The sequence below is a fragment of the Hemiscyllium ocellatum genome, chromosome 45 (assembly GCF_020745735.1).
Source record: "Hemiscyllium ocellatum isolate sHemOce1 chromosome 45, sHemOce1.pat.X.cur, whole genome shotgun sequence".
Taxonomy (NCBI): domain Eukaryota; kingdom Metazoa; phylum Chordata; class Chondrichthyes; order Orectolobiformes; family Hemiscylliidae; genus Hemiscyllium; species Hemiscyllium ocellatum.
This window is the reverse complement of record NC_083445.1, coordinates 21,099,446-21,166,287: the sequence shown is the minus strand read 5'-3', so window position 1 is coordinate 21,166,287 and position 66,842 is coordinate 21,099,446. Positions and strand designations below refer to the sequence as shown.

Below are 66,842 nucleotides of genomic sequence, written 5' to 3'. Positions count from 1 at the left end.
ATGTATATTGTGTTGGTGGGTCCACATCTGGAGTGCTGTGTACAAGTTTGCTTCTGTTACCCACCTGACAACCCAACTACCCACTCACCTCACCCCCAATCCCCTGCTAACACACTGAAAAGTGTTCTGGTGAACCAAAATGAAGACTTATCAGAGTCTGTGCTGTATGGTTCTATAAAATGGGACATTGTCTGTCAGTCCCTGACAATCCTGCCCTATAAAAAGGATCCTGATGGAAATTCACTCACATTTCTGAAGAGGTCATATTCAGAGGTGCCAGCCAGGAATGCAAAGCTCCATCCTAAATAAAAAAGGGAGTGGATTGGCAGTCTGAAGGTAACTGCTATCTATCAAAACATTTGGCCTTTGTAGTCAGAAGCTCACCTAACCAGCAAGTAAAACACTAACACTGCAAAAAACCTAGTTTCACCTATGACAGTTTTCAGAGAGAGGGACAACTCGAGTGGCTAGTAAAAATATTCTGTCAGGAACTAAAAGCAATGACTTTGCAATGTTTAACAAGAGGAAATCTTTGCTCAAGTACCGGATATCAGACAGACAGCTGCTGTAACTTTATCAATTAAAAACTTAAAGATTGCAATTGTTAAGTTCATTTGAGGCAGGTAAAGGTATAGAGGGTTACAGAACCAAGGCAAGTGGATGAAAGATCAGCCACAATCTTATTGAATAGCTGAACATGCTGAATGACCTGCACCTAACTTTGCTGTTCATTAAATGATTCCAGTGTTTTAGTCTCAGCCATTCTTCCCAAACAGTGCCCTAAATATCTCCTGACTCCTGGAGGGGTGTGTTTGGGTTTGAACTCATCAGATTTGACCATATAGATTTGTTTATTGCCATCCCAATCCTACAGGAATATAATTCTTTAGGGCTTTCCTGGAAGCTGTTTTTCAGTCTTGGTGTTGCTCTTGCCCGGCTTTTGCCCCTTACCCTGGGTGACCATGGCCTGCTGGAATGTGCTGTGGCAGCCACATGAATTCTGCTTTTGTCACATAACTCATGAATTGTTTATCTGTAGAAAACACAACTCAGTCAAATGTTGTCAACAGGCAAATGTAGTATCTGGAGTCAATGCATTGACTCGGGGTCTGAGAACAATAGATCATTATGTATAGTCATGGCAAGGCCTTGGACTCTGCCTGATGTATGTTCATGCAGGGCATCTCGTGACTATGTTGTGGTTCTGTGTCTGACTGAGCAACTGTCAGCTAGGCTTCTGCTGTACTATATAAATCCAAGAGTGCTTTGGAGTATTACCGGAGCGTACAAAGGAAAGATGTGCTCCCCATATTGTGCAATAAAGTTTGTCAGTGCTCACGGTCTGAGTCCGGAGAATTTCTTCAACAGCTTTTCTGGCACAGTTGTAGTTTCCCTACATTTGAGCTTAGACAGTCCAGGTTTAAGGTCCACTTGATCAAGAGATGTCATAACATAACTGAACAGCTGATTAAAGTTCGCTGTAATGTTTCAATCGGGGCTCTTGTGACAGATCGGTAATGCTCATATCCCTAGGTCAGAGATCTGCCTTTAAATTCCATGGATGTCTTATGACATCTGACCTTGGTGAAGGTCTCAGCTATGAATTTTGGCCTCATCATGATGTTGAACTGCTTTCCCGCTGCCTCTATCTCCACACTCATTTCTTCGAGCAGGAACACCACCCCCCTTCCAATCAACTATCTCCGGTATTCACCCTATACTTGGACCCCTTCGTCTGGCGTCTTAACTGCCCTTGATCTCTTCAAAACTGCCAATATGTCTTCGGCCATCTCACCTTCTCTGCAGTTCTTACCCACTCTAACCTGTCCTCTTCTGAAATTACTGCACTTCGCTCTCTTTTAGGTTCAATGCTAACTTTATTTTCAAACTGGCCAACAAAGGTGGTGCTGTTGTAGTCTGGCGCACTGATCTTTAGCTTGCAGAGGCTGAACACCAACTCTCGGACACTTCTTCCTACCGCCCCGGACCATGACACCACATTCAAATATCAGTCCATTATTGCCAGGACAGTCACCCATCTCATTACCTCTGGAGATCTTCCCCTCACTGCCTCTAACCTAGTAGTCTCCCAACCCTGGGCAACCCACTTCTACCTCCTTCCCAAAACTCAAGAATTTGACTGCTCTGGTAGGTCTTTTCCTGCCCCACTGAGCTCCTTTCCTCTTACCTTGATTCCATCCTCTCTCCACTTGTCTAGACCCTGTCCACCTACATCTGTGATTTCTCTGATGCCCTCCACCATGTTGACGATTTCCAATTCCCTGGCCCTAACAACCTCCTGTTCACCAGGGATGTCCAATCCCTTTATACTTCCAGTCCCCACCTGGATGGTCTGAGAGCTCTCAGCTTCTTCCTTGACCAGAGGTCTGAACCCCATCCCCATTCACCACTACCCTCCTCTGCTTGGTTGAACTTATTCTCTCACTGAACAATTTCTCCTTTAGTTCATCTCACTTCTGCCAAATCAAAGGAGTGGCTATAGATACCCACATGGATCTCAGTTATGCCATACCTCTTTATGGGATACGTGGAATCATCCTTGTTCCAGTCTTGCACTGGCGCCTTCCCTCAACTCCTCTTCAGGCACATCAATGACTGCTTTGGTGCCATTTCATGCTCCCCTCAGGACCTTGAAAACTTCATCACTTTTGCCTCCAATTTCCACATCTCTATAACTTTAATTTCTTCCATTTCTGACACTTACTTTCTGTTCCTTGACCTCTCTGGCTCCATTTCACGAAATAGACTGTCCACTGCCATCCACTACAAGGCCACTGATTCCCAAAGCTACTTTCACTACAGCTTGTCACACCCCAGGTCCTGCAAGGACTCCATCCCATTTTCCTAGTTCCTGTTCGGATGATGCCACCTTCCAAAACAGCACTGCAGACATGACTTTCTTCTTCCATGACCATGGTTTCCCACCCACTGTGTTTGACAGGGCCCTTAACCGCATCCGACCCATTACCCATATTTCTGCCCCTGCCTCCTTCACATCACACACAACAGCGTGATCAGGTTCCCCTTGTCCTCACTTTTCATCCCACCAGCCTCTGCAAAGGATCATTCTGTGCCATTTCAAATAACTCCAACAGAATGCCACCACTAAACACATCTTCCATTCACTCACCCATCTGCATTTTGCAGGGATCGTTCTCTCCAGGATACCTTCGTCCATTCTACAACCACCAACACTAGCCCTCCCTCTCCACGGAACCTTTCCATGTAATCACAGGAAGTCCAACAGCGGCCCCTTCACCTCTTCCCTGCTTACCATCCAAGGGCCTAAACAGTCTTTGCAGATGAAGCAGCATTTCACCTGTCCCCCCTCCAAACTTGTGTATTGTATTCGCTGCACCCAGTGTGGCCTACCCTACATTGGAGAAACCATACACAGACTGGGTGATCACTTTGCGGAACACCTCCGGTCTTTGTGCAAGGACGACCCCAATCTTTTAACACAGGTTATTTTAGTGCAGCGACCTGCTTGCATGCCCACATGTCTGTCCTCAGCATGTTAACAGTGTTCCAGTGAATCATTGCATAAACAACTTCAGACTAGGCACTTTACAGCCTTCTGGACTTAATACAGCAGAACCTCAATGATCCCAACATCGCTTATATTAGTTTCAGATTATCCGAACAAGATCTCAAGGTCCCAATACTTGGTAGACTGTATTATCGAACATTTGATTATCCAAACAAAATACTCCATGCCCGCGTTGTTCAGATAATCAAGGTTCCTCTGTATTGAGTTCAACACCTTTAAATTGTGAACATTTCTTCCCTTTTATTATCATATCCATCTCTACCTCATCCCACTGACTATCCAGACAAAGTCTGGCAGAACTTTGGTCTGTCTCCTGTCACTCTCACATTCTGACCATTGAAGCTGAACTACAGATGGTTCTCTGATAATGTCACAGTTGCGTTGCAGCAAAATCTCACTTCATAGAAAATTGCATAATAGAAATAACGGGAAAAGTGGGGTTAGGGACAAACCAGCAAATATATCACTTTCAATCGCTCAAAAACCACCCAAAAGTCTAACAGCCTGAATGAAGGTATAAATTATATTTATAAATGAAACAGAAGTAAATTTAACTCAGCATATTTTAAAAATAGTTAATTCAGGGACAGAGGGTCATCGTGGTGCATAAGGTAGACTCTCTCACTCCTGTCAAGTGAGCTATATCACATTTTGTCTTTACGATCAAAACGCTTTATTAAATCTAGCTTCTCTTCCAGAGTTAAAGCTGTGCTTTTGCAGTCCCCATCCATTATTTTATCACCAGGATGCTTCTTGCTAGCACTCTTGTCACTATGCTCTTCCATTTTTTTCAAAACAAGGGATAATCTAGTAGTGTACCTTTTAAAGGAAGCTGCTCTCTGTATAGTATCTCACAGAAAGCTGCTGTGTTGGCAGCTGACATTGGCACACATTCAGACATCAGCACATCGCAGAACGAAGTGCACAAAACAATCACTATTGGAGTCGTGCCATTGTGAAGGGGTAAGTGTTCTCAAAACTCCTGTTGCTTAATTCAACAGTGACATTATAAGCAAATCACGCTGTTGGCATGCACGCTACCTGAGAACTACCTATATCAACATCTTTTCATCAGTACTCTGCACCTGTCACCCCCCCCCCCCCCCCAAACTATAAATGCTGTCCCCTCTACACTTCAGCTCTGAAGTAGTCTTCAGTACAGATTCTAGCATCTGCTGTAATTTATTCCTACTCCTTATTTAAAATACCTTTTTTGAAATACAAGTGTATAGTGTTGGGGGGTGTAGGGTGCAGGCCACTTGCCTTGTATTTACTCCAGTAGAAAGTGAGGACTGCAGATGGAGGAGAGTGTCATAGTCAAAATGTGTAGTGCTGGAAAAGCACAGCAGGTCAAGCAGCATCCACAGAGCAGGAGAGTTGACATTTTAGGTTTAAGCCCTTCATCAGAATAAGAAGGAAAAAGGGGGATGAGAGATAGAGGGGTCAGGGTGGGAAGGCAGATGAGAAGGAAATAGGAGGATGCAGATTGACATCTCCCCACCCCCCGTGCAATATGATAGGTGGTAAGGAAGATGGGCAGGTAAGGTCAATAGAGCAGTGCCAAGTTGGAGGGGAGAGGAGTTTTGGAAAACAGCAAAGTCAACTTTGATGCCATGTGGTAGAATGCCCCAAGGTGGACAATGAGGTGTTCTTCCTCCATTTAGCAGGTGGCTTTGATTTGGCAGTGGAAGTGACCCAGGACCTACATGTCTCAATGTAAGCTGAAGTGGTTGGCCAGAACAGTGGGGTTGTTGGGTGCATGCATCTCAGACATGCTCCATGAGCTGCTTCACAAGTTAGCATACTGTCTCCCTAATGTACAGGAGACCACATCAAGAGCAACACCAGGATTCCAATACTGCAATCCCTTAACTATAAATCTTCCTTCAATGAACTAGTTATTGTGGGAAATATTTGTAATAATTCTTCAAAGAAATTGGTACAAATGTAAACATTTTAAATTAGTTTTCCCATTTGAGGATCACTGGACCTGAAACATCTTTCCCTAGCAATACAATGGCTTTAAAAACCTGTTGTAGACAGGCAGGAGGCTGGAAAATGCAGCAATCCGCCAGCATCAGAAGGTAGAGAAGTTGATGTTTTGGGTGTAACCAGTCTTCAGGGCTGGGTGATTGTGTTGGGGAGCTGCACATAAAGGGGATAATGGGGGTGATGGGAGGATAGGTGAAGAGGTAGAGCATACAACCTAGTTGGTCAATAGGAGGACTGCATCTGGTTGGTGGCTGAGAGGAATGGAAGGGAGAGGGAGGGGCTGGGAAGGGAGTCTGGGAACTGAAAGGGAGGCTATTCGAAATGGGAGAACTCAATGTCGAGTCCCCCAAGATGTAGGCTGCACAGGTGGAAGATGTGTTGTTCCTCCAATTTGTGAGTTGCTTTGTTGTGGCAATGGAGGTGAGGCTGGTCATGTCAGAAAGGAAGTGGGAAAAGGGAATTAAAATGGACAGCAACAGAGGTCCAGTGGACCCCTATGGATCCAGCTGCAATGCTCAGTGAACCATTCCCTAAGTTTACGTTTGGTCTTCCAGAGAGAAGACCAAATCAGGAGCACCTGATGCAGTAAATTAGATTGAAGGAGAGGCACGTGAACCTTGGTCTCACCTGGAAGGACTGTTTGGGGCCTTGGATGGAGGTGAGGTGGTTGGTATACCAGCAGGTTTTGCATCTTTTCTGGTTGCAGGGGAAGGTACCTTGGGATTCTGGAGGGTTGGTGGGGAAGAATGGCAAAAACCAAGGACAGAAGGAAACTGTCCTTGTGGAAGGCAGAGGGGGCAAGATTAGATTAGATTAGATTAGACTTAGTGTGGAAACAGGCCCTTCGGCCCAACAAGTCCACACCGACCCGCCGAAGCGCAACCCACCCATACCCCTACATTTACCCCTTACCTAACACTACGGGCAATTTAGCATGGCCAATTCACCTGACCCGCACATCTTTGGACTGTGGGAGGAAACCGGAGCACCCGGAGGAAACCCACGCAGACACGGGGAGAACGTGCAAACTCCACACAGTCGCCTGAGTCGGGAATTGAACCCGACTTCTTGGTGGTGGGATATTCAGTCATAATGGTGTCAGGGTGCAGTTTAGAGCAGGGAACGGGAAATGAAGGCAGTGTGGTGGAAAGTTGTCTGGATGACAGAGTCCAGAAAAGCATGTTGTTCAAAATAGGTGGTCCTCAGAAGCTTGGGAGTGAATTTGAGGGCAGGATGGAAGTTGATGAACTGCTCCAGTTCAGCCTGGGTGCAAGACACTGCACAGATGCAGTCACCGATTTAATGGCAGAAGAGTTGGGGCACATCAATGACTGCATTTGTGCAGCATCTTGCACCCAGGTTGAACTGGAGCAGTTCACCAACTTCACCCATAACTTCCACCCTGTCCTCAGACACCTCCCTCCCCTTTCTTGAACTCTCCATTTCCATCTCCGACAAGTCTCCAGATGGATGTTTACTACAAACTCACAGACTCCCATAACTACCTGGACTACACCAGCTCCCACCCATTATCTTGCAAAAACCTCCATCCAGTTCTTCCAATTCCTCCAACAATCAGGAAAATGCTTCCAAGATTACTCCTTTAAGGTCAAGTAATCCAATTGGTGAACTCAAATGAAGTTACTAGTTTGAGGGGAACTCATTGCCAGGAAGAAAAATACATTAAAATCTTAGAGCTTCCCTCAACATTTTGGTATTGGCACATCCACATGGACTACAGCAGTTCAAGGAGGCAGATCACCACCTCGAGAATTGGGGATGGGTAAAATGTTGGCTCAGTGATGCTCACATCCCAGAATGGGAGTAGTCTCATGCCATTCATTTGCAATGCTGCTGGAAACAGGAATAATATATCAAAGGGCAACATCCAGATTGTAAAATTTTAGATGGCTATATCACCTTTTAGAGAAAATCTGAAGTGATAAAGAGCACACACTGTTTGATCAACATGTTTAAGATTTCTCTAACCCATAACAGCTCAGATTTGCTAAATCAAAATTGGCTTAATGAGATGATGACAGCTTCTGATCAGAATGAGATGGTAAGACAAAAATATGGCTGAAAAAGCAATTGTGTTAACCGATCAAAATAGTGAAAAGGTGCAAGTTTGTCAGCAAAGAGTTGACAAAAAGCTAACCTCAAGCTACACAATGAAAGCCTTTTCAAAATATTCTAAAAGGATGCCAAGTAAATACAAAAACTTCAGCAACCAAACAGCAAGGGCACTGTCAACAGTTCGAGATGAGTAATCCTTATGATTCACCAAAGTATACAAATATAGTATGCCTTAAATCTTTGAAACAAAAAATTAAGCACCCAACTTAAAATTCATTCAAGTTGGCAACGGTTAAAATAAATTTTCCAAACTGGCCATCTGCCTACTGGAAAGGAGGCCTGATAAGTGGGACAGCTAGTGTAAACCTACTAATTGGTAAGGATGCAAAATAGCTTTTGGCATCAACTCCAAACACTCCTTTCGGCAAGGTTATTGGTGCACCCCTTCAGTTTAAATGATCTGTCAGGTTAAGATCTGCTTCATCTAACAAACATCCCTTACCAAGTTACTGAAGCAAGTACTACCTTAATTGTGCAATAGCTCCTATATAAATAAATATCCAGTAACTATGGCAACAAAAAGGCATCACAGCATTTACAAGTGCTTTTATTCAGACAAAGCAAGACAATACAATTCTACACAGCTAACACTTATAAAAATGGCTGCAGTTTTCAAAACCACCAATGCTGTTGCTTTATAAAGCTTATATTGATTTCAACTTTTTAATCGACCTCTCCCACGTACTGGATGCAGGTAGGTTTGGATCACGATTTACAAAGTACAATATTAAAAGTTACAAAAAAGTTTTTCATTGAACTTGAATTATGCCAGACAGCCAGGGTTCAAAAAGTGTTAAACTTCCAGCTTGGGTTATATGATAGCACTGCTGGATTGATGGTACGTTAGACTGGTGAGTCTGGTTCCTCCACAAAACAGCTCCCAAATTGTTGCTGAGGCTACAAGTTAGGGGACGAATTACTGACCATAACTGCATAGCCAGCTGAAGTTTCGACAGTGACCAGTTCTTGGGGTTATTTTTGAACAGGCATTGAACAGAAAAACATCACATTCAACACAAACAAGACTTGTCCACCCCCCCCACCCAGAATTTATGGACTTACTACACAATAAACAAAACTCCTACAAATACATTCTGTAGTTCAACACTCATAGGCACCAACTGGCTTTGCAATCCCAGAATATTTACCAGTAAAAAGCATTATTGCTCCCTTTGGGCAAAAGCAACCAGCTGAATGTAATCAATGTATCTGGCCCAGTGCCATGAATGGCAATACCATGGCCTCGAATCCATACCACTCCCTGACCCCTGTAGACAATACCACCTCTGGGGGTATTGAAGTTTGACTTAAATACTCCATTGAATTAACTCCAAAAGCTAGCAAACCCTGATACAAAAGAACATTTCATCCACTGTCATCCTTATTCACTGGCAGGTTTCACATGCAATCCATAGAGTTCTCTGGAACAATACTCAGGGCACTTCCTGCTCCAAGTCCTTTCAGCGGTGTACAGGTAGGAGGAAGCATTGCATTTGAACTTGGGTCAACATTCTCAATATCTTCCATTTTTTCTCCAGTGCACTCCCAGTTGATGTGGAACCTGGTAACTCGTGGATTGGAGGCCAAAATATTTCGCTGGAGCTGAAAAGGAGCAAGAGGACAGAATTAACTGCAGGTCACATTTCAGACCTATGTAAGACACTAAATTAAATAGTGAAAAAGCATGAGATATAGCAGCGAACCATTTTGCCCAATAAGAGTACACCATTTAATAGGACCATGACTAATCTGAATCAACTTGTTTGTCTTACCCACTAATTCCCTAGATTCCTTGTTAAACCAACTCAGCCTTGAACATCCTTAATGACCCAACCCTAACAACCCTCTGCAGTAAAACAAAATTCCACAAATTCACTACGCTATAGATGAAATTCTGCATTGCTCTTAAATGGGGAATCTCTAGTCAGATCATGTCCTCTGGTCTGAGATTCTCCTCCAACTGGGAACAACAATCCAACACTTTCCCTGTTAGCCAAAGAACTGAATTGTTTCAAATAAAGTCACCTCATTCTAAAATGAGCAAAAGCCCAACTCATTCACAAAAATCCTTCCATAGCCAAGATCAAACCCATGAACCGTCTGTATATTGCCCCCACATCAGTAAGTCCTGGATAAAACAGGACCAAAAAACTGTACAGTATTCTATCTGTGAACTGATCACCCTGTCCAAATATTTTAGTACTCCCATTTCCTTTGAAAGGAAGACCATTCCACCTGTCTTTCCCATTACCATCAGGATTTGTGCAATAACTGATCTACAAAAAATCTGTACGGCAGCTTTCGGCAATATTATTTATGATATTTGCCAGTTTTGGGCCAGTTGCTTAACCAGTTGTCATCCTCCCCACTTGCCTTCTCACCTATTTACATCACCTGTAAACTTGACAATAGTACATTCACTTCCTTCATCCAAGACATCACTCTGTAAATAACTGGCCAACTGGTCCATGTAGCACTCTAATCGGGATTTCCACCCCGAAAATGTCCCCTTTACCCCAATGTCTTTTTTCAGTTAGTTACTCCTAGCCATGCTGTTAGCCCTCACACTGGGCTCTTATCCAAGTTGCTTGTGTAGAACATTATACTTTTGGAAATCCAAATAATTTGCATCACTTCTTATCCTTTATCAATCTTGCTTGTTAACTCAACAATTTTCAGGCATAATTTCCCCTTGGTGACTGCTTAATTAAATTATGCATTTCTAAAACATTCTACTCTAACAGATGCTGACATTTGCTAATGACAGATTGGCCTATGATGCCAGTTGTTTGTCTCTCCTCCTCTTGAGGAAAGTGTTAACTTTGGCAGTTTTCAATGCTCTGAGCCTTTTCCAGAGGAAAAGAAACTTTGGAAGATTACGATTACATTTATTGTAGCTACCTCCTTCAAACATTTGATGGAATCCATCAAGTCCAGTATACTCACCCATTTTTAGCCACATTAGAGTGATTGCTATTGTTTATTTCCTTCTTAGGGGCAGAAGTTAATGGTTGAAAAGTCACAACTTTAAATATTTAGTTCCCAGCTTTGATCTCTTTGTAACCAGGTCTCTACAGTAGCTGTAAAATCACCTATGTGCTGTTAATTCATTAAATTTTGTTCCCAATGGTGAAGAACCATTAGTTTCATTTTTCACTTAACCCTATTTGCTGCCCGTTTTAATGTTTGCAGACTCTGCTACTTCCAACAACATTCTAGGTATCACTAGATAGAATAGTGAAGGCAGCATTTGGTGTACTTTCCTATATTGGTCAGAGCATTGAGTATAGCAGTTGGAGGTAATGTTGCAGCTGTACAGGACATTGTTCAGGTAACTTTTGGAATATTGTGTGCAATAGTGCTCTCCCCAGGGGTATACTATGAAACTTAGAACATAACAGCACAGCATAGGCCCTTCAGCCCTCAATGTTGCACCAATCTGCAAAACCAATCTGAAGCCTATCTATCCTACACAATTTCATTTTCATCTATATGCCTGTCCAATGACAGGCAGGCCACTCCACGCCCCGGAGTAAAGAGCCTATTCTGATGTATGCCTCTTGATTGAACTTAAAAATATAAGCCATTAAGTATTATTAAATGGCAGTTATAGGTAGGGAGAAAAGCCAAAGAGACAGTCAGATAGGTGGGTCAATTCCAGGAAAGGTAAGAGAGGTAGGCAGGTAGTGCAGGAATCTATGACATGAAGAATGAACAGCCAAATTTCTTGTATCGAGACTGGCTCTAATGCAAAAGACAGATTCTAAAAGACAGTGTTAGGGGACTCCAGCCCAAGCCACAGACAGACATTTGTGGCCAGCAGCAAAAAATCAGAATGGTGTGTTGCCTCCCCGGTGCCAGGATCAAGGATGTCTCAGGGGATGCAATGTTCTTAAGGGGGAGAGGGCCCAATAGGAGGTCACTGTACAAATTAACCAACGACACAGAAGGGAAAGGAAGAGATTCTGAAGGGAGAATATAGATAGCGTTAGGCAGGAATTTAAAAAGCAGGCCAGAGAGTAGTAATATATGGATTACTCCTGGTGCTACAAGCTAAGCAGGGTAGGAATAGGAAGATAGAACAAATGAATGCATTGCTGAGGAGCTGGTGTATGGGAGAAGGAATCACATTCTTGGATTATTGGAATCTCTTCTGGGGTAGAACTGATCTGTACAAGTAGGATGGATTGGACTTAAGTTGGAAGAGGACTGGCAGGGAGATTTGCTAGAGCTGTTCTGGGGGATTTGAACTAGTGAGGAGTAGGATCCAGGGAGATATTGAGGAAAGACCACATCTGAGACTGGTACAGTTGAGAAAATAAGCAACTCAAAACAAACAAGTCAGGGCAGGCAGAGACAAAGCAGAGAACAAGTAGAACTGGAATTAAACTGCATTTATTTCAATGCAAGAGACCTAACAGGGAAGGCAGATGACCTCAGGCATGGTTAGGAATCTGGAACTGGGATATCATCGCAATTACAGAAACATGACTCAGATGGACAAGACTGGCAGCCTAATGTCCCAGGACACAAATGCTACAGGAAGGACAGAAAGGGAGCCAGAGAAGGGTAAAAGTCAAAGTGGTTGTGGAGGGTTGTTTTTCAGACTGGAGGCCTGTAACCAGTGGAGTGCCAGTAGGATCAGTGCTGGGGCCACTATTTCATTTATATGACTTGGGTGTGAGCATAAAAGGTTGAGTTAGCAAGCTCGCAGATGACACCAAAACCGGATTATAGTGGACAGCAAAGGCGACTATCTTAGATTAGAAGAGGATCTTGATCAGATGAGCCAATACCTCATCCACCTGTTTGGTCACCTTTTCAAAGAACTAAGGTTTGAGACACTACCTACCCTTCACATAACTTAACTATCCCCAATCAAGTTATTCCTTTCTCAAAGATTATAAATCCTATCTTTTATAACCTTTTCCAACACTTTATTTACAACTGAAGGCAGGCTCACTGATCTATAATACCAGGGCTGTCTCTACTCCCCTTAAAGGAAGAAAACATTTGCTATCCTCCAGTCTTCTGGCATTATTCCTGTAGACATTGACAACAAAGATCGAAGCCAAAGGCTCAGCAATCTGCTCCCTGGCTTCCCAGAGAATGCTAGGATAAATCCCACCCAGCCCAGGGGACTTATCTATTTTCACACTTCCCGGAATTGCTAACGCCTCCTTGTGAACCTCAACCCCATCTCATCAAGTAGCCTGTACTTCAGTATTTTCAACATTGTCAGTATTCACATTGGAAAAAGACAAATGTTCATTTAGCACTTCCCTCATCTCCTGACTCCACGCAAAACTTCCCACTACTATCCTTGATTGGTGCTAATCTTACTCTAGTCATTCTTTTACTCCTGATATACCTTTAGGAAGTTTGAGGGTTTTCCTTGATCCTATCCACCAATGACTTCTCATGTGCCCTCCTGGCTCTTAGCTTTCTTCAAGTCTTTCCTGCTAACTAACTCAAGCACCCTATTTGAGCCTTCACATCTCATCCAACATAAGCCACTTTCTTCCTCTTGACAAGAAATTCAACTTTAGTAAACCATGGCTCCCTCGCTCAACAACTTCCTCCCTGCCTGACAGGTACACACTTGGTAGCTATTCCTTGAATTAGCTTATTTCAATTGTGCTCACCCAGTGCAGTTTCCTTCCCCATCCTATGCATCCTAAATCTTGCCTAATCATACCATAATTGCCTTTCCCCCATTTATAACTCTTTGCCCTGCAGTATATACCAGTCCCTTTCCATCGCTAGAGTAAATATAAATGAATTGTGGTCACGATCACCGAAGTGCTCAACTAGGTCCAAATCTAGCACCTGGCCGCATTCATTATCCAGTACCAAATCCAATGAGGCCTTGCCCCTGTCAACAATGTGTCAGGAAACCATCCTGCACACATTAGATCAGATTCCCTAGAGTGTGGAAACAGGCCCTTCGGCCCAACCAGTCCACACCGATCCACCGAAGAGTTACCCACCCAGACCCATTTCCCTCTAACTAATGCACCTAGCACTACGGGCAATGTAACATGGCCAATTCACCTGGCCTGTACATCTTTGAACTGTAGGAGGAAACCTACACAGACACAGGGAGAAAGTGCAAGCTCCACACAGAGCCAAAGCTGGAACTGAACCTGGGACCCTGGTACTGAGGCAGCAGTGGCCCTCAATTTTGTAAACCTCTAAGTTCACCCCTCAGCCCCTGACACTCTAGGGAAAACAGGCCTAGGCTATTCAACCTCTCCCTGCAGCTCAAATCCTCCAACCCTGGCAACATCCTTTAAATCTTTTCTGAACCCTTTCAAGCTTCATAACATCCTTCCAATAGGAAAGACCAGAATTGCACTCAATATTCCAAAGGTGGCCTTTAGAATACAGTCCTATACAGTCACAACATAACTCCCAATTCCTGTACTCAATATTCTGACCAATAAAGGAAAGCATACCAAATGCCTTCTTCACTATCCTATCTATCTGCGACTCTACTTTCAAGGCGCTACGAACCCTAACTCCAAGGTCTTTGTTCAGCAACACTCCCTAGGACTTTACCGTCAAGTGTAGAAGTCCTGCTAAGTTTTGCTTTCCCAAAATACATAATTGACGGTTTTTAACTCACTAAGGCTGGCACCCATTCAACAGTGGGTAGGCTCACTGTTAAGCAGGTTAGGGTTATAGTTAATCCTATTGCAAATCCTATTGTTTTTGGATGGTTTAGGCTTTGAGTGTGGGATATGATGGTTAGCCCAAAGGCTCATATTAAGTGGGCCCTGATGCCAATTCCCTCAATTGTTTGAGCTAAAGGGAGAGGTTGAATAGGCTAGGTCAGTTTTCCAAGGAGTGTCAGAGGCAGAGGGGTGACCTTCGATATTTAATAAATCGTGAAACATGGATAGGGTAAATAGATGGCGTTTTCCCTGGAGTGGGAGAGTCCAGAGCGAGGGGGCATAGGTTTAGGGTGAGAGGAGAAAGATTTTAAAGGGACCTAAGGGGCATCTTTTTCATGGAAGGTGGTGTGTGTATATGGAATGAGCTGCCAGAGGAAGCGGTGGAAGCTTTTAAAAAGATATTTTAAAAGGTATCTGGATAGGTGTCTATATAAAGGAAGAGTTTAGACAGATATGAGCCAAGTGCTGGCAAATACAAAGATTAATTTAACATGTTTGGCATGGGCATGTTGGACCAAAGGGTCTGTTTCCATGTTGTACATCTATGACTATTACCACAATAGATGCTTGAATACACACAAATCCTTCAGCATTACATTCTATTTGCTCTCAGAATACCATTTTCTAGATTTTTCTTGATATGCTAATATTTTGACTAATGCCATCAAGTTCTCTCAGGTGAGAAATGTTAGCAAATTTATTTTTGTATGTAAGACACCTATCCATGAGCTGCATAAAAAGCAGTTTTGTACCTCAGCATTCCAACTTGACAGAGGTCCCTCTGCATCCATCTTCAGAGTTCCCAATCCTCCTTCCAAATTCCCCACACTGCTTGAAATACCATGAAATCAATGACAACACTGTTTCAACCCAAAAAACCATTTGCAACTGATGATTGCTTTTAGCTCCACACACAGACTAGTGTTAAAATGTTAATACCTGGATAGGAAAGTATTTTCAAAAGCATGGAATTTTCTTTTCATGAGATTAGTCAGAACAGTTACAATTATTCTAGTTAAAGCTCTGTTTCATTGAATCCAAAAGGGGAGTCAAATGCTCAAGTTCCACATTGATAAATCACAACTATATCTTACTCAATTGCTTGCAAGAAATAGAATTTCTTGAAGCTACCATGTTTTCAGCATTACAACAGCAATAACCCTTAGAAGATCTATTGACTGGAGAGCACTAAGGTATTCATGAAAGGCACATTAAAGTCAGACTTTTAATGGACAGCAGTGGCATAGTGGTCAGCACTACTGCCTCACAGCACCAGGGCCTTGGGTTCAATTCCAGCCTCGGGCAACTGTGGGTGGAGTTTGCACATTCTCCCCGTGTCTGTGTGGGTTTCCTCCGGGTGCTCCAGTTTCCTCCCACAGTCCAAAGATGTGCAGGTTAGGTGAATTGGTCATGCTAAATTGCCTGTAGTGTTGGGTTGCATTAGTCAGAGGGAAATGGGTCTGGGTGGGTTACTCTTCAGAGGGTCGGTGTGGACTAATTGGGCCAAATGGCCTGTTTCCACACTGTAGGGAATCTAATAAGGCCACATCCCTTGCTTTTGAACCTACATATCCCCAAGAGTCTTCCTTGTGCCTCTCCATTTGTTCAAAAGCTCTCTACAGCACTAATTATTCCATTTACCAGGACTCTGGCCCAGCAATCAGTTCACCTCCCAACCCAAGTACATCTCCAGTCCTCAAGTGTTCTTAACCCTCACACCAGGCAACATCTGTGGGTCAACTAGTCAACTGTATGTATTCCCTCCTCCCCCACAAAGCCATATTGTTCTCATGATAGTCTCTCTCCTATTTCCCCTTCCACTTGAACAGCTCCTTGTGCCATGCCATGGAGAGTTTACTTGTCCACAGCTTGCAAGAATCTCAACTGCTGGCACAATTGCAAAGGCCAAGGCTCTGTAACAGCTATCCCTCGAGTCTCCATACCTGCTTATCTGCAGACATCCTCCCATCCCTGCTCCAACCAAATTCAAAAGAACAACTAGAGGGTTGTGACAAGCCCCCTAACATGGCACAATTGATGCAGCTCAACTCCAGCTTCTCAACACTGATCCAAATTTACTTGAACTGCAGAGACCTGCTATAGACAGATTCATCCTGGATCGTCCATGTCCAGCAGCTCCCCCATTGAAGCAGCATCACATCACCTGCCCTGCCATCATCTTAATTACATTAGTATTAATATAAATTCTTCAACTTTTACACTACTAAAACCCTTGAAGTATAGTTTTAGGCATGAGAGAAGAGAAAACAAAACTAAAACCTTACTTTTATTTTCAAGATTAGAAATATCCATTCTGCTGCTTTGTTTAGGCAAAAGCAGCTAAAATAACTTTTTCCTCTGCTCAAGTCCTAGAGCCACTTTCCACAGATGTTTAATCTACCTGTGCAGATCTTGACACTCCAGCAGCTTGGATTGAGCCAAGACTTCCTGACTTAAAGGGAAGAATACCAATGAACCTCAAGAGGCTTCAGCACTCACCTGCAAGTTGCACTCAAAGCCTAAGTCACACTACATTAGCTACTTAAGTACACACCCACAAATGGGGCTAGCTGGGTCACAATCAATTTAGTTCTGGCTAGTTTTCAAACTGCCCTTTTACTGGAAACCTTAAAATTCCTCCTCAAGGGTAGCAACTACACAATTTAAACTGAAGGTTTCAATTTAATTGAAACTACAAAAGTCCTATGGATCAGTAGCACATAGGGACCTAGATTAAAGTTAGGGCTAGATATTGAGAAAGTGTCACTGCCAAAAACCTTAAATTGACATCATTAGCCAGTAGCAAAGCAATGACATTTAGCACACCAGGCTAGATTTATGCTCAAAAAACAAGATTAACATTAGCGCTACACAATCTGAAGCATCTTTCCGATTAAGTGCTAAATTCCAGACATCTTAATTTCAAACGGCTACAGAAGATTTACCCCCAGCATGGTTACAGTACAGTATCAGGTTATGGATAGATAGATAGATAGATAGATAATGTGGTTGCTATCCTAAGAGTGAAAACAGTAGATTTGATAGTCTGAATTATGCAGAATACAAACAGATAGAAGGATCAGTCAGAAGCCACAAGTTTGAAGTGATTGACAATGAAAAAGCCAACATGTGGACAAAGAAAAATTCAGTGGCTGAGAAGCCAAAACACCATCTGACAGTGGGGAAAATATGCTAAATGCTATGACTTAATCTATCCACTTTTTGTTAAGAGCTAAAGACTGTAAACATTCTAGGATTCAATTTAGAGACTGTCCTGGTTAATTTAGGCAAGGTTATAACAGAAATGGGCAAGTCACTTGACATTAATCCAGAACCACAGGCAAATTACATAAGAAACAAACAACAGGTAAGAGTAGACATTGGGCCACTTCAAACGGATGCTGGAAGCCTAGTGATAGGACATAAGGAAATAGAAGGAAAACTTTACAAGTACTTTGCGTCAGTCTTCACAGTGGAAGACATGAGTAATATCCCAACAATTAAAGGGCGTCGGGAGCTGAGTTGAGTATGGTTGCCATTACAAAAGAGAAAGTGCTAGAAAAGCTAAAAGGTCTTAAAATTGATAAATCTCCTGGCCCCGATGGGCTACATCCTAGAGTTCGGAGGAAGATGGCTGAGGGAATAACGGAGGCGTTGGTCGAGATCTTTCAAAAAGTCACTGGAGTCAGGGAAAGTCCCAGATGATTGGAAGATCGCTGTTGTAACCCCCTTGTTCAAGAAAGGATCACGACAAAAGATGGAAAATTATAGGCCAATTAGACTAACCTCGGTTGTTGGTAAAAGTCTAGAATCCATCATTAAGGATGAGGTTTCTAAATTCTTGGAAGAGCAGGGTTGGATTAAAACAAGTCAACATGGATTTAATAAGGGGAGGTTGTGCCTGACAAACCTGCTGGAATTCTTTGAAGAGGTGACAGTAGGTTAGACCAGGGAAACCCAGTGGATGTGGTCTATCTAGACTTCCAAAAGGCCTTTGATAAGGTGCCACACAGGAGGTTGCTGAGCAAGGTGAGGGCCCATGCTGTTCGAGGTGAGCTACTGGTATGGATTGAGGATTGGCTGTCTGACAGAAGGCAAAGAGTTGGGATAAAAGGTTCTTTTTCAGAATGGCAGCCAGTGACAAGCGGTGTCCCGCAGGGTTCAGTGTTGGGGGCACAGCTATTCACATTAAATATTAATGATCTGGATCAAGGGACAGGGGGCATTCTAGTGAAGTTTGCCGATGATACAAAGTTAGGTGGACATGCAGGTAGTACTGAGGAAGTGGGGAGGCTGCAGAAGGAGCTAGACAGTTTGGGAGAGTGGTCCGGGAAATGGCTGATGGAATTCAATGTGAGCAAATGCGAGGTCTTGCACTTTGGAAAAAAGAATACAAGCACGGACTACTTTCTAAGTGGTGAGAAAATTCGTAAAGCCAAAGTACAAAGGGATCTGGAGGTGCTAGTCGAGGATTCTCTAAAGGTAAACATGCAGGATGAGTTGGTGATTAGGAAAGCGAATGCAATGTTGCCATTTATCTCAAGAGGGTTGGAATATAAAAGCACTGTTGTGCTACTGAGACTTTATAAAGCTTTGGTCAGGCCCCATTTGGAGTATTGTCCAGTTTTGGTCCCCACACCTCAGGAAGGGCATACTGGCACTGCAGCATGTCCAGCAGAGATTCACATGGATGATCCCTGGAATGGTAGGTCTAACATACGAGGAACCGCTGAGGATCCTGGGATTGTATTCATTGGAGTTTAGAAGATTAAGGGAAGATCTAATAGAAACTTACAAGCTAATACATGACTTGGAAAGGGTGGACGCTAGGAAATTGTTTCCGTTAGGCAAGGAGACTAGGACCCGTGGACACAGCCTTAGAATTGGAGGGAGTAAATTCAGAACAGAAATGCGGAGACATTTCTTCAGCCAGAGTGATGGGCCTGTGGAATTCATTGCCGCAGAGTGGAGTGGAGGCCGGGACACTAAATGTCTTCAAGGCAGAGATTGATAAATTCTTGATGTCATAAGGAATTAAGGGCTACGGGGAGAATGCAGGTAAGTGGAGTTGAAATGCCCATCAGCCATGATTGAATGGTGGAGTGGACTCGATGGGCCGAATGGCCTTACTTCCACTCCTATGTCTTATGGTCTTAAGATTCTAGGGAGAGGGTAGAAACCACATCATGGCAAGTGAAATTTGAACACTAGTCTAATGTAGCAACTTTTATAAAAACCCAAGTTGTTCACTAAATTTCTTGGAGGAAAATTTATTATTCTCATAACTCCAAATGTACAATGAGCTTAATAATTGTCCTCTGAAAGGCCTATCAAGCTTCTGTTGCATTAAAATACCAGCAAGTGTAAAGAAAGGAATTAAACCAGACAAATCACCCAGATTGACCTTGGTAGTGGTAACAGCAGACAGCAACCAGTTGACCCTGCAAAGATCTGCATACCAGTTTCTGGGGACTGGTGGCAAAACAGACTACCGGATACTAATCAAGTACCATTACAAGGTATATAAAAAGATATGATTTCATGTGCATGGTTACACTCTAGATGCCATCTAGAGTGTATGCCCTGCCGAGTTTTGAACAGTGAGGTGCAGAGTCAACATCGCATGGCATTAGGTCATACATGACTGATCATTACACATCAGTCCCTACCTCAGCTGAAGTATTAGTTTATATATTGAAGACCATTTGGAGGAAGCACAAAGGGCACAGAACATACCTAGTTGGGGGACCTCTGACTGAGCTAACCAAGTCTTAAAACAGACGCTCGACTAGATCATCAGGTCACAAGCCAGCCATCAGCACCAGGCATTCCTAAAAAAGGTGCCAACACTAAAACTACACATGACTACATGCATACCGAACTGCAGATAACATGCAATAGACAGGACTAAATCTACAACCAACAGGTCAGACCCAAGCTCTACAGCCCTGCAACATCCAGTTGCAAATGGAGTATAAAAAAAGGAGTAGGATACTCCACAAATAACCCAACATGCTGGAGGAGCCTCAGCACATTAGTCCAAGAGACTCAAGGTGGTTTGGCTTTCTCGTGGGTCCAACAAAAGTACTGAAAACATGTGCTCCAGAACTAGCACCCAGCCAAGTTATTCAGTGGGCAGCTACCCAGTATTGAAAATGTGTTGCTGGTTAAAGCACAGCAGGTCAGGCAGCGTCCAAGGAACAGAAAATTCGACGCTTTGGGCCAGAGCCCTTCATCAGGAATCTGCAGACCTCACTTTTTACTCGGAGAGCTACCCAGTATTACAGATGACCGTCTGTCTATAGGACGCAGGATAAATCCAACTGATCAATAACCACCATATCAATCTACCATTCCTTTGCTGATCAAGAGAAGGCGTTGCCAACAGTGAGACTAGCCTTTGCAAAGGATAACTTGCTCACCGATACCATGTTGTTTCTGCAAGGGTCAATACTCCTGATGTCATTACAGCCTTGATCCAAACAACAACTGAATTCCAGGTGCGAAGCAAGTGATTGCCCTGGACATCAAGGCAGCACACTCATCGGTATAGCAGGTCTGTAGTTTTCAATCCCATGGTATTTACCCAAGGCATTTTGAACACTGCATCATACAAGGGGGGGGGGGGGGGGGGGGGGAGGGAGAGAGAGCGAGAGCTAAGACAGCTTTTAGAGCCTAGTGTGGAAACACGCCGTTTGGCACAAGTCCACACCGACCGTCCAAAGATTATCCCACCCAAACCCATTCCCCAACATTTGCGCTGTATTCCTGATGAAGGGCTTTTGCCCGTAACGTCGATTTTCCTGCTCCTCGGATGCTGCCTGACCTGCTGTGCTTTCCAGCACCACGAATCCAGAATCTGGTTTCCAGCATCTGCAGTCATTGTTTTTAACCCTGACCAACACACCCCTGAACACTATAGGTCATGCTAAATTGCACATTCACCTAACTTGCATATCTTTGGACAGGTGGTAAGAAAGCAGAACACCTGAAGAAAACCCATGCAGATACAGGAAGGTAAATAGGGGGCTGTGGAAAGGTAGGTGGGATGGCAATAGGTGGATGCAGGTGGGTGGTGATGGAGATTAGTTACTGGAAAAGGCGGAGCAGGTAGGTGGGAAGGAAGATGGACAAGTTAGTCAGGTCAAAGGACAGGAGAGAGGGGGAGCTGTACCTGGGATGAGCTGGGGTGGGGAGATTTGGAAACTGATGAATTTTCTTAAGGCCGTAAGGTTCAAGGCAGAGGATGAGTTGTTCTTCCACCCAGTTTCCCCAGGGTTGCGGAGTCCCAAACTAGAGGGAGTGGGTTTAAGGTGAGGGGAAGATTAAAAAAGGGACCTGAGGCAACTTTTACAAGAGGATAGTGTGGGGAATGAGCTGCCAGAGGTGAGCACAATCAACATTCAAAAGGCATCTGAATGGGTACATGAATAGGAAGTGTTTCAAGAGATATGGGTCAAATGCTGGCAAATGGGACTAGATTATTAGGATATACAATCTGTATGGATAAGTTGACCAAAGGGGTTTTGAGTGGCATTGAGCCCTAGCAAAGCTGGAGCCAATGGGAATAAGGGGAACACTTCACTGATTGGAGTCACAACTAAACAGAAGATGGCTGTGTTTCAGACTTCAGTCCTTAATATCGTTAGAGCTCCTCAACACAATGTCCTCAGCACAACTAACTTCACTTTCTTCAAAAAAGACCTACTGCTATAACATTCGAAGTGGGTTGAGGGAGGAATGCTTGTTGGTATCTGTCTGGCACTCAGCATTTTTCACAGCTTGAGATATCGAAGTGTCCTTGTCCATACAAAGGAAGATCTCAACAACATGGATTTTGTTGTAAGTGCCAACCATGCCACACAAATTTCAAGCAATGACCAGGAATTCTTTGACATGCAGTAGCATTACCATCACCATCTTAGCAGATACTGACCAGAAATGCAATTAGAGTAGCCAGCACTTCACAAACAGATCATCTGGTCAGTATCATCCCTAATGGGGGTGCACTGCTTTACGGCAAGACTTAATCATGAGAAGTATTCCTGAACATGTAATACTGTAGCAATAATCATGAAGTAGTAAAATAAATTATTCCACCGACACTGATATTACACTAACCGACTTCCATGGTAGGAGCATAAAATGCCACAACAATCCACTAATTGTCAACTTTTGAGTTGATTTAAACAGAATTAAACCTCATTGTTCATTTGATGTCAAATTCAGCAAATCAATATGGACCCATAGAACACAATCACAACAGCTTTAAAACTTCACCAGATCATCAGTACTTCAAATAATAACTCAGCATATTTCAGTTACTGAAGAAAGCCAGATTTATTGACAAGAATTTAACTTGAGGCTACTGGAACTTTGTTCAGTGGGGCTTCCACCAGAGTTGCAGTATTATTATAAGGGCTCAGTTTGCTTAAAGAAATTTGAGGGGAATAAAAGCACTAAAAGCCAAGTGTAAAAACAAGGTGCTATTTAAAGTTGAAAAATCATGGAAAGAAAGAAACAAAATCTAAGCTTAGTCTAACTGAATAATAATTTGCCAGTTCAGCAAAACATTCACTTACTGATATTAATCTGACCAGTCTGTAGGTTAGGAATCTCCTCAAACAAGGGTAATAATTGCTTTACCACTTTCAATGCCATGGAACCCCTCCCATGTCCAGATATCATTGGAACCCTATAGCAGACTAATGCCAACCAGCAAACTGCAATGCAAGCCACTCAGACTTGGCAACTTATCCATTTTGCAGAAGTTCACCTCATCCATTACCAGCTATGCCATTTACAATATTTGTCACCACTGTGTAATGCACTTCTATTCAGCATATTCACTCAAATATTCAAACCTAGCAAAGCTTTGCGTGTATAACACTTTGAACCCTATGGGGCCCACTCCACCATTACCAATAAGGCCAGTAGAGTTGTGGAATGACACTAGGGTTGATGGAGTTGTGGCTAGTGATGAAGGATCTTGTAGATTATACAGGGATATAGATAAGCTTCAAAGTTGGGCTGAGAGGTGACAAATGGAGTTTAATGCAGAAAGGTGTGAGGTGAGTCACTTTGCAAGGAGTAACAGGAATGCATAGTATGAGCCAACTGTAAGATTCTGGATAGTGCAGTGAACAGAGATCTTGGCGCCCAGGTACCTAGATCCTTGAAAGTTGCAACCCAGGTTGATAGGGTTGTTAAGGCATATAGTGCATTAGCTTTCATCAGTCAACTGAGATTCAGAACCATGAGGTCATGCTGAAGCTGTACAAAACTCTGGCACTGCCAAACTTGTCGAGTGTCATGCACAGTTCTGGTCAGTGCATTTAGGAAAAATATGGAAGCTTATGAAAAGGTTCAGAGGAGATTTACTATGATGTCATCTGGTTTGGAGGGAAGGTCTTACGAGGAAAGGCTGAGGGAATTGATGCTGTTTTCGTTAAAGATGGTTGAGAGGTGACTTAATTGAGACAGAAGATGGGAGGGTTAGATAGGTTGGACAATGAGCACCTTTTTCATCAGATGACGGCCAGCACAAAGGGACAGCTTTAAATTGAGGGGTGATAGATATAGGTCAGAAATAATTTCTTCACTTAGTAAGGGTGTGAAGTGCACTGCCTGCAACAGTCATTGATTCACCAACTTTAAGGGCATTCAAATGGTCATTGGATAGGTATATGGACAAGAATGGAATAGTATAGGTTAGATGGGTTTCAGATTGGTTCCACAGGTCGATGCAGAGGGCCGAAGGGCCTGTACTGTACTGTAATGTTCTTTATTTTCTATTAGCCCCTGAATATCTATATGCTGGTAGAAGATTCAATTTACACTTGATATCAAGTGCCACTCTTTGCATTCTTCCTCAGTTTTACTTCCTTTTCACTTCAATTTGCTCTGGTTATCAACTGACCTGAAATGCATCCACACCTTGCTGCATCATATTTGCCACCCTCAATGGCTTGGATTCCCTGACATTCCCTGAGATGGACTAGCGCTGTAGGTCAAATTGGATGAGGTCAGAAACATTTACAGGTTAAAACGTTTAAGGAAACCAAAGCTAGAAGTGTCATGAAAGATTAAGGTGGAGATGACAACTATCATGGCAACCGGAGATCTGGCTCAGCAGGACTATTTACTATCATTCCTGTACACATATTAAACAGGTAGAAAATAATACAAACTTGTAGTATTTATTACTATGGACTGAGATAGTAATAATAAGAGAGCAATAGAAGTTTGTGCATCATGTTTGAGGAATTTCTCAATCGTAGGTTTCTGCTCCAAAAGGAAAAGAAGCATATATGGTTCTGAGAAAAATGAAACTGATGTATAGGGGTATTCTGGGCAACAGGCTATAGCAAAGCAGAGGTAGAGATGGAAGAGGGGAGCATGGCTTTTGGAGATGGGGTGGAAAAAAGAAAAAGGCAGGCCATTTGGTTTCCATAGTCTAGTTATTTATGATATGCTGATTCTATATGAAATAAATGTTAGCATGCTGATTGCTGACTAATGGTAAGATGGGCCAAATGAGAAAATAAATTGCAAAAAACTTATCGACAGCAGCTACAGAAATGGCTCCCCTTAGAAGGACCCAGAGGACATTGACTGAAGATCAATGACAGAAGACAATGGTAGATTTTTTAAAAATATAAACAGCCTTCCCTGTTCCATAGGAATTCAAAGCATCTGCAGTACTCAACATACTGAAAAGCTGCCTTTGAAGTTCAAGTGAGAATCAGACTAGATGGAACGCATCTGAACTGGATTCCTCAATAAGTGACAAATGAGTCACATCAACCAAAGACATAATGGAGTCTATAATAAAGGAGTCTACAAACAGAGAAACCTACATTATCTGAAGGAGATCTCAAACATTGCGTCAAAGAGCTGTTTCAACCCTGATCACGTCTTTTGTTTACAGGTTCGATTAAAAATGAACACAGCTCACTGAAATGCTGCTGAAAACAGTCCTGGACAGCCTAGGCACCCTCTACAAATGACTGACATCCTGCTCTCCCTCTTTCCCTACATTTTATCTGGAGTTCTACACAGGGGTGTACCCTGAACACTACCCCACCTTCCCAGAAAATCTCTCCAACATTGTCCTGTATAGGACAAAGGTGGAACCTGTCAAAATGTTGCAGTAAAAGGGTGTCTGTGTGCTATTTGTAGATTTACTCCCAAAGGCAGCAGCAGTCCGGCTGCAGGGGGAGGGGACAGGAGCAGAGTCTTAGGCGCACTCTGCTTTTGCCTCTTCTCCTGAATGGGGAGCAGACTTCACAGAAAACTCAAGAGCCCCAGAGGAAATCAACTGACTGAATAATCAATTACCGAAACAAAATAGCACCCGCCCATCTCGTTCAGATAATAGATATTCCAGTGTGTTCTGGAATAAAGACAGCAAGGTACATTACTTAAGCATATCTGATGTATTAAAATGCTTTAAGATGCCTGCAGGGCTGGTAAAGTAACTAAACCAACACTATTAGGTTGAGTGACTGATGCATCAACTCTTTTCACTCAGGTGGAGACCACAATTTTATGCAAAGCTTACCTTGGCATAGTCAGGTTTCATTGGTGGGTTCTCTTTTAATTCAGGGTCAGTGTATTCATTATTCACATAATATCCCACACGAATAAACTCTTGATCTCTGTACGTGCAGGTAATCAGCACCACAGTGACACCAACTGCATCAGCATCTGGAATGAGGCTTGCATTTGGGGCATCAGCCTGGAATATGGAAGAGATGACAATTAGATCAATACAACTCAAAGCTGTGCAAATATTGACCAATCCTCAAGTACAGACCCTTAGCTGTTTTCTGTAAAGACAAGCCCAACAAGGTAACTTGTTATCCAAGATCACAGTCCTTCACAATTCAAATCCTGAGGTATTTAAATTTTCTTCTGAAAAACTACTCTGCCTCATCTAGTCAGTTCTGTTTTACACCTCCACCTCAAGGCATGGTCTTCGAACAAGCTGCTTGGCTTGAAGTAACATATACACAGCTGACGTAAGCTACATTTGAAAACTAAATTGCATTTTTAAAAGGCCATGAACCCAACATCTCTTAAAATCTCTTCAGATAAGGGCATCACTAGTAAGGCCAGCTTTTGTTGTCTATTCCTTCCTGTCCAGTTTGCAAATGTAGACATTTGAATTTAAATTTGCCTGAAAATGCTATAAACACAACCACTCGACAGTGCAAACAGCCATACAAAACAAGGACAATTATGAAACAGTTGAAAGCAAATCCAGTCTCAAACTGAAATCCAGGACCAGGAATGCAGACTATAGACAAGTGAGCCTGACATCAGCAATGCACAATGTTAGAGGGGATCCTGAAGGACAGGATTTACATGTACTTCAAAAAACAAGGACTGACTTGGGATCGTCAACACGGTTTTGCGCATGGGAAATGGCATCTCACTAACTTGAGTTTTTTTTTTGAAGTGAAGGGGATTGAATGAGGCAGAATGAATGTTGGACTTTAGTAAGATGTTTGACAAGGTTCTACATGATATACTGATTAACAAGATTAGATCACTTGGACCACTAGCTATTTAGATAGAAAATTGGCTTGAGGATAGCTTTTCAGACTAGAGGCCTATGACCAGCACTGTGCTACAGTGATCGGTGCTAGGTTCATTTTTTTTGTCATTTATATAAATGATTTGGATAGAAACATAGGAAGGATGGTTAGTAAATTTACCAGTGACATCAAAATTGAAGGTGCAGTGGACTGTGAAGGAGGTTACCTCAGATGTGCTGAGGAGAGGCAGATGGAGTTCATCTAGATACATGTAAGGTGCTACATTTTGACAGGGCAAATCAGAGCAGGACTTCTATACACTTAAAAGTAAGGTCTGGGGAGTGCTGCTGAACAAAGGGACCTTGAAAGTGAAATCATGGATAGACAAAGTAGTGAAGACAATGTTTGGTACACTTGCCTTTATTGGTTACTGCATTGCATATAGGAACTGGGGGTCATGCTGCAGATGTACAGGATATTGGATAGGCCACTACTGGAACACTGCGTTCAGGAGAAATGAGGACTACAGATTGTGGACATGAGAATCAAAAGTGTGGTACTGGAAAAGCACAGCTGGTCAGGCAGCATCCGAGAAGACATTGAGCATATGCTCATCAGGAAGACTGTATTTAGTTCTGGTCTTGCGATAGAAAAATGTTGTTAAACTTGAAAGAATTCAGTAAAGATTCACAAGGATGTTGCTAGGATTGGAGGGCTTGAACTATGGGAGAGGTTGAATAGACAGGGGCTATTTTCTCTAGAGTGGCAGAGATTGAGGGGTGACCATATAGAGGTTTATAAAATCTGAGGGGTGTGGATAGGGTGAACAGTCAAGGTCTTTTCTCCAAAGTAGGAGAATCCAAAACTAGAAGGCTAAGTGCCTTCCAAGTTCCCTCACATTAAGCCTAAGGGGCAATGTTTTCAGAGGGTGATGAATGTAAGAAATGAACTGCCAGAGAAAGGTTGGAGGCTGGTCAAATTACACATTTAAAAGGCACCTGGATGGGTATACAAATAGAAGAATTTGGAGGTGTATGGTCCAAATGCTGGCAAATGGAACCAGACTGATTTAGGATCTGGTCAGCATGGACGAGTTGGATTGAAGGGTACAGCATGGAAACAGACATTTCTGTTACTGTTAAAAAGGTTCATCCTCTCAGCTGCCACTCCTTCAGCACTTACCCTGCTATTCAGGAAAGGTTCATTCCTTGAACCATGAGGTTGCCGCTGTACCTGTTCTTGCTGCTCTCCTTTTCCACAGGCAGGCAACAGGAGAAAGACGGAGAGAGAGACTGGGAGAGATAGACAAAAACCAGTGGAGGGGAAGCTCATCCTAGTCACCCCAACTCTCCTAAACCTCAAGGCACTGCCTCAAATCAGTGGAAAAGACAAAGTGAGCAGCTCATTTGCAACTGTGAATAGCCTGAGTACCTGCACTGTCTAGTGTACTGTGTGCAAGAGCTGCTGAGATTGCACACGATGTCAGTAGCAAACATGCCCTGTCATCAGTTGACGTGGAGAAATTTGAACATGTGCCCCAGAACAGTAGCCTTGGCTTCTAGATTGTGAATAATCTTGTTATATTTAAGGCTCCCACAGAAATTCTTGGAGCAGTTGGAGGAAAGAATCAAGGATTATGGAGAAATGCTGGATGTAGGTATGAGTAATGTCAGATCAGCCATGACCTTATCAAATGGTGCAGCAGACTACAGGCTGAATAGTGTTCTCCTGTTCCTATTTCTTATGATTTTGCAGATGTTACCATTAAACACTCTTTCCTATCTGTTCACTTAGCCTCTGTTTACTTAGGCAGTCAAACTCTGTTGCGTTGGGAGACTATTGCCAAATCGAAAAGGATCATCTAGGAAGACCTCTGTTGAAGTGGATGAAGCTTCAAGCATCAACTGCCTGCCCTATAAATATCCAAAATGTTCATTTACTGAACATAAAGAAGTTTGCAGAAAAGACAGAACGAGAACCCACATGAAAACCTTTTCATGAAGTTATCCAATTTGGATGACAGTTCCTAATAGGCTATTGGAAACAACAGTAGCTTTTAATGTGGAAAATCAGAGATACGACAAATAATTTCAGCAATATGGAGAGAAACCACAGTACTCTGAAAAAGTCAACATAAGCAATAGGTTGCATCATTGCTTAAAATTGTACCATTTGATCAGCCTTAATTCCTGCAGTATACACATTTAGCTATCCACGATACCAGTCCTACACAACCACCACAAGCACAATCTTAATGCAAAAGTTTTAAGCAGCACCACTGATTACAGCCAGTAATCAGCAGCAATTTTCAAAGGCTGATTCATGAGGATAAAGAAATAAAAAGGAATGAGGTTCTGCCTCAGCCAATTTTATTAAAAATATCACTTACATATTTTGTAACTGGAATACAATCAGCAAGGTCATAACATCAGATCACATTTAACAATGTTAATGTGCAGCTGAACAGTTTTATTCGTTCAGTTGATACTCCAATATAGCATCTTTCAGTTCTGACAATACTGTTCATGAAATAATTCAAGGCAGAGCATTCAAAGCTCAAAAGGACAAGCTTTCACTCATTGATATTAATTATCAATTTGCCAAGATTCACTTAAAACCAACAATGTTGAAGAGATGTTAGAGGGTGCATTTGAGAACCCAGCATAAAAGCACATTGAAGAAAGCCCCACATTGTATCCAGCTTATGCTGGAAGTCACAACAGCTGCAGTGCACAATTCAATCTGGTGATACTGGACAACAGCATCCAGACATTCTTCAAACTTTCAGGTCAACCAAGATCATGAGAGGGTATTAGGTTTGCAGAAATATTGTTCAGTTCATGGTAAAAAGGCATTTCTTAACTCCTTTCTGCTGCATCCGGCCAGCTACATTAAACCTATGCCACCTGATCAGGAACCATATCGGAGTCCCTCAATTAGAAACATCAAAAATCCCTCGTCTCTGAATCTGCCCTCAGTTAAGTTTCCATTCAACTTCCTTGATTTTCAGAGGAGTTACTTTGAGAAAGCAAGTAGTAACAGATAAGGAAGTGTAACTGCATTGTTAACATCCTCTGGAAATCTTAAGAACAAAGTACCACATGGAAAGTATGGGCTCAGTGTAGGGATAATTTTAATTTGAGAACTGCCATTACTGGCTAAGCAAGCATTTATTGCCCACCCCCAATTCCAAGTTGCTTAACCAGTACTCAGAGCAGTTAAGTGCCATGTGACAATGCTGCTCCTTTAACAAGGTTGTGCTGTCCTTGATTTTTTCAAAAAGTGTTTCAAAAGACAGTTGAAATGTCTGGCTTGATCTACTTGAAGAAGCTCTTAAGTTTTTAAAAACATGAAAGGGGAGTGACCAGTGCTCCCAGCTCAGCTTTTCTCTAGTTCGGTTTTAGCAGTATGGCTGTTCAGAGCAAGCAGTCAGTTTGAGGCTGCTCGTCAAAGAAACAGCTGCATGGAAAGTGGTGCTTCCATGCTGAATCTCTCATCTGACTTCACTTGTAAGATCCTGCGTTTGATTTTACTTTTGCCAAGGTATGTTTATGGGGATTGTTGCAGAAATTTATAACAGCATCATTAAGTTGACATAATGTTTTCACATCAGTAAAGGTAAACTATACGCAGTTCTCTTGTTTGCTTCATTTGGTAATTTTGCAAATAAAGTCTGTTTGGTTTAAAACTAAGTGACTGGAATATCCACTCTACATCTGGAGTTAATATTTCATGCCAATTTTTGTTGTGAAGTGGAGGCTAGAGAACTGAAACATTGATGCCTTGAAACAGTTCACATTACAGAAGAGAAAGTGTTGGAAACAAAAGTGGATAAATTTCTAGGACTTGATCAAGCATATCCCAGGATGTTGTAAGAAGCCAGGAGAAAATTGCAGGGACCCTTGGGTGAGCTGCAGGGTGGCTTATGTTGTGCCTTTAAGGCTGCGAGGAGAAGCCTGGGAACATAGACATGTCAGCCTGACATTGTTGGGCAACATTTGGAGGCAATTCTGAAAGACATAATTTACATGTATTTAGAAAGACAAGGATTGATTAGGGATAGTCAGCATGGTTTTGTGCAAGGGAAATCATGTGTCTCAAACAGTATTTTTGAGCAAGTGACCAAAAAGATTGATGAGAGCAGAGCAGTAGACATTGTTTACATGGACTCTGGTAAAACCTTTGACAAGGCACAACATGATAGACTAATTATTCAGGGAAAGTTTGTCAATCAGATAAAACATTAGCTTGATGGTAGGAGACAGAGGGTGGTGGTGGAGGGTTGTTTTCTAGACAAGAGGCCTGTGATCAGCAGTGTTCCACAGGGATCAGTAGTGGTTCCACTTTTGTCACTTATATAATTTGGATGAGAATATAGGAAAAACTTAGTATGTTTGCCGATGACACCAAGATTGAGTGATGGGAAAGGGCAAGGGACTGTTCTATCAACTACAATGGGTGGGAAATCAGTCATGGAAGCAACAATCCATGTCAGCAGCATGGGATGGAGTCTTGCAGGACGTGGGGTATGACATGCTGCAGTGAAGGTAGCTTTGCGAGTCAGTGACTTGCAATGAACAGTTTATTCCCCAGAATGGGGACAGAGGTCAAGGAAATGGGTGGAAACTGAAGGCAAAAGGAATTAAGAAAAGGCACCAAAGCAGTTGCTCATGTATTGGGAAGTTATGGGAGGAGACCAGTGTAAGACTGGAACAAGCATTGTTCCATATACCCCTTAAAGAGGCTGAGGATAACTGGGACCCATGCAGTTGCGCATAGCAACTCCTTTGACTTGGCAGAAGTGAAAATGAATTAGAGAAATTGATCAGTGAGAAAACAAGTTCAGCTGGGCAGAGGTGAGTGGTGGAGAATGCAGATTGTTCAGACCGGTGGTCGAGGAAGAAGCTGAAAGCTCTCAGGCCATCCTAGTGGGAACTTGAGATCCCTGGTCAATAGGGGGCTGTTAGGGTCAGGGAACTGGAAATTGTCAATATGGTGGAGGGCATCACACGGGTAGACAGGATCTGGACTAGAGGAGAAAGGATGGAGTCAAGGTCAAAGAAAATGAGCTCAGTGGGGCAGGAACAAGCTGATACAACAGGGTAAAAACCATGACTGCAGATGCTGGAAACCAGATTCTGGATGAGTGGTGCTGGAAGAACACAGCAGTTCAGGCAGCATCTAAGCAACAGCGAAATCGACGTTTTGGGCAAAAGCCCTTCAACAGGAATAAAGGCAGAGAGCCTGAAGCATGGAGATATAAGCTAGAGGAGGGTGGGAGTGGGGAGAAAGTTCACGACATGGTTGAAGAGCTTCAGGGCAGAGGAAATGACCTGGGAATTGCAGTGGGATACAACAGGCCTAGCATGGCCAAATGGTTTGTGGATTTCCAAACACAAGTTGAATGGTTTATTTCACTGGCACCCTACACCCACTACCCCCAGCAACCATCCCACCCAGTCAACCAGCCATACATAAAGGCCATCCTCACCACACTAACTCTGAAGGAAAGTCATCTAGACCCAAAACATTAGATTGCTTGCTCTCCATGGATGCAGTCTGACCAAATAATTCACTTTTGGGCATATTTCATATGTTTTCTAAGTAGTAATAGACAGTCTACATACCGTAGTAAAGTTAGATGTACAGCATGGAAACAGACCCTTCGGTCAACCCATCCATGCCGACCAGATGTCCCAACCCAATCTAGTCCCACCTGCCAGCACCCAGCCCATATCCTTCCAAACCCTTTCTATTCATATACCCATCCAAACGTCTCAAATATTGCAATTGTACCAGCCTCCACCACATCCTCTGGCAGCTTACCCCACTCACAAACCACCCTCTGCGCGAAAACATTACCCCTTACGTCTCTTTTATATCTTTCCCCTCCCACCCTAAACCTATGCCCTCTAGTTCTGGACTCCCCGGCCCAGGGAAAGGACTTTGTCTATTTATCCTATACATGCCCCTCAATTTTGTAAACCTCAATAAGATCACCCCTCAGCCTCAGACACTTCAGGGAACAGCCCCAGCCTGTTCAGCCTCTCCTCATAGTTCAAATCCTCCAACCCTGGCAACGTCTTTGTAAATCTTTTCTGAACCCTTTCAAGTTCAACATCATCATTCCAATAGGAAGGAGACCAGAATTGCACACAATATTCCAACAGTGGCTTAACCAATGTCCTGTAGAGCCGCAACATGACCTCCCAACTCCTGTACTCAATACTCTGATCAATAAAGGAAAGCATACCAAACGCCTTCTTCACTATCCTATCTACCTGCGACTCCACTTTCAAGGAGCTATGAACCTGCACTCCAAGGTCTTTGTTCAGCAACACTGCCTAGGATCTTACCATTAAGTGTATAAGTCCTGCTAAGATGTGCTTTCCCAAATGCACCACCTCACATTTATCTGAATTAAACTCCATCTGCCACTTCAGTCCATTGGCCCATCTGGTCCAGATCATGTTGTAATGTGAGGTAACCCTCTTCACTGTCCACTACACCTCCAATTTTGGTATCATGCTTGCATCCAAATCATTTATGTAAATGACAAAAAGTAGAGGGCCCAGCACCAATCCTTGTGGCACTCCACTGATCACAAGACTCCAGTCTGAAAAACAACCCTCCACCACCACCATCTGTCTTCTACCTTTGAGCCAATTCTGTATCCAAATGGCTAATTCACCCTGTATTCCATGAGATCTAATCTTGCTAATAGTCTATGGGGAACCTTGTGAAGCACCTTACTGAAATTTTTGTTAGTACTGGAAAAGACATCCAGTTCTGACTGCAGCTTGGTGCTGACGTTGCAAGAACAGAAATGCCAGAAAATCAGCATCAGAAAGACAAACCTGGAAGCAAGCCAGTCAAAGCAATGCAGGCCCTAGGCATGATGGACACTTACCCAAAAAGAGCCCTCAAGGAGACTGAAGGGGTTGGCAATTATAATACTAGAGTATACATTACTACATCACCATACCATTTCTCCCCATCAACACAAAATGGAAATACATCCCACTTGTACCTGAAACACAAACATGTGACGGCCAGCAGGGACAGGTCCCACCAGAACAGAGTCCAACACTTGGTCATGCTCCTCACTCTCTGCAGAGCCCACATAGATAATTTTCCATTCTAGATCTGAATGGGAAGGGGAAAAGGAGAAAAACATTAAATTAAAAAAGTAAAGTGTAGATCTGGTTGGGGAGGATGGTGAAAAAGCAAAGCATAACAAAAACAGAATTAAAGGAGAGCTTAATGCAAAACTTGCTACAAGTAAAAAGGAGGGAAAAGAGCGGAATAACGGCGAGCAGTTAGGAGGACGCAGACGAAAGGCGTACAGAGAAAGTGCAGCAGAAGCAAAATAAAATAAAAGAATTCGAAACTAAGAAGATAGCTCGATGCAACTGACAAACAGCAGCAAAAGCTGAGAGATGGCGAACAAGAGAAAGGCGCGCGCGGCAGAGCCGCTGATTGACAGCTCCATTGATGAGGCCGGCCACAGCCCGGGGGGGCGCTGCCATCCCCTACCCGCCCATCCCCCACTCACCATCCGGCAGGTCCTCAATACACTCGAAGGTGATCTCGAACTGAAAGGGGTTGTTGAAAGGAGAGGGGTTGTCCAGGACTACCACATTTAGCACCTGTACTTTGGCCATGGCGGAGGAGCCGCCCCCCGCCCAGGGAGGGGGGGCGAAAGGTGACTGTTAAGGTAAAGAAAGGACTCGGTGTCCGGCCTGTTCCGTGACGCGATACCCCGCTCTGTCGTCGCTTTCGATAGTCGGCCGCAGCTGTCCAACGGTTTCGTCCTTCCTTCCTCCGGCCTGCCCGCTTTTTTTTTCCGCGCTCTCTAACGTCCCGCTCTCACCGTCTTTCACAGGCGACACTGACACTATGCGCGTCCCGCCAACCACCGCCTCTATTTATAACCGCGTTCACTCTCGCGAGATCTCCTCGTGGGACATTCGCTTAACTTTATTTATAAACAATCCCGGCGCATGGCCACACCCCTCTCCGCCCCCGCACCAGCAGTCCCCGCCTCTCCATCACAGACTCCGCCCATCCCAGCTGACCCCACCCTTCACTCATTTGACCCTGCGGTTCAAGCACACAGACCCCGCCCCTCACCAATTGTCTCCGCCCCCTTCCAAGGGTCCACCCCCCACATAGACCCCACCCCCTCACACACATACCTGCCCCTTTCCTTCTTAGACCCCGCCCTTCATCTAATAAGCCAGCTATCACACCTAATACCTGCACCTCCACACAGATCCCGCCTCTTTCCAGCTGTCCGCGCCCTTCACCCACAGGGCACATCCTCAGACACCACGCCTCTCAGTCAGACTCCACCCCTTTCCCATTCTGAAAAGGACCGTTTTCACACCATGGATGCTCCCAGTGTAGAGATTGTAATGAGGTCAGCCAGGCGGACCTCATAGAACATGAGTTCCCTGATTGGAGCTGCTAACCTGGTCCAATCAGGGAGCCCTGGCTGACAGATATAAACAGGAGTGTCAGAGGATCTGTTCTCTCTGACACCTGGCTCTGAGGGAACTGAATCAGTGTCAAATACTATGCACAGCAAATAAATGGTGATGCAATGACAGGATATTGGTTTCAGTGGCGTTATTTCAGTGAGACCTGCTGAGTTTTTCCAGCAATTTCTGTTTTTGTTTTCAATTACAATTTGATTTGCTGTGTGGAACAGTGAAAGTGAACATTGTTAAGAAGTTGCCTGTAGGTGTTGTTGACTTATTCCTCAGTAATGATTTGGCTGGAGCATAGTTCATAGCCTCGTTCATAATCACAAAATGTCCAATTAAAGTTAAAGAGGTGTAACAATTACAGGAATAATTTCAGGCATTCTTCTGCTTTGTGGTGACTGGCATGATGAGTAATCAAAGTCCATGACCAGTGTTACAATTAGCAAACCTTTATTTTAAAATGGAGATGGGTAATATTTAACTTGTCTTTGTTCATTGATTTGGAGGTGCCGGTGTTGGACTGGGGTGGACAAAGTTAAAACTCACACAACACCAGGTTATAGCCCAACAGGTTTATTTGGGCACACTAGCTAGTACCTCCAAATAAACCTGTCAGACTGTAACTTGGTGTTGTGTGATATTTGACTTCCTTCATTGAGGCTGAGAAAGCAGATTTGAAGTTAAGTATGTTAATACAGTCAGTTCACATTGATGGTTAAGCTATATTATCATGAATACTCATGGGACTGGAAGGAAGGATTAGATTTCTTACCATTCACTACCTGAATAAACCTACTGGATTCAGTTCGTTAGAATCGATCAATAGCCTTGAGATTTGAGGTTTGGAAAAGTTAAGGCAAAAATTGTTGGATTACATGCCCCTGTTCCTTGAGAGATGCATTTAAAAACTTCTCCAGCAAGGACTATAAGACATTGGAGCAGAAGTACACCATTTAGCCTCTTGAGTCTCCTCTGTCATTCATTGAGTTCATAGCTGAAGATGAATAAATGGGTAAACAAACATGCTACAACTGGAACCTCTCAAAATGGAGAGAACAGGAGACTATACATCCTCAGTCTCTGTAAAAACTCCATTCCATTCTTCCAGTTTCTCTGTATCTGTCACAACTGTTCTGATGATGCTACCTTCCACAGTGGGGCCTGACAAATGCCCACCTTTTTCCTCAACTGAGGATTCCTTGCTACCATTGTTGACAGGGCCCTCAGCCATGTCCCACTCACTTCTGCCATTTGCCCTTCTCTCCCCTCCTACAACACCAATAGGTCTCCCTGGTCCTCACTTTTTACCAAACAGCATCTGCATCCAGAGGATCATAAGTTGCCATTTCCACCACCTCCAATGGGACATTACCACCAGACACATGTACCACTCCTTTCAGCCTTTACAAGAGACCATTCCCTGAGGGACACCCTGGTCCACTTCTCCTCCATTTCTAACACATCCCACAGCCTCACAGCCCCTTCCCCTGCAATCACAGACGGTGCATTACCTGCCCTTTACTTCCTCCCTCCTCACTATTCAAGACCTCAGACACACCTTTCAGGTGAAGCAGCGATTTCCCCACACTTTACTCAATCTAGTCTATGTATTCTATACTCACAAAGTGGTTGCCTCTGCACTAGGAAGACGAAACGCTGACTGGGCAACTGCTACAGAACACGTGTAAAAATGACCATGAACCTTCAGTTGCCTGCACTCCAACACATCACCATGTTGTCTGGTCAACATCTGTCTCAGTCTTGCTGCAGTGCTCCAGCTAAACTCAGCACAAGTCTCACTTTTTGCAGCCTTCAGGACTCAATCGCTTGTTCAATAATTTTAAGGCCTGAACATCTTCCTTTATCCACCCCCATACCCAGGCCCAGTTTTGATATGGTCTGCTTTCAACAGCCAACCCATTTTCACCTATTTATTGTCCCCATTATTAGGTTTTATGAGATGCTAAATAGGTTGGCATGAAGAATGAGAAGACATTGGTGAAACATGTAAGAATTTTAGGGGACTTGACAGGATCAATAATGAGAAGTTGTTCCTCCTGTTGGGAGAGTCTAGAAACAGAGGGCGCAACATCATTAAGTCACTAAATCAAGCATATTGTCCACTTAAGACAGAAATGAGAAGCAATTACTTTCTCTCAGAGGGTAGTGAATCTATGGATGTCTTTACCACAGAGGGTTGTGAGGTTGGGTCATTAAGAATGTGCAAGGCTGAGATCAGTAAGTTATGGGGCAAAGGCAGGAAGGTGAAGTTGAGGATTATCAGATCAGTCATGATCTAATTGAATGGTGGAGCAGAATCAATGGGCTGAAAGGCCAACTTGTGCTCCCTATGTCCCATGGTCTGATGGAACTCTCTCTCAAAGGGTCTATAAAAAGCATGCCTCCAGAAAGACTGACAAGTTGAGTATTAAACAGTCTCGTACGCACATACCCAAACCAATATACCAGCAGTTCACATTTCAAACTCTGAAATAACTCACATTTATGCTGCATAACTGAAATACCAGGAGAGTTTTACAACCTGGGAAAATTGAGTGATGTAAATTTGTAGCTGTGCAATCCATGTTGCTTTTTGAAGCAGTTAAGTCCTAGTTAAGTTGTGACATTTGACACGTATCCCACACATGGTATCAGCCTACACATTGCCTTTATATCTTTCTACATTATCATTTTTTGCACATCCTGCACTTGTTCTATGCTAACATCTTTCACAAATGCTATGCTATTCCACAATGCGGCAAATGGCAACATTGTGGTTATGTTACTGGGAGAAAGTGAGGACTACAAATGCTGGAGATCAGGGTCGAGAGTGTGGTGCTGGAAAAACACAGCAGGTCAGGCAGCAGCCGAGGAGCAGGAGAATCGACCTTTCGCCTTTCATCAGGAATAAGGCTTGTAGGCTGGGGTTGCTGAGAGATAAATGGAAGAGGGGTGGGTTTGGGGCAAAGATGGCTGAGAATGCAATAGGTAGATAAAGGTGAGGGAAAAGGTGATAGGTTGGAGAGGAGACTGGGGCAGAAAGGTGGGAAAGGTGATGGACAGGTCAGGAGGGTGGAGCCGAGTTGGTGGCTTAGGACTGGGATAATGTGGGCGGAGAGAAATTAAGAAACTGGTGAAATCCACTTTTATCCCATGTGTTTGCAAGGTCCCAAGATGGAATATGAGGCGTGCTTCCTCCAGCCGTCAGGTGGTAAAGGTTTGGCAATAAAGGAGGCCCTAGATCTGCATGTCCTTGGTCGGAGTGGGGGGGGGGGGGGGAGAACACAGTGATAGTTTGAGGCACCAACCTCCACACCACTGAAGCCAGGCATCAAATCACAGACACCTCCTCCTCCTGTCCCCTTGACCATGACCTCATCTCCCAGCACCAATCCATCATCTCCCAGGCCATCCACAACCTCATCTCCTCTGGGGATCGCCTATCTAACCTCATCGTCCATTAACCCCACACCACCCGATTCTACCTTCTACCCAAAATTCATAAACCTGACTTCCCCGACCGACCCATTGTCTCACCCTGTTCCTGAACCACTGAGCTCATCTCTGAATACCTTAGTATTCCCCCTTAGTCCAGAACTCCCCATCTACGTTTGAGGCACCACTCATGCCCATCTTGGACACCTCCCTCCCTTTCTTTCTTGGACCTCTCCAAGTCCATCTCCGGTGACCGACTAACCACAGACATCTAGACAAGTCCCACTGGTACCTCGACTACACCTCCTCCCACCCTACCTCCTGTAAAAACTGCCATCCTTTATTCCCAATTCCTCCACTTCCACCGCATCTGTTTCCAGGATGACCAATTCCACCTCAGAAAATCCCAGATGGCCTCCTTCTACTAAGTTTGCAATTTCCCTTCCCATGTGGTTGACAATGACTCCAGCGCATCTCCTCCACTTCCCACACCTCTGCCCTTGAACCCCATCCCTCTAAATACAACAAGGACAGAATCCTGTCATCCTCATCTTCCACCCCACCAACCTCTGCATAAATTGCATCATCCTCCGTCACTTCCGCCACATAGAAATGGACCCCACCACCAGATATATTTTTCTCTCCCCACCCTTGTCAGCGTTCTGGAGAGACCATTCTCTCCTCAACTCCCTTGACAGATCCACACCCCTCACCAGCCCACTTCCCACTCCCAGCACCTTCTCCTACCACCACACGAAGTGCAAAACCTGCACCCACACCAGTCCCCTCACCTCTCCAAGGCCCCAAAGGATTCTTCCACATCCAACAGAAATTTACCTATACCTCCACAAATGTCATCTACTGTATCCGTTGAACCCGATGTGGTCTCCTCTATATTGGGAGACAGGACACCTACCTGTGGATCGTGTCAGAGAACATCTCTGGGACAGCCGCACCAACCAATCAACCCCACCACCCTTTGGCTGAACACTTCAACACCCCCTCCAATCCGCTAAGGACATGCAAATTCTGGGCCTCCTCCATCGTCAAACCTTAAGACCTGATGCCTGGAGGAAGAATACCTCATATTCTGTCTTGGGACCCTTCAACCACACAGGATCAATGTGGATTTCACCAGTTTCCTCATTTCCCCTCCCCTCCACATTATTCCAGTCCCAAACCTCCAACTCGGTACTGCTCTCTTGAGCTGTGCATCACCTTTCCCATCTATTCGCTCCACTATCCTCTCCGACCTGTCACCTTCTCCCTCACTTTCATCTACCTATTGCATTCTCAGCTACCTTCCCCCTAGCCCCATCCCCTTCCTTTTACCCTGGCCCAGAAGCCTCATTCTTGATGAACGGCTTATGACTGAAACGTCGATTCTCCTGCTCTCCTGATGCCTCCTGGCCTGCTGTGCATTTTCAGCACCACACTCTTGACACTGGTTATGTTTCTGACGTAGTAATATCAGTGTACCTGCTCCAACTTAAGGTTCACCAAAATAAACTGCTGTAAAGAAGGCCTTGGTCTCTCTACCAAGAAACATTGTGGCTGATTTGATTAAAATGACAGATTAGACTTACAGTGTGGAAACAGGCCCTTCGGCCCAACAAGTCCACACCGACCCGCCGAAGCGCAACCCACCCATACCCCCACATTTACCCCTTACCTAACACTACGGGCAATTTAGTTTGGCCAATTCACCTGACCCGCACATCTTTGTGACTGTGGGAGGAAACCGGAGCACCCGGAGGAAACCCACGCAGACACGGGGAGAACATGCAAACTCCACACAGTCAGTCGCCTGAGTCGGGAATTGAACCCGGGTCTACAGGCGCTGTGAGGCAGCAGTGCTAACCACTGTGCCACCGTGCCGCCCACAGGACCTAAAAGAAAATCAGCATAAAGCTATAATTGATTGGAAACTTCAACATTAATGGGCTGAATGGTCTAATCCTACTCCTATGACTTATGAGCACATTGTCTTATGGCTCAAGGGACAAGTAAAATTCTACAGGTGGCTGAAGGCAGTGGTCAAGCATTAAACCTGTGATAATATAAAGATTCCTAATCAAGGCCTTATGCCCATAACATCAATTCTCCTGCTCCTCAGATGCTGCCTGACCTGCTGTGCTTTTCCAACGCCACCCTTTTCAACTCTGACTCTTCAGCATCTGCAGTCCTCACTTTCTCATAATATAAAGAACAAATGGTGAATGGAAGGAAGGTGGGCAACTAATGATGCAAATGTTTCATCAGTGATGTTGAGATAATGTCTGGTCCAAATATTCAGTGGCATATGTCATTGACAGGTAGGCATTGAGGGATGCTCATGAAGGAAGGGAGGCACTTTTGTCTGGAGAGAGTATTTTGAAGAACTCCTCAATCAAGATCCTGCCTTTGACTCACTGTATCCTCGACTCTGCTCACCAGTATCCCCTCTGGCTTGGTCTTGATGGACATCCAGTTGTGAGTAAAGCTGACAAAGCCATCAAGCCCAACAGCAGATAGATTCCCTGAAGCACAATCTCAAATGGGAAGGAGAACACATACTGGGGCATTTCTGGGATGTTATTGTTACAATGGTGTGGGAACGCTGTTACAATCCAGTTAAGAAGGTATGAACTGATCTCTTTCCTTGTTCACTCTTCTAGTGGTTGCAATGGGTGTGGCACGACAGTTCAGTGGTTAGCATCGCTGCTAAACAGCTCCACGGACCCAGGTTCGATTCCACCATTGGGTGACTGTTCCTGTGCATTTTACATGTTCTCCCCATGTCCCCAGGTGCTCTGGTTTCCTCACACAGTACAAAGATGGGCAGGTTTTATGGATTGGCCATGCTAAATTGCGCCTGGTATCCAGGGAAGTGTAGACTAGCTGGATTAGTCATGAGAAATGCAGGGAAAGGATGGGGGTGTGAGAGGGAGAGTCAGTGTGGACTCAATGAGCTATATAGCTGCAAATGTGTTGCTGGTCAAAGCACAGCAGGCCAGGCAGCATCTCAGGAATAGAGAATTCGACGTTTCGAGCATAAGCCCTTCATCAGGAATAAGAGAGAGAGAGAGCCAAGCAGGCTAAGATAAAAGGTAGGGAGGAGGGACTAGGGGGAGGGGCGATGGAGGTGGGATAGGTGGAAGGAGGTCAAGGTGAGGGTGATAGGATGGGGAGGCAATTCCCCTCCCCTATCAGCGTTCCGCAAATCCCCTCCCCTATCAGCGTTCCGCAAATCCCCTCCCCTATCAGCGTTCCGCAACCCCACCACCAAGGATATATTTCCCTCCCCTCCCCTATCAGCGTTCCGCAACCCCACCACCAAGGATATATTTCCCTCCCCTCCCCTATCAGCGTTCCGCAAGGACCACTCCCTTCGTGACTCCCTCGTCAGATCCACACCCCCCACCAACCCAACCTCCACCCCCGGCACCTTCCCCTGCAACCGCAGGAAATGTAAAACTTGCGCCCACATCTCCACACTCACTTCCCTCCAAGGCCCCAAGGGATCCTTCCATATCCGCCACAAGTTCACCTGTACCTCCACACACATCATCTATTGCATCCGCTGCACCCGGTGTGGCCTCCTCTATATTGGTGAGACAGGCCGTTTACTTGCGGAACGCTTCAGAGAACACCTCCGGGCCGCCCGAACCAACCAACCCAATCACCCCGTGGCTCAACACTTTAACTCTCCCTCCCACTCCACCGAGGACATGCAGGTCCTTGGACTCCTCCACCGGCAGAACACAACTACACGACGGCTGGAGGAGGAGCGCCTCATCTTCCGCCTGGGAACCCTCCAACCACAAGGTATGAATTCAGATTTCTCCAGTTTCCTCATTTCCCCTCCCCCCACCTTGTCTCAGTTGGTTCCCTCAACTCAGCACCGCCCTCCTAACCTGCAATCCTCTTCCTGACCTCTCCGCCCCCACCCCACTCCGGCCTATCACCCTCACCTTGACCTCCTTCCACCTATCCCACCTCCATCGCCCCTCCCCCTAGTCCCTCCTCCCTACCTTTTATCTTAGCCTGCTTGGCTCTCTCTCTCTTATTCCTGATGAAGGGCTTATGCTCGAAACGTCGAATTCTCTATTCCTGAGATGCTGCCTGGCCTGCTGTGCTTTGACCAGCAACACATTTGCAGCTGTGATCTCCAGCATCTGCAGACCTCATTTTTTACTCAATGAGCTATATAGCCTGTTTCCACACTGTAAATATTCTAGGATAATTAAGTTTGAATTTAAAAGGAAGATGATACTGCCAATATATAAGAGTATATAGCTCAGTATCAGAGACAAGTCAGTCAAGTTCCTTAATTTAACTAACAAAGAACTAATTGATTAACAAGGAAAATTTATTCAAGTGTTCTAGAGTATTTCACTCCTCACACAGGGTATTTCGTCAAATGTCAAGCAGCCTTTACACAATCTGTACTTCTACACCAGTTGATGTCTTCACCAATATGGAGTTTCAATCAATTTAGTTATTGTTTTAATTGTATCATAATCACTGTACTGCCTACAATAGGACTAAGACTACTAAGAAAGACAAGAATTGAGGACACCTCAACAATGAATCACAATACTGTAATTTAAAACAGAAATAGAGTTGGCCATTTTCGCAACCAGATGTCCCCAGATAACATCCATTCAACCCTGTCACAGAAAGAGACAACATCTTTGACATAAAGATCAGCTAGGGAGCCAGGGATACCTCACCTTGAAGTATTCAGTTGTAGAAATAATACCAGCATTGAGAATCTGTCCAGAAAAGACTCAGAAGATCAAAGTGGTTGCTAACCACCAATCATGCAGCAAAATATCCTCAGGAAATGTGTTTGTGATATTGTTTACTGGAACAACTGGTATTAAGGGACAAGGACCAAAGGTTTTCATGGAGTTAGGCGACAGATTTACTATGATCTCATTGGATGGTGGAGCAGTCTTGAGGGGCTGAATGGCCTCCTCATGTTCCTATGATAAAAAGAAGTGACTCACACATTTGTAACAGAAGTTGCCTTGTTGTTTTTACACTTTGTAAGTTTAGCATCAGATAATTATTTAACCCCATAATTACCGGTGAAGCTTCGCTTGACAAGCATGAAGGTTAACAATGGGTTTACAATGTACAAGCGTTTCCAACTTCCATTCTTTGTTTATAACCCACACACAACCTCTTAAAAAGCCTGGAATAAAATAGCATTAACATCTGTAGAACGTTATGTTAAATCGACTTTGACCATATAACAGTTAAATTGATCACAGATTATCCAAATATTGGTGTGCAGTTGAAGTCATTTTCCACATCAGCATTGAGGGTTCATCCTAGATCACTTATGGCTGACATCTGTTTTTTCTGGAGAGAATGATGCAGGTTCAAACTTCACTTTTAAGAATCCTCTTCTTTGTGGTGATAAGTTCTTCTCGTGGATTTTCAATTCAAAGTTTGATGAAATGATTTCAGAGACAGAGAAGAGAGAGGGCAATGGTTGTTGCACAATGGCAAGTTCTTTCTGATTGTTCACAAGGTATTAAAAGATATTTTTCCGTGAATATTACAATGTCCATTTTATTATATTGTAAATCCTTTAAAGCAGCCCATTGCCTAAGAATGAGCATGCAATTATGTCTAGCACCCTATTTGTATGTAGCCCCCATGAGTTTCTGAATGATTTGATTTAAAAGCCAGCAGAAAAGTTATTGTCTTGAACAACATTAAAAAAAAGTTTATTACAAAACACTGCCATAAATTGATGAAGTTACTGATGAAAAGCATGCAAGATTTAAATGCAGATAAGGAAAAAGTATTTGTAAAGGTTAGAATACAGTTCATTTCTTTACCATTTGTTAAATGTCTGTAGATTGAGTGTGAAGTGTTGGTTATCAGAAGTGAACAGTTGAGCTTGAAGAATTCTGTTTTATAGCTTCAATAGCTTCCCTAGTCAGATAGTCACTTTGCCTTTGTAGGTGGATTAAATGGGTTAAGGATATTTAGGGATTTCCTTTTCCTTCCTGGTTCTGCCAGTGTGACAGTGAAGACTGCCTACCTTCCTCTCCAGCAGAATAGTGTTATCCCTCACTGGGCTGGAAATCAAACTATTCCTGGAAATGTTGCAATTGTTAAAGATTTAATCGAAGTACTCAAATCTTGCCAATTTACCTGCCCTTTTCAACCCAGGTTAACAAAAGCATGGACCAGCTTTCTGGCAGATTAACAAGAATGAGTACTTATTGCAGATAAATAGATTGTAACTACAAGCAAACAGCTACGAACCATTAAATGTTATTAGTTTAAACCACATCTCCTTGTAACCATCACCATACACAGACACACACAGACACGCACACATGTGCACACACGCACACACACACAAACCCAGTGGTGTTGTGGTGAAGGGACTGGGAAGGTAGTTCAATGCCTTCTGTCTGCAGGGTTTACCAAAGGGATTCTTTTGCTTTCAGGACTTCTCCTTCCCTCTGTTGCTCTCTTTCCATTTCCAGCTGTTTTCCACTTCCTTGCAGAACACACAGAGCGACTGATTCACAGATTGTACGTCCTTTGACTTATTGGTTAAAAACAATAGCTTTCAGCAACTGATGAGGGAAATTAAATTGGCTTTCTTCAGGCTTTAGGCATTTTTTAACGCAGAATCAAGGACACTGCCTCCCCTTCCAGAGATCCAAAGACTTCTGGCAGTATCATTCACACTCACAAGCTATTCAGTTACCCAGGAGCCAATCACATAGTTGTTGACAGACAAACAACTGTCCACTTCTCTAAAGACACAATATGCTAATTTTTGTTGGTTGAAATTCCCTCCAAATACACCTCCACCTCGAGCTTGTCTGCAATGGAACTTCCGTTACTGGCTGAATCAATAGCACTTTGAATAAGAGCTGGCAGCTTGTTCTTTTTCAGAAGTGCAGCAATCCCTTGGTCTTTAAAATAGCCCTTTTCCCATTTCAGTCCACAACTGAAAATGCAGAAAAATTAGAAGCCAAGTTCTTTACAATTGGGATGATTCCTGGACACTTTCCTCCATGAATCTTGGTTCACGAGAAAACCTAGTGTTTGTGTGCTATTCACAGTTAGTTCATCGGAGAGCTACGCCCTGAAACTATCTTCTGATGTTCTTCTGAAGTCTCTGCACACACATCCATCACTCCCCACCTCCCCTCCCCCGCCCCACCTATCACCTTCTCCCTCACCTTCATTCACCTATCACTTTCTCAGTTACCTTGCCCAAAACCCCACCCCACCCCCATTTATCTCTCAGCCCCTGTCCACAAGCCTCATTCCTGATGAAGGGCTTATGCCAGAAACATCGATTCTCCTGGTCTTTGGATGCTACCTGACCTGCTGTGTTTTCCCAGCAACACACACTTGACTTTGATCTCCAGCATCTGCAGTCCTCACTTTCTCCTGAAGTCCCTGCACAAATAGTTTTCACAGTACGTATCTTATATTGTTCAAAAATCCAATATACAATTTCAGTGACACATTTTCTTTCAAAACAAAAGGCAAGGAGCTTATGCTGGAGTCTACTTAAAGCACCTCAGTCACCTGATCATTTTCAGCTGTTTCATGAATGACCTTTCCTCCATCCCTCCTTCACTGGGGTTTGCACAATGATCAGCACTATTTGCAACCCTCAGATACTAAAGCAGTCCAGGTTCAAATACAACAAGGTTTGGACAATATCCAGGCTTAGGGAAAAAGATCTGCCACCCTGCCCACCCACAGCATGGCCACATAAAAAACACAGAAGCTGGCCTGCAAAACACACAAATCAAGCCTGACATCACGTACAAAAACTACTCAGAGTGTCCCAGTCTTGGCCAAACAAGCTAACATAGAAACCAGTTGATTCCTGATGTAGGGCTTTTGTCCGAAAAGTTGATTTTCTTGCTCCTCGGATGCTGCCAGGCCTGCTGTACTTTTCCAGCACCACTCTACTCTTGACTCTAATTTCCAGCTTCTGCCTAACCAGGCATGGCCAAATTACCCCCAGACCAGAGAATACACTTCCTAAAACAACTTTCACAATCAGCTCCCAGCCCGGATTGGTACTGCAGTCCCAACATCCTGAGGGCAGGCTCATTTCCCATTGAAACTGATACTGCATAAACAAAGAGGCAGACCGAGAGACCCTGGAAGACTTCACTCGCAATGGAATACAATGGACATACCTGAATGCCAGGAGAAGGGGACTTACACATATTCGTGCGGATGGGAAATACAGTGCAGAATCCTCTAGAAGATATTCTCACCCACTCACAGAGATGGCTGGAATCCCCTGTGTCAATTACAAAGGAATTGCTACTGCCGGACACTTAATTAACTTCCATTCAGTTTATTCTTGTTTAAATCGCTTTACAATTTTCACCATTGTACTGTAACTGCTTTACAATTTTTTTTAATTTCAAAAATATACTTTATTCATAAAAAATTTGATGGTCTGCACAGTTGGTCATGCCATACATATGTAAACATTTGCATACGGAGATCAGAATTTATCATTCTGTACGTTTATCAATCATATGTCCATATATTTAGCTGAGGCGTCAGCGGAGCCTAACCGACTGCATGTACCCTCTGTTCTTCTTAGGCAGGCAGATGTTACATGGTGATCTTTCCCCACCGCACCTTGGCGGCAGCTGCCCCAAGCTTCATGCTTCCCTTAACACGTAGTCCTCGACTTGGAATGTGCCAGTCTACAACACTCAGTCGGGGTCAACTCCTTCAGCTGGAAGATCAACAGGTTTTGGACTGCCTAGAGAGTGTCTTTTTGAGTTGATGATCCTCCAGGTGCAGTTGATGTTCGCCTCGGTGTGCATTCCGGGGAACAGACCGTAGACCACGGAGTCCCGTGTCATAGTGCTGCTCGGGACAAACTTCAACAAACACCACTGCATTCCTCTCCAGACTTCTTCTGCATAGGCACATTCCAGAAGGAGGTGCGTGACAGTCTTGTCCCCCCCGCATCCGCTTCGAGGGCAACGTGCGGTGCAGCTGAGAGTCCGGGCGTGCATAAAGGATCTCACAGGCAGAGCTCTTCTCACCACCAGCCAAGCCATGTCTTGGTGCTTGTTGGAAAGTTCTGGCGATGAGGCATTCTGCCAAATGGCTTTGACAGTCTGCTCAGGGAACCACTCGATAGGATCCGCCCTCTCCTTTTCCCGAAGGGTCTCAAGGACACTATGGGCTGACCACTTCCTGATGGACTTGTGGTCAAAGGTGTTTTTCTTCTTAAACTTCTCCACAAAAGACAGGTGATAAGGAACGGTCCAACTACTCGGAGTGTTCCACAGCAGCAAGGCCAGGCCCATCCTTTGCAACACCGGGGACAGGTAGAACCTCAGTACTTGGTGTTTGTGTACCAGGGATCCACACACAGCTTGATGCAGCCACACACAAAGGTGGCCATCAGGGTGAAGGTGGCATTGGGTTTTTTTCTCCGTTGCCCAGATCTTTATACATCGAGTCCCTTCTGACCCGGTCCATCTTTGATCTCCGTATAAATTGGAAGATGGCCCGGGTGACTGCAGCGGCACAGGTTCTGGGAATGGGCCATACCTGTGCCACATATAACAGCAATGACACTGCCTCACACCTGATGACCAGGTTTTTTTCCTGCAATGGAGAACGACCGTGGTTTCCATCTGCCCAGTTTCTGCCTCACTTTGCTGATACACTCCTCGCAAGACTCGGCGCACGCCCCAGCCTCCCAGAACCAAATACCCAGCACCTTCAGGTGGTCGGTCCTGACAGTGCAGGGGATCGAGGATTGGTCAGCCCAATTCCCGAAGAGCATGGCCTCGCTCTTGCCTCGGTTTACCTTGGCCCCCGAGGCCCGTTCGAACTGGTTACATATATACGTGAGTCTGTGCACGGACAGCGGATCCGAGCAGAAAACGGCGACGTCATCCATGTACAGGGAGGCCTTAACCTGCAGGCCCCCGCTGCCAGGAATAGTCACCCCTCTCAGGCTCGCATCCTTCCTGACGAACTCTGCAAATGGCTCTATGCAGCACACAAACAAGGGTGGAGAGAGAGGGCAGCCCTGCCTGACTCCAGATCTGACTGGGAAGCTATCTGATTCCCACCCATTGATTGAGGCTGCACTGACAATGTTGGTGTAGAGCAGTCTGATCCAATTGCAGATTCCCTCCCCAAAGCCCATTTTGGAGAGAGCATCTCTCATATACTGTGTGATATCCTGTCAAAGGCTTTCTCCTGGTCCAGGCTGATCAGGCAGGTGTCCAACCCTCTGTTCTGCGTGCAGGCGATCATATCCCTGAAGACTGCAAGACTCTCAGTGATCTTACTGCCCGGTACAGCACAGGTTTGGTCAGGGTGAATCACCGACCCCAGAGCAGACCTGACCCGGTTGGCGATTGCCTTTGATAGAATTTTGTAATCCGCATTCAATAGTGAGATTGGACGCAATTTGAGTTCCTCCCTCTCCCCCCTCCGCTTGTAGATGAGGGTGATGATGCCTTTCCTCATGGATTCACTCATGGCACCTGCCCGAAGCATAGTGACATACACCTCCAGCAGGTCCTGGCCAATAAAGTCTCACAGAGCAGAGTAGAGCTTGACCGGTAAGCCGTTGCTTCCGGGAGTTTTATTATTTTCGAAGGACTCGAGGTGAAAATGTGTTGCTGGTTAAAGCACAGCAGGTCAGGCAGCATCCAAGGAACAGGAAATTCGACGTTTCGGGCACAAGCCCTTCATCAGGAATGAGAAAAGTGTGTCCAGCAGGCTAAGATAAAAGGTAGGGAGGAGGGACATGGGGGAGGGGCGATGGAGATGTGATAGGTGGAAGGAGGTCAAAGTGAGGGTGATAGGCTGGAGGGGGGTGGGGGCGGAGAGGTCAGGAAGAAAATTGCAGGTTAGGAGGGCGGTGCTGAGTTCGAGGGAATCGACTGAGACAAGGTGGGGGGAGGGGAAATGAGGAAACTGGAGAAATCTGAGTTCATCTGACCTCTCCGCCCCCACTCCACTCCAGCCTATCACCCTCACCTTGACCTCCTTCCACCTATCACATCTCCATCGCCCCTCCCCCAAGTCCCTCCTCCTTACCTTTTATTTTAGCCTGCTGGACACACTTTCCTCATTCCTGATGAAGGGCTTGTGCCCGAAACGTCGAATTTCCTGTTCCTTAGATGCTGCCTGACCTGCTGCGCTTTAACCAGCAACACATTTTCAGCTCTGATCTCCAGCATCTGCAGACTTCACTTTTTACTCGAAGGACTCGAGGACCTTGGTCAGCTCGTCCAGGGAGAGCAGCTGGTCAGCCTTTCATGAGTTCTGTCGTCTAAGAAATCCGTGACAGAAGACAGGAACAACTGGGAGGCCGTGCTGTCGGTCGGCTTCACGTCATACAGACATAGAAGGATTTGCTGATCCTTATGACGTCAGCCTGAGATGACGTTATCGAGCCATCTTCTTCCTTCAGGCTGCTGAGCACAGAGCTCTCTTTATGCACCTTCTGGAAGAAGAAACGTGAGCACGTCTCGTCCTGCTCCACCGAGCAGACCCTGGACCGGAAGATTATCTTGGAGGCCTCCGAGGCAAAAAGTGAGGCTTGCTGGCCCTTCACCTCCTTGAGTTCCTCTGGGACATAGACCCCCTCATCGTCCGCAGCAGGAGCAGGTTCTGCATACTTTCCTAGAGCTGGGACAGTTTTCCCCGCCTCTCGCTCACCTCCTGAACACCTTTGAGGATGAAGAACCTCTTGATGTTCCCTTTTACCGTTTCCCACCAGTCCGCTGGGGACTCAAAGAGGGGCTTCACGGTTCTCCAACATGCATAGTCCCTCTTGAGCTCCTCAATGTTTCCCAGGGTCAACAGCTTTGTGTTCAGATTCCACATTCCCTTACCAGCCCGCTGCTCGTCCTGTAGGTGACAGTCGGCCAGCAGGAGGCAGTGGTCAGAGAAGAACACCAGCTTGACGTCGGTGGATCTGACCGAGAGACAATGATCACTGTTGTGTTGTCCCCCTATAAAGCATTCTGCACCTTCTGTTCTGGGAAGAGCATCTGGCCATCTGTGCAGAGAATCCATTCTGTGTCAGCCTGGTCAATTTCTCTTCCACGATATTGCTTTGTTTAATTAAACCGCTTGTCAATTTCATCGCGGTCCTTGTTTGTGGTGCCTGATTCATTGGGCTCAATTTCTCCGACAGGCTGACAAGTGGCAAGTCACATACATGCTGCACAAATGCCAGGCTATTACCGTGTCCAATAAGAAACAGTCTAACCACCATCCCTTGATTTTCAATGGTGTTACCATCACTGAATCCTTTACTGTCAACATCCCGGGGATTACCATGACAAGAAACTGAACTGACGAGCCACTTTAATGCTGTGGCTATAAGAGCAGGTCAGAGGTTGGAATTCTGCAGTGAGTAACTCAACTCCTGACTCCATAAAACCTGTCCATCATCTACAATGCATATGACAGGAGTATGATGGACTCCCGTCTGGATGGGTGCAGCGAGAGAGAGAAAGTGAGGACTGCAGTTGCTGGAGAGTCAGAGTTAAAATTATAAATTGTGATGGTCTGAATGTAGTGCAGCTTCAACAACACTCAAGAAACCTGATGCCATCCCACTTGATTGGCACCGTATCTACAGGCAACCACTCTCTCCAACACCTATGCTCAATTGTAGTACTGTGTATTGACTACAAGGTGCAGTGCACAAATTCACCAACTCTCCTTAGCATCTTCCAAACTTACAACCACTACCATCTCAAAAGATGACCAAGGGCAGTAGAAATATGGGAACATTACTACCTGTAAGTGACCCTTTAAGTTATCCTGACTTGCAAATATACCAAAATTCCTCAGTGTTGCTGAGTCAAAATCATTGACAATAGACAATAGACAATAGGTACAGGAGTAGGCCATTCAGCCCTTTGAGCCTGCACTGCCATTCAATATGATCATGGCTGATCATTCCTAATCAGTATCCGCTTCCTGCCTTATCTCCATAACCTTTGATTCCACTATCCTTGAGAGCTCTATCCAACTCTTTCTTAAATGAATCCAGAGACTGGGCCTCCACTGCCCTCTGGGGCAGAGCATTCCACACAGCCACCACTCTCTGGGTGAAGAAGTTTCTCCTCATCTCTGTCCTAAATGGTCTGCCCCGTATTTTTAAGCTGTGTCCTCTGGTTCGGCACTCACCCATCAGCGGAAACATGTTTCCTGCTGCCAGAGTGTCCAATCCTTTCATAATCTTATATGTCTCAATCAGATCCCCTCTCAGTCTTCTAAACTCAAGGGTATACAAGCCCAGTCGCTTCAGTCTTTCAGTGTAAGGTAATCCCGCCATTCCAGGAATTGACCTCGTGAACCTACGCTGCACTACCTCAATAGCCAGAATGTCTTTCCTCAAATTTGGAGACCAGAACTGCACACAGTACTCCAGGTGTGGTCTCACCAGGGCCCTGTACAGCTGCAGAAGCATCTCTTTGCTTCTATACTCAATCCCTCTTGTTATGAAGGCCAGCATGCTATTAGCCTTCTTCACTACCTGCTGTACCTGCATGCTTACCTTCATTGACTGGTGTGCAAGAACAGCCAGATCTCTCTGTACTGCCCCTTTACCTAAGTTAATTCCATTGAGGTAGTAATTTGCCTTTCTGTTCTTGCCACCAAAGTGGATAATTATACATTTATCCACATTAAACTGCATCTGCCATGCATCTGCCCACTCACCTAACTTGTCCAGGTCACTCTGTAATCTCCTAACATCCTCATCACATTTCACCCTGCCACTCAGCTTTGTATCATCAGCAAATTTGCTAATGTTATTGCTGATATCATCTTCTTATCATTGCACACCTCCCTAAGGACCAGTGAGCTTACTACAGTTGTGGGCAGTGTTGGAAAGGATTATAAGAGAGGGGATTTATAATCATCTAGAAAGGAATAATTTGATAGGGATATTCAGCACGGTGAAGGGTAGGTCATGCCTCTCAAACCTTATTGAATCACCTCACACTTTTCTGCATTAAACTCCATTTGCCACCATTCAGCACACCTCTGCAGCTTATCTATGTCCCTCTGTAACCTGCAACACCCTTCCACACTGTCTACAACTTGAGTTCTTTGAGTTCTTTGAGAAGGTGACCAAACTGGTGGATAAGAGTAAAGCGGTTGATGTGATGATTTCAGTAAAGAGGATTGTAAAGGTTCCTTGTTAGGCTACTGCAGAAAATACTGAGGCATGGGATTGAGGATGATTTAGCGGTTTGGATAAAAAAATTGCCCAGTTGTAAGACAACAGAGGATGGTGGCTGATGGGAAATGTTCATCCTGGAGTTCAGTTACTGGTGGTGTATTGCAAGGATCTGTTTTGGGTCCACTGCTGTTTGTCATTTTTATAAATGACCTGGATGAAGGCATAGAAAGATGGGTTAGTAAATTTGCAGATGACACTAAAGTTGGTGGAGTTGTAGACAGTGTGGAAGGATGTTGCAGGTTACAGAGGGACATAGATAAGCTGCAGAGCTATGCTGAGCAGTGGCAAATGGAGTCTAATGTAGACAAGTGTGAGGTGATTCACTTTGGAAGGAGTAGCAGGAATGCAGAGTACTGGGCAAATGGTAAGATTCTTGGTAGTGTGGATGAGCAGAGCAATCTCGGTGTGCATAGATCTTTGAAAGTTGCCACCAAGGTTGATAGGGTTGTTAGGGAGGCATACAGTGTGTTTGCTTTTATTGGTAGAAGAGCTTTGGAGCGAGGAGGTCATGTTGCAGCTGTACAAAATTCTGGTGTACCTGCACTTGGAGTATTGCGTACAGTTCTGGTCACTGCATCATAGGAAGGATGTGGAAGCTTTGGAAAGGGTGCAGTGGCGATTTACTGGATGTTGCCTGGTATAGATGGACGATCTTATGAGGAAAGGCTGAGGGACTTGAGGCTGTTTTCATTAGAGAGAAGAGGGTTGAGAGGTGATTAATTGAGACATATAAAATTATCAGAGGGTTAGATAGGGTGGACAGTGAGAGCCATTTTCCTTGGATGGTGATGGCTGAAGTAAGGGGTGTTAAGTATAAGATAGATGTCAATGGTAGGTTCTTTACTCAGAGAGTAGTAAGGGCATGGAATGCCCTGCCTGCAACAGTAGACTCGGCAACTTTAACGGCATTTAAATGGTCATTGGATAGACATATGGATGATAATGGAATAGTGTAGGTTAGATAGGCTTCAGATTGGTTCCACAGGTTGGCGCAACATCGAGGGCCAAATGACATGAACTGCACAGTAATGTTCTATGTTCTAAGGGCATTGTGAGTGTACCAACACCAATGGACTGCAGCGGTTCAAGAAAGTAGCTAACTGCCACCTTCTTAAGAGTAACTAGGGATGGACAACAAATGCTGACCCAACCAACAACACCTACATTGTGCAAGTGAATAATAAAAAAAATTCAGACTTCTGGTTATTATTGCAAAAGCTATGATTTTGTTCACACCTTTCACACCAGCAGTTTAAATTCTATTGTGCAAAGCTCATTGAATGTCAAATGTCTTTTAGATTTCTTTTGAGATCCTTCTTGGGATAAGCAATCTGGTTTCCTCATTTGGATTCTCACACTTGAATCCACAAGAGAGTTCAGGTGAATTTTGACAATCATTTTTTAAGGCTGTTTGTGCTCATTCTGAGAAAGGTTAGCTTTTTGCAACACCTATTATACAACTACCTATTCATGACATTCCGATTACGACCATTTTTTTTAACAATGGAGACAAATTCAATTGCGGTAACCACAGAGGAATCTCCCTGTTGTCTGCCACGAGGAGAATCATTGCAGGGATCCTCCACAGTTGCTCTTCCAAGTGACTTCCTTTGGAGTCACAGTGCAGGTTTTGCCCATTGAGAGGTACCACTGACTTGAAATTTACAACACAGTAAATTTAAGAGAAATGCAAGGAGCAGCACCAGCCAGGACAAAACACACTTTTTTTCTAATCATCATATTGAGATTTTCTTGGGCTACTCTTGGTTTTCAGACACTTCATTTCATTCTGATTAATTCATTTATTAAGCGTTGCAGGTATGTAACAATATATCTGTATATTTGTTAGTTTATTTGCATTCATACAAAAACAGAATTAGAGTAATTTATTAATGGCATCAAAAATTATTAACCCTTCATAAATATAAATCCAAAATGCATAAAGAAAATATTAATTTCTTTGATATAGAGTCATAGAGATGTACAGCATGGAAACAGACCCTTGGGTCCAACCCGTCCAGGTATCCCAACCCAATCTAGTCCCACCTGCCAGCACCCGGCCCATATTCCTCCAAACCCTTCCTATTCATGTACCCATCCAAATGCCTCTTAAATGTTGCAATTGTACCAGCCTCCACCACGTCCTCTCGCAGCTCATTCCATACATGCAGCACCCTCTGCGTGAAAGAGTTGCCCCTTAGGTCTCTTTTATATCTTTCCCCTCTCACCCTAAACGTATGCCCTCTAGTTCTGGACTCCCCAATCCCAGGGAAAGGACTTTGTCTATTTATCCTATCCATGCCCCTCATAATTTTGTAAACCTCTATAAGGTCACCCCTCAGCCTCCGCGCTCCAGGGAAAACAGCCCCAGTCTATTCAGCCTTTCCCTATAGCTCAAATCCTCCAACCCTGGCAACATCCTTGTAAATCTTTTCTGAACCCTTTCAAGTTTCACAACATCTTTCCAATAGATAGGAGACCAGAACTGCACACAATATTCCAACAGTATTTAAACTTTTACAAGACAACAGGCACAGATAAGCAACAAACATTTATTTCAAAATAACTGATGCACACTTCTCCACACAAAATGCTATCACTCTAAACACATCTTCCTGAGGCTGATGAGGTCTCAGTTATTTCTTTTCCATCATGTGTACTCAAAGTTGAAAGATTTTAACCAGATTGATATTACATTTTTGACTATCTCTCAGGTCTCAATCTCAGATTTAATTTTTTTCTCCTTGCAGTAGCTCTTGAACATATGTTGACTTAGTCTAGACATTTTTTGTCAGGAGCTACTTGGAGTGACAAAAAACTGGATAGATGGTTCAATGGCCTCTGTCCATTGGGTTCAATAAAATGATCCTTTTGCTTGTCTCTTGTTCACACTTCGTTCAGGTGTTTTCCACTTCTTTGTAGGAGGCATAGAGCGATTTGTACACAAAATAAATAAAGAATACTATTTGATCATATGAAGTTGCCGGGAAAAGTTGCAAATCTGAGGACTTGGAGCAGTTCAGTGAAAGGGGAATCAAGGGGTTAACTAAGAGGTGAAAAATAGAATATAGAGTAAACTTACAAGGAATGTAAATGTGAACAGTAAGAGTTTCAGTAAGTATATAAAAAGAAAATGATTCATGCAGACAAATGTAGGCCCCTTACTGTCTGAATCAGGACAGTTTGGAAAGAAGAATTTACGAAATTAATTTTAATAAAAAGGAACATGCTGGTACTGTGACACAGGGATAGCACACCCAACCAACTTGACCTAACTATCATTGGATTCACAACACAGTGATCTTAGAATATTCATGGACCCTCAGAATTGCTTAACTGTCCATAATTAAACTTTGCAAATAATAAATATTGGATACAGAGCTTATAACTTAAACAAAGTTTAAATTATAAGCTCTGTATTTAATATTTATTATTTACAAAGTAAAAATGAATAATTGATAATGAAGAATGTAACTTTAGCAGAACACAGGTAAGCTGAAAGAAAATCTAACTAATATCTACAATCTAAGCCCCATCTTATTTGAATACACACACTGACAGGCAGACACAGTTAGAAAAAAAATTAGAAAAGAAAATAAATGAATCATTATTTGCCAGTTCAATAATGTTTCAATGATGACTACTTGGGCTTCATGAAACCCTTTAATGATTGGTTGTATTACAGGCACCTAGGACTGTATATCTTGTTTGAATTCTGAAGTCACCAGCCAATTTAGGGTGACATGGTGGCTCAGTGTTAGCACGGCTGCCTCACAGCGCCCGGGACCCAGGTTCAATTGTAGCCTCAGGCAATAGTTGTGTGGAGTTTGCTTATTCTTCCCCTGTGTCTGCGGGTGCTCCAGTTTCCTCCCAAAGTCCAAAGATGTGCAGGTTAGGTGGTTTGGCCATGTAAAATTGTCCATAGTGTCCAGGGATGTGCAGACTAGGTGGATTAGCCATAAGAAATGGAGAGATAGGGTAGTGGGTGTGTCTGATAAAAATACTCTTCAGAATATTCAGCTCTGATCTCCAGCATCTGCAGTCCTCACCTTCTCCTAGAATACTCTTCAGAGGGTCAGTGTGGACTTGATAGGCCAAATGGCCTGCTTCCACGCAGTAGGGATTTTATGATTCAAATTAAAACAACTTCTGCCAAACTCTGGAGACTTTTCCTCATTTCTTACAGTCTGGAATTCTTTTCTCAAAGCTTTCAACAAGTCAACAACTAGACAATAACGTAAGAGAACAACAAAACCAGCTTCCCAGACTGACAGCTGTCCAAACCACCATCAGAACAAATTCACTCTTTGTTCTCTCTTTCTTTTTCAACATTATCTGTGGTTGGCTTGCCAGCACCAGTCCTCCTTTGTTTGACCATTTCATCATTCAACCAGCTGCTAGTCCCCCTGAGTAGATCACTTGGTGCCAAACATGCACAGTGTTCTTGATTTATCCTTCCAGGCCAGTTCCCAATGGCAAGCATCAGTCATAAAGTCAGACAGCATGGAAACAGACCCTTCGATCTAACCAGTCCATGCCAAACATAATCCCAAACTAAACTAGTCCCACCTGCCTGCTCCTGACCCACATCCCTCCAAACCTTTCCTATTTATGTATCTAAATATCTTTTAAACGTTGTAATTGTACCGACATCCACCACTTCCTCAAGATGTGCACTCCACATGTGAACCATCCTCTATGTAAATAAATTGCCTCTCAATGTCTTTTTTAAAATCTCTCTCCTCTCACCTTAGAAGTGTGAGCCCTCGTTTTGAAATCCCCTATCCTAGGGAAAAACAACAAATATTAACGCTATCTCTCATTATTTTACAAACTTCTATCAGGTCTCCTCTCAACCTCCTACACTACTGTGAAAAAAATTCCCAGCCTTTATAACTCAAACCTTCCATACCTGGCAACATCCTGGTAAATGTCTCCTGAACTCTCTCCTTCCTATAACTGGGCAAGCAGAACTGGACACAATATTTCAAAAGAGGCCTCACCAATGTTCTGTACAACCTCAACGTGTCTTTTGTTCTTAACTATTTTTTAAAACTAGCATTGTATAAACTTTAATTCTCAATTGCATCTCACAGTTTCAAACTGAAAATGAAAAACAATTATAGTCCCAACACTGGAGAAATTAGTGGGACTGTAAGTTAAATCATCCTGAAGGCATGCTAATCTCTATCCTATCATGTTAAAGAAAATGGTCATGGAAGAAGTAGATGTGTTGGTTATTATTTTCCAAAATTCTGTAGACCCTGGAACAGTCCCAACAGATTGAAAGGTGCTAACTTAAAGAGTATTTAACAGACGAGAAAAGGAGAAAACCAAGAATTACAGACCAGTTAGTCTAATATCAGCAGTAGGTAAAATGCTGAAGTCTAGATTAGCTGAGATATTTCTATTCACATTATTATGATACACCTCTAAAACAAGTGGAATTGGAGTCCAGTCTTTCCTGACTCTAAGTTAGTGACACTATCATTGTAGAAAAGTGTGGTGCTGGAAAAGCACAGCAGGTCAGGCAGCATCTGAGGAGCAGGAGAGTTGATGTTTTGGGCATAAGCCGTTCATCAGGCACTATTATTGTGCCACAATGCTACAGTCAATTATAAAAAATGTGATAACAAGATGAAGTGGGAGATGGCACACGGGCCAGGGTGACACTAGGCACATGGACACACAAGATGGCCGCTTCAACCATAGGTTGGCCACTACACAGAATGGCAGCTGGACCACAATATGGAGTGAGACAGCAGAGCAAACAAAGATACTGCCTGGGTCCTGCCAGAATGCCAGCGCAATGCACTCACAACCTAGTTGATTAATTTAAGGTGGTTGGGGTAGAGAATACACATGAATAGTGTATACTGCCTGCCGAAGTGTCTGAAATTAACAAAGGCTGCGCTGGAACTGACAATTACTGCACTGAAACTATAAAGTTTTTGCAATGTTTACAATAAACAAACTATGTTACAGAGACAACAATCTCATCACTGACCTATTATATCACAAAATGTATAAAAATATCTTGATATGTGCTCCGGGTTGAGAGAAGAACCGCAGCTGACCACTGTGTTATCGGTGTCTTTCTCTCCCCAGAGCTCTGGTATCTCTTGTACAATAAACTCGGTCATTGAACTGCAACTCTGACTCCGAGGCTGGTGAATTTCCCCACAACAAAGATATACCTATTATCACATTAAAATGCCAACAGGATTACATAAAGTCAAATGGATTTTAATGAAAGGGAATTTGTGCTTGACAAACTACTGAAGGACATACCCAGAAGAATAAATGAAGGAGAAGCAGTGAATTTTCTGAAATCTTTGGATAAAATTCCACACATGACATTATATTGTGCAAAATCAAGTCACATGGATGTAGGTAATATACAGTAATAATTAGAGATAGAAAATAGATTAGGAATAAATGAGTTACTTTTGGAGTGGAACATGGTGTCTATTAGGGTGCCATAGGGATCAGTGCTTGGGACCCAACTATTCATAACACATATTAATAATTTAAATTAGGTAATTAAATATAATATTCAAGTTTGCTGAAGACACAGAACTTGGTGGAAATGTGGGATGAAGAAGATGTAAAGAGGTTTTCAGTATGATTTAGATAAGTTGATTTGGTGGTCAAAAGCAAACGTGATATAATGTGGATGAATGTAAAGTTGTCCACCTCAGTAGAAAAAAACAATTGCCAAATATTATTGAAATGGTGTAGATTGGGAAATGTTGATGTACTAAGGGACCTGGGTGTCTTTCAACACTAGTATTTGAAAGCGAGAATGCAGTTATATGCGGAGTGGGAGGGGGAGTTGAAGTGTTCAGCCACCAGGCGGTTGGGTTGGTTGGTGCGGGTGTCCCAGTGGTGTTCCCTGAAACGTTCCGCAAGTAGGCGGCCTGTCTCCACAATGTCAAGGAGACCACATCGGGTGCAGCAGATACAGTAAATGATGTGTGTGGAGGTGCAGGTGAATTTGTGACGGATATGGAAGGATCCATTGGGGCCTTGGAGGGAGGTGAGGGGGTAGGTGTGGGCACAAGTTTTGCACTTCTCCGCCCCATGTTGATCTCCGCCCCCACGTTAATTTCCGCCGTCACATTAATCTCCGCCCCACGTCGATCTCCACCCCCATGACTAACTCTGCTCCCATGACCAACTCCACCCCCATGACTAACTCTGCCCCCATGCCTAACTCCTCTCCCACTCCCAGCTCCAGCCCCACACCAGGTCCTAGCTCCCAGCCCTGCGGTCTTTTCACCATCCCTCCAGACCTCCCTCTCTCTGAGGATGAATGGTCAGTCCTCAGCAGAGGCCTCACCTTCATCCCCCTATGATCCTGGATCAATGAGTTCGACACGCGGCTAGACATCGAGCATTTCTTCTGCCGCCTTTGCCTCCTCGCATACTTCTTCAACCAGGACTCGCCCACCCTCTGACCCCTTCTCCCGCCTCCAACACACCCCATCTACCTGGACACCCGTGCTGTCCTCTTACCCGCCCTCGATATCTTCATATCCAACTGCCGCCGCGACATTGACCACCTCAACCTGTCCACCACTCTCACCCACTCCAACATCTCACCCTCACAATGCACAACCCTCCACTCCCTCCACTCCAACATCAAACCGGCAGACAAGGGAGGTGCAGTGGTAGTTTGGCGCACCGACCTTTACACCGCTGAAGCTAGACGCCAACTCGTGGACACCTCCTCCTACTACCCCCTTGACCATGACCCCACCTCCCACCACCAAACCATCATCTCCCAGACCATCCATAACCTCATCACCTCAGGGGATCTCCCATCCACCGCCTCCAACCTCATAGTCCCACAACCTCGCACCGCTTATTTCTACATTCTGCCCAAAATCCACAAATCTGACTGCCTCAGCCGACCCATTGTCTCAGCCTGCTCCTGTCCCACTGAACTCATCTCTGCATACCTCAACATTGTCCTGTCCCCCTTAGTCCAAGAACTCCCCACCTACGTTTGGGACACCACCCATGCCCTCCACCTCCTCCATGATTTTCGCTTCCCTGACCCCCAATGCCTTATCTTCACGATGGACATCCAGTCCCTATGCACTTCCATCCGCCATCACGAAGACCTCCAAGCCCTCCTCTTCTTCCTCTCCTGCCGACCCAACCAGTACCCTTCCACTCACACCCTCCATCGACTGACTGAACTAGTCCTCACTCTTAACAACTTCTCCTTCCAATCCTCCAAACCAAAGGAGTAGCCATGGGCACCCACATTGGCCCCAGCTATGACTGCATCTTCATCATATATTTGGAACAGTCCATCTTCTGCAGCTACACTGGCACCATCCCTCACCTTTTCCTCCGCTACATCGATGATTGTATTGGCACTACCTCGTGCTCCAACGAGGAGGTTGAACAGTTCTTTCTCATTACCAACACCTTCCGCCCTGACCTCAAATTTACCTGGACCATCTCAGACTCCTCCCTCACCTTCCTAGACCTCTCCATTTCTATCTCGGGCGACCGACTCAACACAGACATTTACTACAAACCGACTGACTCCCACAGCTACCTAGATTACACCTCCTCCCACCCTGCCCCCTGTAAAAATGCCTTCCCATATTCCCAATTTCTTTGCCTCTGTCGCATCTGCTCCCAGGAGGATCAATTCCACTACCAAACAGCCCAAATGGTCTCCTTCTTCAAAGACCACAATTTCCCCTCCGACATGGTCGATGATGCTCTCCACCACATCTCCTCCACTTCCCGCACCTCCACCCTTGAACCCCGCCCCTCCAATCACCACCAGGACAGAACCCCACTGGTCCTCACCGTCCACCCCACCAACTTCCGGATACATCGTATCCTCCTCCGTTATTTCCGCCACCTCCAAACAGACCTCCCCATCAGGGATATATTTCCCTCCCCATCCCTATCAGCACTCCGGAGAGACCACTCCCTCCGCGACTCCCTCGTCAGGTCCACAACCCCCACCAACCCAACCTCCACTCCTGGCACCTTGCCCTGCAACCGCAAGAAGTGCACAACGTGCGCCCTCACCTCCCTCCAAGGCTCCAATGGATTCTTCCATATCCATCGCAAATTCATCTGCACCTCCACACACATCATTTACTGTATACGCTGTACCCGATGTGGTCTCCTCGACATTATGGAGACAGGCCGCCTACTTGCGGAACATTTCAGGGAACACCTCTGGAACACCCGCATCAACCAACACAACCGCCCCGTGGCTGAACACTTTAACTCCCCCTCCCACTCCGCCAAGGACATGCAGGTCCTTGGCCTCCTCCATTGTCAGACCCTGGCCACATGACGCCTGGAGGAAGAGCACCTCATCTTCCGCCTAGGAACCTTCCAACCACATGGGATGAATGTAGATTTCCCCAGCTTCCTCATTTCCCCTCCCCCCACTTTATCTCAGTCCCAACCCCTGGATTCAGCACCGCCCTCTTGACCTGCAATCTCCTTCCTGACCTCTCCGCCCCCACCCCCCACCTCCTTCCACCTATCGTATTCCCAGCGCCCCTCCCCCAAATTTCCCCTCCCCCCCACCTTTTATCTCAGCGCGCTTGGCACACCAGCCTCATTCCTGAAGAAGGGCTTATGCCCGGAGCATTGATTCTCCTGCTCCTAGGATACTGCCTGGCCTGCTGCTCTTTTCCAGCACCACACTTTTCAACTCTGGTCTCCAGCATCTGCAGTCCTCATTCTCTCCTTTGAAGTTGTACAGAGCTTTGTTGAGACTACTCCTGGAGTATTGTGTGATATTTTAGTTTACTTACCTAAGAAAAGATATATTGGCCGTAGAGGGAGTGCAGTGAATTTTCATCAGACCCCTGATTCCTGGGATGGTGGAATTTTTGTATGGGGACAGATTGGGTCATCTGGGCCTGTATTCACTGCGGTTTAGAAGGATGAGTGATCATCTCATTGAACCAGAGAAAGCTGGGCTCGATGGGCTAAATGACCTACTTCTGTTCATATGTCTTACAGCCTTGTGGCAATTTATAAACTTCTAACAGGATTGGACAAACTGGATAAAGTGAGGACTGTAGATGCTGGAGACCAGAGTTGAAAAATGTGAAGCTGGAAAAACACAGCAGGCCAGACAGCATCTGAGGAGCATTCCTGAAGAAGGGCTGATGCCCGAAATGTCGATTCTCCTGCTCCTCGGTTGCTGCCTGGCGTGCTGTATTTTTTCAGCATCACATGTTTCAAACTCTGGACAAACTGGATGTAGAGATGATGGTTTCCTTGGCTGGGATCAAGGTCTCAGGATATGGAGTGGGTCATGTTCGACTGAGATGAGGAAAAATCTCTTCAATCTGAGTCTGGTAAATTACAGAATTCTCTACCACATGAGACCGTGGAGGTGAAATTACTGAATATATGTAAGAAAGCAATAGATAGATTTATGGAGGTTAAAGTCGTCAAGGGGTATGGGAAGAGTGGGAGTATGGCATTAACATAGAGGATCATCTATGATCGTGTAGAATGGCAGAATGGACTTGATGGGCCAAAGGGCCTTCTCCTCCTATGTTCTACGTTCCTAACCTTACTCCCCATGACTGTCCTTTGTCTCAACTTAATGAGGCCAGCTAACAGCAGAATGTAGCAACATGGAGTCAGCTTTTCTGACTTCCCACTGCCCTGACTGACAAACTGACTGTGATCTGTTGTTCAGTGACCCTTGAGCTTTCCATAGTGACCTTTTAAAACATTGTGAGAGGGCTTTGCCCCAACACCTGGTCAAAAACAAATGTAGCACAGATCAGAACATCTTGTGCTCCATATGTTACTATATCTAGATAAGGTCATTGCAGTAGCTGCCAAATTCAGAAAGCACACAGATGCACAGGAATACAGAAAAATAGATTTCCTCACAGATTAGATTAACATTAATATGAATGGAAGTGGATGTGAGCGAACGTTAATGTGATCACCAAATAGTAACAAAGGGTAAAATCAACATAGTTCTAGCAGATGGCAGATGCTCTCTCATAAGAAAGAGAGATGACTAATCGTGGTTTAACCTGAGGGACACCATACATCAGGCAAGGGACGAGATTGAAAAAGGAGATCCCTACATAGTAACTTCAGCTGGTACAGGAATTGAACGTGTGCTGTTAGCACTAGTCTGTGTTGCAAATTATCTGTCCAGCCAACTAAGCTAACCGACCCACCACCAGCACCAGCACCAGCACCAACACCATCACCACCAGCACCATCACCACCAGCACCAGCACCACCACCACCACTACTAAATAATATATGTCTAATTATGAGACACAGTCTGCGAATCAACACTGGGCGAAGAATGGGGAAGTTAATTCCCCTTTGCAGAGGGTTGTTTTGCTTTGAGTGCCTGTTGAATTGTGACACCATTTAACATTGAATTGGTATTTGAAAAGAAAGACTTGCATTTTTTACTGCACCTTTCAGGATCTCAGAATATCCTAAACAACTTAAAACCAACATATTTGAAGAGTATGTTTGAAGAGTAGTCATTATTGTAATGTGGGAAACTTGACATCAATTTGCACTTAGGAGAAAGTGAGGACTGCAGATGCTGGAGATCAGAGCTGAAAATGTGTTGCTGGAAAAGCGCAGCAGGTCAGGCAGCATTCAAGGAACAGGAAATTCGACGTTTTGGGCATGAGCCCTTCTTCCCGAAACGTCGATTCTCATGCTTCTTGGATGCTGCCTGACCTGCTGCGTTTTTCCAGCAACACATTTTCAGATCAATTTGCACTTAGCAAGGTATCCCAGACAGCACTAAGGCAGTGAGTGATCAGATCACTTGTTTCAGTGATAATAGTTGAGGGACCAATATTGACCAGGATACTGAGGAAAACTCTATGGATTGTTATCAGAAAGTACCAAAGAGTTGTTTATTGTTTTTGAGAAAGAAGACATGCTTTCTGCTTAGTATGTATTCCTCAACCAGGTGATCTGATTACTGCCTTAGTGCTGTCAGTTACAGAAAGAAAATGGTCATTTAGCTGTTGCTGTGTGCAAATCAGATATACAGCAGTTCGAGGTGTCCTGAGATTGCGAAAGGTGTCATGTAAATGGCATTCTGCCTTCGTTTACTGTTGACGTGAGATACAGAGGGAGCTGCGCAGTTCTTCCATTGCATGTACAGGGATGACAAGTCTCAAGTCGAACAAAAAAGGCATCCAGTTGTCTAGCACCTACAGCTCTGACTTAATGATCACTAAATGCATTAAAAATCATTTAAAATGTTAATTAACAGTAATTGGTGAAATGAAGCAGACCTATTTCACACATAAAGTGCTCTAGAGACATGGATTAGGTTACTAGAAAAATCGGTGAGCTTCCAGAGAACTGAAAAGATTTGTTTGGAAGGGGATTGGAGACAGATTAGGTAAATTATGCTGTCATGAATGAAAATGCATTTTGATCCAACTGGTCTCTTCCGATTTCTAAACTATTTCTACATAGTTCTAAATCCCATAATTTCCCCCACCCATATGGAAATTGTCATTCAGTGAAGTACAGCTGTTAACCTAAAATTTGCTGGGTTAGATGAGATGAAGTTAAGTGATGTTAAATTAAACATAGAAAATATAGACATAGAAAACTGGAGCAGGAGTATGCCATTTGAATCCACTCTGTCATCCATTATTATCATGTGTGATCATCCAGCTCAATAACCTGTTCCAGATTTAACCCCAAGTCCTTTGATCCTTTTAGCTCCAAATGCTATATCCAACTCCTTCTTTGAAGTTATGCAATGTTTTGGCCTCAGCTAGTTTCTGTGGAAGTGAATTCCCCAAGCTCACCACTCTCCGGGTGAAGATATTTTTCCTGATCACAGTTTATCCTGTATCCTTGGATTGTAATTCCAGGTCTGAACTCCCCTTACATCAGGTACTTCCTCTGGCATCCAACCTTGTATCTTCCTGTCAGAATTTTATAAGTTTCCAAGAGATATTCGCTCATTCCTCTGAACTCCAGAAAATGCAATCGAACCAATTCAACCTCTCCTCATATGTTAGACCTGTCATCCCAGGAAACAGTCTGGTTACATCCCTTCTTTAGCAAGAACATCCTTCTTCAGATAAGGAGACCAAAACTGCACACGATACTCCAGATGTATAAATTGCAGCATGATATTCCTGCTCCTGTATTCGAAACCACTTGCTATTAAGACTAAGGTACCATTTGCCTTCTTCATTATCTGTTGCAAATTTGAAGATAATGCATTTCGTTCCTTCATCCATCCTCATGGTGGCTCAGTGGTTAGCACTGCTGTCTCACAGTGCCAGGGACCCAGGGTTTGATTCCACCCTCGGGTGACTATCCGTATGGAGTTTACATACTCTCTCCTTGTTTGTGCGGGTTTCCTCTGAATGTTCCAGTTTCCTCGCAAAGTCCAAAGATGTGCAGGATAGGATGGGACTGGGTGGGATGCACTTCAAAGGGTCAGTGTGGACTCGATGGGCTAAATAGTCTGCTTCCACACTGTAGGGATTCTACTTACATCATATTGTGAACAACAGGGGTCACAGTACCCCACTAGCCACTTGGCTGCCTTTCTTACTCTTTATTTCCTGTAGCCAGTCAGTTCTCTATTCATCTCAATGCATTACCCTAATCCTATGTGCTTGAACTTTACACGTTGACCTCTTATATGGCACATTGTCAAAAACATCTGTAAGTCAAAATGAATCACATTCCCTGACATCCCTCATTGACTGC

The 66,842-nt window shown here is 44.3% G+C and overlaps 1 protein-coding gene across 1 annotated transcript; it reads right to left on the bottom strand.

The window, feature by feature from the left end:
- Nucleotides 1-8,230: 8,230 nt before the first annotated feature.
- On the bottom strand, nucleotides 8,231-34,837 carry asf1bb (anti-silencing function 1Bb histone chaperone). Its single transcript, XM_060855199.1, has 4 exons — nucleotides 34,474-34,837; nucleotides 33,949-34,064; nucleotides 25,940-26,116; nucleotides 8,231-9,301 (listed from the first exon to the last, which is right to left on the bottom strand). The coding sequence occupies exons 1-4, from the start codon at nucleotides 34,580-34,582 to the stop codon at nucleotides 9,098-9,100; spliced, it is 606 nt and encodes a 201-aa protein (XP_060711182.1). The 5' UTR covers nucleotides 34,583-34,837; the 3' UTR covers nucleotides 8,231-9,097.
- Nucleotides 34,838-66,842: the final 32,005 nt, after the last annotated feature.

Excerpts from the sequence above, each read along its gene's own strand:
- asf1bb (XM_060855199.1), bottom strand. The coding sequence starts at position 34,582 with ATGGCCAAAGTACAGGTGCTAAATGTGGTAGTCCTGGACAACCCCTCT. Across the intron at positions 34,065-34,473 it reads TATTGAGGACCTGCCGGATG|ATCTAGAATGGAAAATTATC; the intron begins GTGAGTGGGGGA and ends CTTCCCATTCAG. Across the intron at positions 9,302-25,939 it reads TGAAACCTGACTATGCCAAG|CTCCAGCGAAATATTTTGGC; the intron begins GTAAGCTTTGCA and ends GCTCCTTTTCAG.